The 72089-nt window shown below is 36.1% G+C and overlaps 1 protein-coding gene across 4 annotated transcripts; it reads right to left on the reverse strand.

Annotated features, from left to right (window-relative positions):
- Nucleotides 1-2246: 2246 nt before the first annotated feature.
- LOC131163601 (polyadenylate-binding protein 2-like) lies at nucleotides 2247-29295 on the reverse strand. Of its 4 annotated transcripts, none has more exons than XM_058120200.1 (6): nucleotides 29128-29295; nucleotides 28942-29044; nucleotides 24269-24339; nucleotides 2810-3001; nucleotides 2581-2708; nucleotides 2247-2491 (listed from the first exon to the last, which is right to left on the reverse strand). In XM_058120200.1, exons 1-6 carry the CDS (start codon nucleotides 29164-29166, stop codon nucleotides 2443-2445), a joined length of 582 nt encoding a protein of 193 aa, XP_057976183.1. In that variant the 5' UTR covers nucleotides 29167-29295; the 3' UTR covers nucleotides 2247-2442. The 4 variants fall into 4 exon arrangements, with proteins under 4 accessions (XP_057976183.1, XP_057976181.1, XP_057976180.1 ...); XM_058120198.1 differs by having other exon boundaries at nucleotides 2587-2708; nucleotides 29122-29293; XM_058120197.1 differs by having other exon boundaries at nucleotides 29122-29293.
- Between the last annotated feature and the right edge of the window lie 42794 nt (nucleotides 29296-72089).

A 72089-nucleotide genomic window follows, 5' to 3' on the forward strand; every position in this document is an offset into this window, starting at 1 on the left:
ATTGATTTTATTTCCCCAACACCCTACCCCTCCCCCCACCCCAAGCATGGAACATTTGGCAACTCCTCGTAAGGTATTCATTTCAAGTAAGGCAAACATGCTTTTGCATGCTCACCACTTACCTCTAGCCTCCTCAATAATTGTTCTTAAAACTCAAAGTTCGAACCTTGAATTACATGTATAGATTTGAATAATATAAACTTGTACTAATTTTTATCCAAATTGATGCAAATGCAAGTCCAAATCCTGAAATCCATGCTCTCCAAGATAACATTAGTGTTTGGAAGCTCACCCACATTATGGAGCTTAGATTTTGGTATTTAGATTTGGATTTGTGCAGACTTAGATAAAATGTAATATAAAATTGTATTTATATTTTATCCAAATTCACACAAATCTAAATGTAAGACATGAAATTTATGCTTTCAAACACAACCTTACACCATATTTCAAAGCTTCAAATTTGAACTTTTAACTTTAGATTTGTTTTGTTTAGATTTAGATCATACTCAATGCACAATCATAGGGTTTCATACAAATCTAACATTCAAATCTAAGAGTATTATTATCAAACACAACCTCACAACCTTACTTTTAATTTTTTAGCTTCGAAAAGCAATTCATAAGACACATTATTTTATAAAACACACCTACCCCTTTATGTATTCTACAAACATCAAGTTGTGTTATACCTTTATTCATTATTAACTTGCTCTATGATACATGTTTTGAAGAAAATTGTATAGAAAACATGTCTCTCCATGTGTTTGTGTCTATATTTTAAATGTTAAACATAATGACAAATGAATCCAACATTCATTAATATCAAACATATAAAGAGAACAACTCATTTTCAATGTTTAAAATTTAAGAAACAAGCATTTATATACGTGAACAAATAAATCCCTCGTATAACTTCTCATATTTTGAATAATAGATGGTGCAAGCCAAATATTCACAAAAATATTAGAAATTGCTAATATTGACAAAAAGATTTCAAAATTTAAGGAATAGGAACACATAAAACTTTCGTTGAGTAAATGGCCTATTATGTCACGAAAATTATTTCTTATCTTTTCATTTTCAATGTTCAAAAGAATTCTAAAAATTCTAAATTTTTGTTTAGTTTTTCAAAATCCTTACTAAAAAGATAGAAAATAAAAAGTATATTTAGTAATACAAATTAATTTTTTATTTTTAAATTTCAAACAAATAATAATATAAAAGACAAGTTGTTATCCTTTTTTTTTTTTCAAAAATTATATAAGATAATACCTAAGATAATAGACTTTGAGACTTAAACTTGGATATGCGACTTTGATATAACAAAACAATTTTAAAAATTAAATGCAATTTTATTTTCTATGTTATTATAATCTACACAAATAAGAGTCTAAAATCAAATTCCAATCTAAAAATAATATTAAAAAAAATTCAATTTTTCTATGTGAATTTTAAAAATTAATATGATATTTGACTATATTGTTTCAAAAAAATGAACAATTATTTTCCATCACATCTTCTATCTTTATCAACTACTCTTAGACAAAAAGTTATTTCTTAATTTTAAATTTAAAAAAAATCAAATATTAATCATACATAAAATTAAACTTTTGCTTATTTCATTTTTTTAACTAAACAAAAGTTCTCATATATTCCTTTCATCTCTCTCAACTATTTTCAAATTCCAAATCATGCCCTGGAACATTCTAGTTTTTCTTGTGAGAGAAAAAATACCTAAAGCCAATGTTTTGAGAACCAGGCACCACATCGCTCAAGCAACCCAAGTCAATACTCCAACGTAAAGCTCCAACCTTCATCAAAAAGATACTTCCCCAGAAACCAGCAGAAGAACAAAGGGCGCAAAAACAACTCTAAAGAACTAGACAAAATTGTCCTGAAACTATAGAAAAACAAAACGTATTCCCTTCAAGCGTCATGGAACCCTAACATTAGGATCAAGTAAAAATACTCCAAATATTTTTAGTTCTCCTCTCCTCCATTGTGTTTTTCAGACCATATTTTTGCATATGTTGCTATTTAGACCCTGCTTGCATGGTACTATTTGGTCTATAGGGTTTCGTTGAAAGCAATTCGCAAGCCTCATTTAATTTTCCTTCTCTTTCTCCTCCTCAAGACCCTAACGAGGATTGTTTCCTTCTGTTAGCTCAATTCTACCTCTCAAAATATCTGGCCCATCACGGGTGGAAGCACCAGTAAATGAAGCTTCCAATAGCACAAAAAGATTTAGAGCAGAGCAACAGGGTGGTATAAGCAAGCTTAATAAATTACATGGAAATAACATCAAACTCTTAACAAATGCTCAAGTCACCATAAAAGCCACAAACGTCTCATAAAGATCTCCCCCAAAGGTGCTCATCCATTGTGGCAGGAAGAGCATATTTTTTTGAACTGCCCGTCCTCTCATACAAAGGTGAACCTTCAGAAGTAGGGACTGTAACGCATGGGCATTCTGTATCTGGGAGCCTTCCTGCAAGAGATAGTGAAATATGCAATTGCTGATCACCATCTAATTCAAAAATCAAGCCAAGTTAAAAAGGCAATAGAAGAGGAGCCTACCCATACCCATACGGGGAATTAAAATAAGGAACCATATATGGCGTCCTAGACCGATAACCCATGAAAGGATTGGCCCGCCGCGGACGATATTGCTTCATCCCAGGAATGTTGGTCCGCTTTGCTAGTACCTGCAATGAAACAAAATCAGTCATTCATGTAGTCAGTTTTACCAGAAAAAACAGCAAGAAAAGGGTTTTCAAAATCATCAGGGTAAATGGACTGGCTTGACCTTCAACTGGCGCCCATGTAGTTCGGATTCGTTTAAGAGGAGAGCCTCTTGAACAGCCTCTGTTTCAAGGAATTCGACATAAGCATAACCTTTTGGTTGGCCAAATTTGTTAGTTCGAATGGTAATTCTATTTATAGTTCCACATGACTGGAAATGCTGCTGCACTTCTTCAGGCGTACAGGAATAGTCAACCTAGAAACAAAATTTTGGCATATAAGCAGCAAGGCAAAATACCACAAAAAAAGTTTGGATGAATCAAACCAGCATTTTGCAACCAAAGGCAAAACAGCCAAGTGCTGTCCTGTCCAGTTCAAACATCCAGCCCATGATATCAAGACAAACTATAATCATGAACATAAGGAAAACATCAATAAAAAAAAGTCACATAAAATTGTTAAACCAATGATCACTAGAAACAAAATGCAATTAAGCTAACAATTTAAGCAAGTCATAGTTCTTGTATATTATTTGAGATATAAATGTTTCATACATAAACAAGTCCTGAACAAGTGGCTCGTTATGCAAGGCTCAAGCTGCAGGTCTGCCCCCATTGTCACTACAGGATTGCCAAACCAAGTAAAGGAAATACCTAATAAAACGTTCTCTACTATTCATCCTTCCACGTATACTTTAAATAGCAAATTCATAATACTTGAAGAATTGAGTTTCAAAAAACAACAGTTAAGAACAAGGCAGAAAATTAGGGCAATTAAAAATATTGATGAATCCATGCCCACCTGAGAAAACTAAAAAACAGAAAGCATTATTCAAGAGTATATCCAGATCTGAAACATGTAAATATTGGCCAAGAAAAGAATTCAATACAAGCAACACAATACCTGTCCCCAAACAACTTGCTATAATTTAGCCAGAAACAAAATGAGTATATGGTCAACTCTAGGATTACTAGTGTACAAAAAATCAAGGGTAAATGCATAAGAAATCAATTAAAACCCCCAGCACCCCAACACAATTCCCATCGCCAAACCACTTGCTATAATTTAAACAGAAACAAAATCAGTATACGGTCAGCTCTAGTATTACTAATGTACAAAAAATCAAGGGTAAATGCATGAGAGATTAATCAAAGCCCCCAGCGCCCCACCCCAACCCACTTCCTTTTTTATCCATGATTGATTAAATTGTGGCATGCAACTAATGCATTAACAGTTCTAACGTGATATTGGAAATCAAATATCAGAAGTAGATTGATGTAGAACAGAAGGGCAGTGAGAAAATATAAAGGGAAGAATAGAGGTGGCAGGAAGAAGGATACACGAGAAGAAGAGATATTTTACATATAGGAAATTATTATTTGATACAAAATGCCAACTTCCTGTTTCATTACTCCCTAATAACTACACATCAACCCCTAATTTTTAAAAAATACAAACAAAATGCTGAATTCAGTACATGCATCCTCATTCCCTGGAGTTGCCATGAAGTAACACCATTAACAGTATCAGTACCTTCCAATACTGTAATGGGACGATATCTCATAGTTCCCTTATTCACATCAGGCTGTTATGCCAGATGTTATGCTACGAGCTGTTATGCCTCCAAACCAGTAGCAAATTTGAATTTTTTGCACCAATTTTGTACTTTTTAAAAGCATTCCAAGCTTTTAAAACTTAAAACAAATTTATAAACTATATTCATCATAATTAGTAATCGCGAAGGATTTAACTCAAATTTACTGAAGACAAACAGACTGTTGTGTAGGGGAGAAATCGAATTTTATTAGAAACTATATTTGTAACATACATCCACATCTTTTAATTGCTAAAAAATCATATCAAAACTTAAACTTGATGCCAGGAGGTCTTCACTCTCTGTCCCACACCATATATTCTTCAATTAGATGTTTATGCTTTACAATGTATGCTACAAAATATGAAATATAAATATGTACCATTGTTTATGATTCATAATTTTATGATTTCTTCATTTAGATTAGATTTATACTCAATAAAATGGTCACTAGTAGCAGCTAAAAGACTATAGGTCTTTACTCTGTCTCACACCTCTTATTCTTAGATATTTATGGTATTTATGATTCATAATTTAATGACTTCTTACTTAGATTAGATTTATACTCAATAAAATGGTCGCTAGTAGCAGCAAAAAGATATCTCTCCCTTCATCAACAAAAAACCCATGTAACATTCAACATGTTCAGCATATGCTACATATCAGTGTAACTTGATTTAAAATTTTGGTAGTAATCATTCAGCATTAATATGCAAAGTCAAAAAAATGTGAAAATCTATAAGTTTTAACAACTTTTCCAATCTCATAAACAAATTCACTGGCACAGCATTGGTTACATGTTAGATAACATCTGAAATAACGACAACCGCCACACTGCAACCATTACTATTATATGTGCCATCGCCATCTTTTAGAACTATTGTCACAGGGTAGCTAATGGCAGACATAGCAAGAATATGATGAAAGAATCAGGAACCAATGGACCAAGAGTATTCAAAAAGAAGGTTCCATGGTGTATGTTGTTTGCAGATGATATTATATTAATTGACGAAACTAGGGACGGAGTAGAGGCTGAGTTAGAATTATGGAGAGAAGCTTTAGAATTTAGAGGCTTTAGGATAAGTAGAAATAAAACAAAATATATGAAATGTAATTTTAGTAATGATAGAAAAAATATTGGAGACAAAGTTAAACTTGATGATGAAGAAATAAATAGCACTTGTAGATTTCGATACCTTGGATCTATTATGCAAGCTGAAGGAGAAATTGAATATAATGTAATGCATAGAGTTAAAGCAGGTTGGTTAAAATGGAGAAGTGCTTCAAGTGTACTATGTGATCGTAGAATACCCTTAAAATTGAAAGGGAAGTTTTATAGGACAGCTATAAGACCAGCTATGCTATATGGATCGGAATGTTGGGCGACGAAAAAACATAATATCCAAAAAGTAAAAGTTGCCGAGATGAGAATGCTTAGATGGATGACTGGTATAACATTGAAAGATAAATTAAGGAATGAACATATTCGTGGTAGGTGTAACTCTTATAGAAGATAAGGGAGGGATGACTCAGATGGTATGGACACTTGCAATGTAAGTCTTATAGTACACCTGTGAGGAAAAGTGATTTAGTTACTATGGGGGACAATAGAAGGGGTAGGGGTAGACCTAAAATAACTTGGAAGGAGATAGTGAGCAAGGATTTAATATCCTTGAATCTATCAAAAGAAATAGTTCATGATCGCATAAATTGGCGAAAAATGATTCATATAGCCGATCCCACTTAGTGGGACTACGGCTTGGTTTTATTGTTGTTGTTGTTGTAACCAGGGACCAATGGAGGTGGTGTTGTTATGAATCTAGCTGATATTTTAGAGGAGATTGCTGGGTTCATAGGATCTTCAAACAGAGGAAGATACATGTGAGGGTTTGGGCAGTCTCCTATTTCAAGAGATCAGTTAGCCCAATTGGAGGGACCTTTTGAGGAGGTTAAGAGGGTGATGCTTGGTACAATGGGGAGAAAACCCTTGGGCCTAACAAGTTTAATTTAGCTTTTTTTCAACAGTTTTGGGATGCGGTCAAAACCGATTTCAATGAAAGTGCTTCATGAATTTTATGTAGGTGGAGTGATTCCTAGAAGTATGAACTCAATCTTAACTTAGATCCTAAAATGGATAATAATTTTACATTTAATGATTGCCGGACTATTAGCTTGATCACGATTGTTTATGGGATAATTGCTAAGGTTCTTACAGATAGGATTAGGGAGGTGACTGGGGTACTATTTCTTGCTCTCAATCTACTTTTGTTAGAGGGAGGTATATTTTGGATGTTTTAGTGGCTAATGAGACTGTCGAGAATGTTAGAAGTCAGAAGAAAGGTTCTTCGTGCAAGATAACACAACTTGGTTTTCAGCATCCAGGGGGGAGAGAAGTGGATCTATTATTTCCTCCTCTCTTCATTTTGGTTACTGATGTTTCGAGTAAGATGCATAATAGGGTCATCGATAGATGTTTTGTTAAGGGTACAGCAAAAAGGAGGTATGCTATGGTCGTTTTCGAGCAATGGAATAATTAAGCCATAATTCATTAAGTCATAATTCACCAGTTGATCATATCATTAACCATTTCTTTCTCTTTTTTTGTGCAAGGAATTTATCATCTATCCACTGATTTCTGCTGTTTCATTATTGCTGCTGATTGGCCATAGGGCTCTCTATTGATCCTGGAGTGTAAAGCAAAAAGGAGGGATGCTTTTGGTTGTTATGCATTTGCAGTTCAAGATGTTACTATTTTATTCTTGTATGATAATACAACTTCCTTCTATGATATTCTTATTATTGTGGTGGTCATTGCGTAAGTTTCAGGTCTCAAGATTAATTTGGGAAAGTGCGGCTTAGCTGCTATTAATCTAAATCCAGATGTGGCTTCTAATTTAGCAACTCTTGTGGATTATGCGATTTCAGTGGCCTCTTGACTTATCTAAGTGTTCCTTTGGCAATCCTCACCCTTTGAAACTTTGGGACTCAAATAATTTCTAAGGTTTCCAAATGCGTTGATTGAGGAAGAATGCTATTCGGGATTTTTTTTTTTTAATGTTGGGGAAGAACTTGTCTTTCCTTAATTGCCCTTTATTTCAAATTTGTTGTTTAGGATTCCAAAAGGTTCCAGCTTAGTTGGAGAGAATTATTAGAGACTTTTTTTTCTATTGTCATGTGTGAGTGAGAGGATCATCTTGCGAGGGAAATTAATTGTAAGTATAAGGATGAGGGAGGCTTGGGGAACAGTTAGTTGGTGCATAAAAGCATTGCCATGGTGGGTAAGCAGCTACCATTATTTTCTTCCTGTGACTATTGATACTTGTAAGTGTTGTTGTTTCTTGGGATTTTCATTTTTATAGTAAATTTAATGATAGGAGGACTAAGGAGTAAGGAGCTTTCATTACTTCTTCATTTTTTGAATTCCAAGTGGTATTCTTACTGTGGGGATGTTAGTGTCTAGGGTTTTATGCTTCTTGTGTCTTCTCCATGTAAATTATTTTATTCTTGTCTAATTCTCCATGTGAATTATTTTATTCTTGTCTAATTCTCTCCTCTTTCTTTTCTTCATGCCAATCATTTGTGGAAAGCTAAGGCCCCAATTCAAAACAATTTTTTTCCTGATGCAGAAAACAGTAGTTATTAATATCTAATCACCTCAACTGCGAAAGAAATTTTAATAATCCTGGAATTTGAGAGAGATTTTAATAATCATCAAAAAGCTAATACCTATAGAAGATGCTGAGAATGGTGACATCATATGCTCAAAACTAAATTCAGATCATCACAGATAAATGTAACCCTTTACCCATTCATTATTAGCTTAAAACTACTTCAGTCCATTTATATGAAAATGAGGTTTTTTCATCTTCCAAAATTCCCATACCAGGAGCATGTACGTAACAGCCACATGGACAAATTCATGCAACTATATCAACAAATCAACCTTCAACAACATGCACCATCTATATCAACAATTACTCGACTTCAGAATAAATCCAGCAATGCATGTGTGTGTGTGTGTGTGTCCATCAACATAATTATTTTCATTTATTTCTCCGCAATTTATCAGCACCAAAATGAGTCACAGTAATATAAAGAATCAAACAATATTATCTTGATATAGAATCTTTTACAAAGTTTAAAACTTCGGATGCTCAGGCCTTTTTTCCAAATTCCAAGAGCATATGCTGACTGCCAATAGTGCACTGAAGTCCAACACTTGCTTCCAAAAAGACCTCATGGTCAATGTTGATGAAGCCATTGAAGAACCTTATTTGTTACCCTTTGTTGTATTATTTTAATTTTAGCATTTTACAGGTGTCTCATGTTCAGCAGCAAAAATGTAATTTGTTGGCTCCTCATCACAAGGTTAATTAGGTAATTTGATCATGCTCAGATTATTCTAGAATCTACTAGGAATCATATTTAAATACAAATCAATTGAATTCAGTACAATTCATTTAAAAATTCAATAAATAATGCCTAGTTGGTATGGATAGACTTATAAGTAAAATTCAATTGAATTCTTATGTATGGCATTGAAAATGGGGAGGAAAAAAAAAAAAACTTGTTTCCTATTTTATCCCGTTGTTTAAAAGAAGAATTGAAATAATATTACCAATCGAGGGCAATAACAGTACTTCATTTCTCACGCATTCTCACCAAATTCAACCATTTCTTGTGAGATTTGTGACTTAGGAAAATGTACGTTCTTAGAATTGTGATTCTAACTCACTCTAGGAGGGTAGATCGTGTATCATGCAAGGATTGTAAGGATTGTAAAGTTATTCCAGGTGAAAGTCTAACCACACAACATAGAGTCTTAGTGTTAGATATATGCATTAAAAAATGGAAGAAAAAGGATAAAATAAACCAATGTAGGAGAACTAGATGGTGGAACCTAAAAGAAGAAAATATAATAAAATTTAAAGATAAAATGATCAAAGATGGGGATTGGACCTTAGAGGATGGGATAGATTCAAATACTCTTTGGAATAGATTAGCTAGCTCTATTAAAAAGATAGCAAAAGAGATTTTAGGCGAATCAAGGGGAAGATTCTCTAATAGCAAAGAAAGTTGGTGGTGGGATAAAGATGTACAAAAAATCATAAAGACAAAAAGAATTTGGTATAAAACGTGGCAAAAATGTAGAAATAGCGATAACTTTGAAAAATATAAGAAGGCAAGAAAAGATGCAAAAAGGGCCATTAGTGAAGCTAAATATAGATCATTTAATAGTTTGTATGATAGATTAGGTACAAAAGAAGGGGAAAGAGATATATTTAAACTTGCTAAAGCTAGAGAAAGGAAGAACAAGGACTTAGGAAATGTAAAATGTATAAAAAATGAGGATGATATTGTCTTGGTTAAGGACGAAGATATTAAAGAAAGATAGTGAAGTTACTTTAGTAAGTTGTTTAACGAAAACCAAATAGAAGGCTTAAATTTAGAATTGTCAAATGAGGAAAAGACTAAAAATATAATATTTATTCGAAAAATTAGAGTTAACGAAGTTAAGTTTGCACTAAAAAAGATGAAAAATGGGAAAGCTATGGGACCAGTAACATCCCAATTGAAGTTTGGAAATGCTTGGGTGAAAACGGAAGTATATGGTTAATTAATTTATTTAATACAATTGTAAAAACTAAGAAAATGCCAGATGAATGGAGGAAAAGCACTTTAATACCTATATACAAAAATAAAGGAGATATTCAAAATTGTAATAACTATCGTGGAATTAAACTTATGAATCATACGAGAAACTATGGGAAAGAGTAGTTGAACAAATATTAATGTTAGAAACGAAGATCTCAGAAAATCAATTTGGTTTTATGCCTAGGAGATCTACCACAGAAGCTATTTATCTTTTAAGAAGATTAATGGAAAAGTTTAGGGAAAAGAAGAGGGACTTGCATATGATATTTATTGACCTTGAGAAAACATATGATAGGATACCTAGGGAAGTTCTATGGTGGGTTTTAGAAAAAAATGGTGTATGTTGTAGGTATACCGATGTCATTAAGGATATGTACGATGAAGTAATGACTAGTGTAAAGACTATAGATGGAGAAACTAAAGAATCCAATTACCATAGGTGTACATCAAGGATCTGCTTTGAGTCCTTATCTTTCTGCTTTAGTGATGGACCAATTGACTAAGAGCATTCAAAAGGAAGTTCCATGGTGTATGTTGTTTGCAGATGATATTGTATTAATTGACGAAACTAGGGATGGAGTAGAGGCTGAGTTAGAATTATGGAGAGAAGCTTTGGAATCTAGAGGCTTTAAGATAAGTAGAAATTAAACAGAATATATGAAATGTAATTTTAGGAATGATAGGAGGAATATTGGAGACAAAGTTAAACTTGATGATGAAGAAATAAATAGCACTTATAGATTTCGATACCTTGGATCTATTATGGAAGCTGAAGGAGAAATTAAAGATGATGTAATACATAGAGTTAAAGCAGGTTGGGTAAAATGGAGAAGTTCTTCAAGTGTTCTATGTGATCATACAATACCCTTAAAATTGAAAGGAAAGTTTTATAGGACAGCTATAAGACCAGCTATGCTATATGGATCAGAATGTTGGGCGACGAAGAAACATAAGATCCAAAAAGTAAAAGTTGCCGAGATGAGAATGCTTAGATGGATGAGTGGTATAACATTGAAAGATAAATTAAAGAATGAACATATTCGTGGTAAGTTAGGTGTAACTCCTATAGAAGATAAGATAAGGGAAGGACGACTCAGATGGTATGGACACTTGCAACGTAGGCCTTATAGTGCACCTGTGAGGAAGAGTGACTTAGTTACTATGAGGGGCAGTAGAAGGGGTAGGGGTAGACCTAAAATAACTTGGGAGAAGATAGTGAATAAGGATATAATATCTTTGAATCTATCAAAAGAAATGGTCCATGATCGCATAAATTGGCGGAAAAGGATTCATATAGCCGACCCCACTTAGTGGGACTAAGGCTTGGTTTTGTTGTTGTTGTTGTTGTAATTTGCAAATCCTTCCATTCCGAGCAATGTGTTACAGAGTTTCACATCCATGACATGTGCCATAGAGCCGTATGGATAGCCTTGAAAGAACTTGATGGGCATGCGAATGTGGCTTGGAAGTAACAAAACATGGATTTGATAATGGAGTTTTCGTAGATGAACTAGGACTGTCGCTATGCCTTTACAGTATCTAAATTGTAACTACAATGTCATTCTCAACCAAGTGAAGTACAATTAACCACTAATGGTTATTCATGCTAGAACAAGAATGGTATGGAAAGATGATTATACTGGGGGTTGGGGAGTGGGTGGGTGGACGACACCAAATGAGCATCTTATCACCCCTGACGTCCTTTTGGCACTAAATGAACATTCCAAGAAGCGCATGGGGGTAGGCTCTGGACGTCCTAGAGGGGTGTCTTGGGATTCCACGTGGAATTGGGAGCCTCACGGATGACAATTGGAGAGAATGAGGTCATGCATTACTCCCGACCCACAAGCTAGGGCAAGCATTCATTTTGGCACTTGGGTTTACTTTTGGGTGGTGCCATCTTACCCTGATTGGACTATCAAGGAATGTTTAACATGTATAGGCCTTGAGTAGTGTTGTATCTTCTCCTAGCTCCATCTTGCAAGCGGTTAGTGGTAGGTGAGTGACACGAGGATCATGTTTTGGGGATGAGAGTAACCCCAGTTCTCGTGGGACGCAAGTTCAACACACTCACCGTCCAAGTCATGGTTCTTCAATGTCCGTACCCATTGGTACAAGGGCTGTCATGCCACAATGCTTGGCCAATGAGTTGATTACATAAGAATTCCCATGTATTCGGATGAGTATGGAACTTGGTGTAGTCTTGTCACTGCGCAGGTCACATGTTTAGCACATCCAAGCAATGTTGATTCTTTTGGCTTCAGGATTCTGAGGCCCCACGACACAATTTCTAAGAGTTCATGCTTGTTTTCTTGCGAGTCTAGTGAAGTTAAAGATGGCTATATTAGTAACACATATTATTTCAGTCCCAAAGTCCACTAGGTCTCCTAGCACGGAAACCAAGCACGGGAGTATACAAATACCAAATATATTCATTTTTTTCTCCTCCTCATTATTCTTCTTCTTTTCTAGGTATTGTCCATGCAACCCCCCACCCTCCTACCAAATAGAATCCCTAAAACCCTAGGATATTTCATTTGCCTCACACCACCATAAATCCCAACCTCGCAATCTACAGCCCTAATCTTTTCCTATCTAGAATCTCCAGCGACCTGCTGCATCCATTCCAACCATCCTTGTGAGTAGATCTCAATTGAATCCAACCCTAGTTGACTTCAAAAACTTCTTCCTACTTTCTACCCTACACACAAACCCTTAAAACCTCCTTCCCCAACCTATGTTCCCCAAGATATGACATATCCTTCCCAAATCTGTCCAGCATCACATATCTGGAGCTAAAAGCATGCTTTCAATCATAGCACACATCTCCTTAACGTTCCCTAAAATTATATTCAAGACCAACCAAACAGATATAATGCCACAAAAATTAAGGGGTCGTTTGGTATCAATGTCAAAAATTATAAAAACAAAAACTAAAAATCAAAAACAGAAACTAAAAAAAACAAAAACCAGCAAGCTATTTGGTTAATATTTGTAAAGTAAAAACTAATTTAAACCTAATTAAAAATGCTCATTTTCATCTTTAAATCAAGCAATATTTTTAAAAATTTGACAATAAAAATATATATTATTATAATTACATTACTTGATTGTTATATTTTCAAAATTCACTTTACAATAAAAATCTTAGCGTACAAGAAAGTCGAAAAATAGTGAGAATATTTTGTACTTGGCTTTTATTATTTTTTAATATTTTAGATTTATGGATATTTTATATATATATATATATATATATATATAAATACATGTGATTATTTTATTTAATTTTATTTTAAAGTGTATATAAAATGAATTATTTAATTAAACTATTTATTTCTAAATATTAAAATTTTCTAGCTACAAGTTGCCAAAACAACTAAATACCATAAATTTTGGTTTTCAGTTTTTTTAGCAAGCAATTGAAACTTGAAAACAGAAATAGAAAACTAGCAACATAAACAAACGCGTTAAGAATAGAAATAAAAAACAGAAAATAGCAACGTTACCAAAAAGGCATTAAGATATTAGCTTCTCTCCATATGATTGGATTATCATCAGCTCCCCTTTGTGACCTAACTTTTAAGATCCTCTCAGCTATTTCTTCAAAGATAATCTTTTCTTCGACTTGTAAATGGTTTTCAAACTTTTCATGCCAATTTAACATTAGACCATGCCTTTTCCAAACTAAAGATCCAATTCAATAAACAAAGGATTCATGCGGTTTTCTAATGCAATAAATTATTTTAAACTTTTTTTAATCAATCAATTACTTTAAATCTTGTAAATAAAAATTATTTAAAAATAAATAAAAAACAATGGCATTACTCCAAGCCAATGATTCCAAAAATCTCAAGTACAAATGCAATGAATTAAGTTTGTAGTCACAAAACAAAAACGCAGAATTACGAGAATTGTAAATTGCAAACATGAATCCTAATTTTAGTACGGAAAATTCATGGGAAAAGAAAGACACAAAATGAAGAAGAAGCAAAAAATGCAATACGTTATAGAGGTGATGGAAAAGAGGAGCGAGGCGGACAAATTCAAATTAATTAGAACTCAATGTTTCATTTTCCTTTTTCCCTCTTGGTCCATCTTGCTTTAGAGTATAACTATATCCTCACTCAAGCCATCATTCGAATATATCAAATCTAATTATTTTTTGTTAGAACTATCTTAAACTGGAAAAGGTTCTGAAATTCAACAAAACAATTTAAAATGCGAAACCAGGAAAAAAAATAAATACAAAGAATTGAGGCTCAAGTTGAGTTGAAAATTAAAATAAAAAATGCATAAATTAATGAAACTCAGAAGATAAAATGCTACTTCCAAACAACGGGTTATTAAATATTTCTTGGCTCAAGAGAAGGATTAAATTTTCAATTTCAATGGAAATTTGAATAGAAAATTTGTGGAAATTAAGATTTCAATTTTAAGAAAAAACTAGAAACTAAAAATAAATTTTGCAAATTATGGATGAAACTTTCAGAAATATTAAAAAATATATTATTGTAGGTAATTTAGAAACATAATTAAAAAGCTAAGCATCCGTTTAGTTGTCGAAAACATTTTTCGTTTTCCATTCTTTAGTTTTTCAAAAAATTATAAATATTTTAGCTTATCTTTTAGTTTTCCAAGAGTCATATTAAAACTGTAGAAATAAAAAATTTGTTTATATGTAAAAAATTATTTTTCATTTTTTATTTTTAGATTTCAAAATAATTATAAACAAGACAATTTGTTTTTCAATTTCCCAAAAATTATGTAAGGCAATATTTGGAATCATGTATTTTGAGGCTCAAATTTAGAGTTGTATAGATTATGTAAGGTAATATTTAAATTCATGTGATAAATTTATTTAATTTTAATTCAAAAGTGTGTATAAAATGAATGATTTAATTAAAAAACCTATTTCTGGATATTAAAATTTTTTTAGCAACAAATTTCCAAAACAGCTGAAAACTATAAAATCTGGTTTTAAGTCATTTTGCAAACAGTTGAAAGCTTATAACAGAAATAGAAAACTAGCAACATAAACAAACGGTTTTTGTAATTTGTTTCTTCACTGCATAAAAATGGAAACAGAAAATAGAAAACAGCAACGTTACGAAACAGACCTTAAGATATCAGCTTCTCACCATCTAATTGAATCATCTTCGGCTCCCCTTTGTGACCAAACTTTGAAGATCCTTTCAGGTATTTCCTCAAAGATAATCTTTTTATTGACTTGTAAATGGTTTTCTAACTTTTTCATCCCAATTTAATGTTACCATACCATTTCCAAACTAAAGATCCAATTCAATAAACAAAAGGATCCATGTGGTTTTCTTATTTAATCAATTATTTTAAACTTTTTTTTAATCAATCAATTACTTTAAACCCTGTAAATAAAATTTAAAAAAAAAAAACAATGGCATTACTCCAAACCAATGATTACAAATATCTCAAATACAAATGCAATGGATGAAGTTAGCAGTTACAAAACAAAAATGCAGAATTATGAGAATTGTAAATTGCAAACATGAATCCTAATTTTAGTATGGAAAATTCATGGGAAAATAAAGACACAAAATGAAGAGGCAAGAAAAAAATGCAATCTGTTATCGAGGTAATGGAAAAGAGGAGCGAGGCTGCGAGAGTCAAATTAATTAAAACTCAAATGTTTTACCATTTTTCCCTCTTTGGTCCATCTTACTTTAGAGATATAACTATATATCACTCAAGCCTTCATTTGAATATATCAAATCTAATTATTCTTTGTTACAACTATCTTAAACTGGAAAAGGTTCTGAAATTCAACAAAACAATTTAAAATGCCAAACCAGGGAAAAAAAATAAATACAAAGAATTGAGGCCCAGGTTAAGTTGAAAATTGAAACAAAAAGATGCAAAAATTGATGAACTCAGACGATAAAAAGCAACTTCCAAACAATGAGTTATTAATTATTTCATGGCTCAAGAGAAGGACTACATTTTCAATTTTGATGGAAATTTCAAGAGATAATTTGTGGAAATTAAGATTTCAATTTTAAGAAAATACTTGAAACTTAAAATAAATTCTACAGAGACTATAGATGAAAATTTGGGAAATATTAAAATGTATTATTGTGAATAATTTAGAAACATAATTGAAAATTTCAGCACCTGTTTAGTTGTCAAGAACATTTTTCGTTTCCATTCTATAGTTTTTCCAAGAATTATAATTATTTTAGCTTATTTTTTAGTTTTCCAAGAGTCATATTAAAAATGTAGAAATAAAGAATTTGTTTAAATGTAAAAAATTATTTTTCATTTTTTATTCATATATTTCAAAATAATTATAAAAATACAACTTGTTTTTCAATTTCCCAAAAATTATCTAAGGTAATATTTGGGATCATGGATTTTGCGGCTAGAATTTGGAGTTGTATAGATTTAGAAGAAACTATATACATAACCAATATAAATTAAAACTCAAGATTCGAATTCCATGTGCCCATACACAAAGAGTTAGAAATCTTAAAAATAATTACAAAAAAAAAAATTCCAATTTTTCTATATAAAGTTGGAAAATTAGAAAACAAGTTGACACTGTAATAATTTAACAATTAGAAATGGAAAATAAAACTATTTATACAAGCAGATAGTGCAAAACTATTTATTGTTGTTCATTTATTTCATGCAAATGTTGTAAAAATGAAACATTAGCTAACTTTTTTGTGATTCTTTCAAAAATTATAATGGAAAATAAAAACTATTTTCCACAACCAAATAGGCCATAAGTATTTTCCGGTTTTTCTCAAAATTACCAAAATTTAAGACCATGGTTTCAAAGCTTGATAGAGAACAAAAAATAAACAAATAAATACATTTTTTTGAGTTATTTTTTCTTCCACCAAAAGAAGCTATTCTTCTGCAGGCAAAGGACTCATAGAAGCACATATCATTGCTAAATGCTAAGATTTGTGCCCCAACTCAAACTTCCAGCATTTTTGTTAAGTACAGCTAATTTCATCACCCAAAAATAAAAATAAAATTTTAAAAAAGGGCAACCTGATGCACAAAACTCCCGCATATGCGAGATCAGTGGAAAAGGTGGATCATGATGGGTAGATAATAAACAGCCTTACCTTTGCATTTTTGCAAGAGGCTGTTTCCATACCTCAAACTCGTGACCTAGAGTCACACAACGACAACTCTGCCGTTGTGCCAAGACACCCCTTCAAAAATAATAAAAAAATAATAATCATAAATTTTTCTTTCCCCACCAAAGCTCATTAGTGAAAATTGGGAATGCAGAAAGTGATGAAGATGGTAGGAATAAAATTATGAAAGCAAAAAGGTACGAGTATAAAAATAGGAACATATTCCATAAGATTACTATTTTGATAAGACGTAAGAACCACCATTAGTATGTATTTTGCAGATTAAAAGAGTCGACGATAATCCAATATGGCATAAATGAATTACAGATCACATTACCATTCAAGAAAAAATATTTATGCCCCTGTAAATGCATGGAACTCAAAATTTTCAGCTAAATTCTTACAGGTCATAAATTTATGAAGTCCTGGAGTTGAAGATAATAATAAATTTACAACAAGGAACCCAAAATACAAGTAAACAGTTCAAATCATATTGCTACTGACCATCATCTTATGAAAGCATTAATGGATATTTAGTTGTTCCTATCTAAACAAGACAAACATGATATAATAACTGGAAAGAAATCAGAGATCCCTATTTATTCCAAGGGGAAAAAAAAAAAGAGATCAAAGATCCCTCACCATAAGCAGCAAAATATCAAAAGATTCCCAGGGCATAGACCACCACCACCACCATAAGCAGCACTCTGGCTTTAAAACCATGACAGTCCATACCCACAGGTTGTCTTTATTCTCCAAGGCACTTTACTCCTTTGACCTGAATGAGTGGGCTGAGGAATCTCAAACTTCATCCATTGATCTGTTCATTTCAGACCAAGAACTTGAATTTGTACTGACACAATTGTTAATCCTTTCAAAGGCTAATCTTCCATCCTTCAACCATATCAAGTAGGGAAATCAGGCTTTTTTCTTTCTGAGTTTTTTTTTTTTTCTAAAACTGTTCCAGTTGCCTACTAGTTGTTCCTCTTATTTCTATTTTCTTTTGTTTCTTTTTCTTTTCTCTCTTTTTTTTTTCTTTGATTCTTTTCTTTCTTGGGACTGCAAGGGGAAGGAGTTCCCTCTATTCTTCTCCTCCTACAATCACTCCTTTTTCTTTCTTTCACCTTCCTCATTTTTCTTTATCCGCACATACAGCTATAATTTTGAACAAATTTTCCTTCTATAAACCAGGGATATTTTAATTCAGAATTACTTCCACCCAACCCCACCACTAGTTAATCAGAACTTGGAGAACGAAGCATTGACCCTGCGATGGTTGTCAAAACTTCAGTCAAAACAAAATTTTAAAACCAAGCAACACCAATAGAAGCTTATATTTAATTTAAAAAAACTTAAAATGAAATAACAACTGGACAAGATTTTAGTGGTCAACCCACATTTATACAACAGAACAGTAACAAGGAAATGGATTGCCAAAGAAGATGCACTGTCCTATCTCAGAACTCAGACTAGTAATACATATACCAAAATAGATGCAGTGTCCATTCCTCAATCATTAATTGAATTATGATTTTAAATATTTTTCAGATAATAAGGTAAATTTCCATCATCCCAGTCAATAGGGATGTTAGCACCAAATTCCACAAAAAATAAATAAGGAACAGTTAACTCAATAATATAAGTGATATAAACAAAAAAATATAGTTTAAATACTAAAATTTATGGAAAAATATATAAACAAAAAAAAAAACAAAACAAAAAATTAAAACAAAAAAGAAAAAACAAAACAAATCAATCCAACTCAACAAAGGTGAAGTCCCAACCTTGTTGAGGCTAGCTTGCATATGAAACATGAAAACATTATTAAAATTTTCTTTTTGAAAAAACAAAAAGGCTCACCCGGTCCACTAATTTACGCAAGATAAAACCAGAAAAAAAGTTAGATTCCAAAAAAAGTTAGATTCCTGTACATAGTACTGTTGCACAAATACTGTTCCAGTTACTATAGCATACTAACTTTCACCCATACAGTTTATTCATTTTACAGCAGGGATTCATTTATTAAGTTCAAATCAAGAATTGCGATTTGCTAGGTTTTTTAGGGTGTCAATATAAATAGAAGCTTATGGCACATTGTCTATTGGGAAAGATAGAAGATTATCTAAAAACAAAAGATGGTTTTTTTTTTTTTTAATAGCAAAAGAAAGTTATGGAAAAGAGAAGAAAAACTTACAAAAAGTCTTTTAAACTAAAAATATAGACAAATGAGGAAAGAAGAAATAAAACAAAAAACCTAATGTGACTAAATCAAAAAGCCCCTTTTCAAATCCTTTCCTCCCAACCTAATTCATCTTTTTCTTCTTGCTCTTAGCACAGTCACTTCTTAGCCTCCAAAAGCAGACAATCACAAACCCATCTTATCCATAAGTTGCTGGACTTCAATATTCTTCTCATTAACCTTCTACTCAAGTGAAACAAGAGTGGGCAAAATTCTATTTCCTTTGAAATCAATCACCTATTAATCTCTACGCAAGTCAAATTGGAATTTATATGATATCAATACTAGAAAAATTCATCCAAATGATAGACAACCATCACATGCAAACTCACGATCAAAGTCACATTCCCCATCAATCTGATAAGTCCAAATTTCTTATATGTGATAAGACACGCCATCCTCATTAACCTCCACCCTGATTCATCCCCCAAATCAATTTTTTCACCATTAGAGGAAAAAATGCAATCATTATTTCTCTTTAAAGCTTTTGTAGAACGTAACTCGAAATTAACCCCTTTTTTCAATAATAAATGGAAAAGGAGGCAATTGTGAATTAATCAGAGATCAAAACAATGCAGAAAATATTTTTTTTATAGAATAAGAAGAAATTCATCGATAGGTTAAAAACATACAGACAGGAGAATAAGACATCTCCCAAAAAAAATATGAGAAAATACAGATAAAAGCAAAGAAGAAAATCAAAAAAAAAAAAAAAAACAACAAAAACCCCCCCCCCCCCCCCCCCGAAAAAAAAAAAAGGCGCACACCAACAATTCAACCAAAAACATCAAATTGTGTTGAATATCTTAAAAGATCACCCTCTTAAATTTCCCATGACCTACACACTAAAGAGAAGCCAAAAAATGAATCTTCTCCCAAACTATTTAATAAGACCGTGGGGTTTTATCGTAGAGAAATTGGGGAAATTTAAAGAAGGGAAAATAGTAAGAGAAAATAGGGCTTTGAACTTCGAGGGGATCTACCTCCAAATTACCCAAAAGCCATGAATTATGTTATTACTTCATTGCTTGCATGCCAAAAGCTCTGTAGAAGTCACATATATAGGGTAGAGAAACTTACTCCTATTAGGATTGTAAAATATCCTCTTGAATCCTAATTGATTTGGAAATCCTAACAAACATTAAATAATCCTAACATTAAATAGAATTCCAATTGATTTTGGAATCATATTAATTAGAAATCCCAATCGATTTGGGAACATAGTAGTCAAAGGCTCAAGGCACACCGAGGCGCAAAGGGTACTTGGAGATGAGGTGCGAGGCGAAGGTGCGTGCTTTACAAAGATGAGGCGCACATTTATTAAAATTGTATACAATGCCTATTTGGTGGATAATTGATATATGAACACATCAATAGTAATATTAGAACTTAAAATGCCAAAATATTCAATACCAAAACATAAATGCATAGAAATTATGACAACCAAGTACCAAGTACCAAGTTCCAAGTGAAACAAACATAGTTCAACATACGTAATTACGCATGCAAGAGTTCAAGCTTCAAATTAGAAATGAAATGAAATTGCCAGGCTGAAGGCCCAAAAGCATCAACATAGTTCAATATCAAAAGAGTACAATAAAAGATTTCAGAGTCTAAAATCCAAAAATCCTCCTCAATCATCATTCATGACTCATCATCAACTAAGTCTGCCAAGATATCATCATCTTCCTCTTCATCATCAGAATTTTCTTCTCCAACATCTTCTTCCTCTTCTGTCTCCTCTGCACTATCCACTTGGATCTCATCCTCTTCTACAAGTTCCAAAACTGTAGTCCAGCCCCTAGCACTGCTAGATGATGCTCTTCCTCTAGAAGATGATAACATATTTGCACTTATTCTTGATCTAGAGTGATGCAAGCAGTTATTTACTCCAGCAGCTCTGGCAACAAAACCCCAAGTCAAAAGATCATCTTCAAACACAAGTTCACCATTCTCATCAAAATTGCCATCCATCCTACCAATCAACCACTCATTACTATCATCAATGTCCTTTAGAAGGATGGGATCAATGGTGTAACACTTTTTGTATCGACGCCTCAAAGTTCGATTATATTTCACAAATACCAAATCATTCAAGTGTTGCTAGGCTAGCTTATTTCTCCTTTTGCTATGAAGCTGCAAGAAGTTTAAAGTAACATACTAAATAATGATCCTAAAAAGCAGTAGATTGGTAGTTCATGTTCTTTAATCCACGATATCCTAATGACTTAAATGTTGGAATATGCTCCAATTTCTTTCGCAGACAGTAGCACTACACGTGAGGCTAAGGATTTTCACAGCAACCTTTTGCAAGTTTGGAGTCGATGATCCAAATGATATCCACCATTGCGCTGTTATAAAATAAATTTAAAATGAATACCTACTAGCTAAATAGCAAAAATAATTTTAGACTACCCCATGCTTTTATCTTCCTTTGCCTCACTACTAAACCAATTCCAAAGAGGCCACTAGTGCTAGTGTAATTTTCCAACTCATGCAGAATTTTATCTTGCAATTCATGGGTTGGCACCAACCTTGTAATGCATTCGTACAAGCCCGCCATGATTTCTTCATCTTGCGAAATGTGGGGATCTGAATAGAAATATTCCGAGTTCAAGTAGTGTGCACTGTGCAGCTGCATGCAACGGTTGATGGAGTTGGCATCCCCACCTCGTATCAATAATTTCAAATGCCTCCTTGAAATTATCCTCTCTCTCTCTCATCAAAAACCCTAGTTATGGCTTCCTTAGCCCTATCCATTGCTTCATAAATATATCCCCTTACAGGTTTCTTTTCCCCATCAACCAAACAGAGTACGCAGACAAGTGAGTCTATCAATTAAGAGCATGGACAATGGTACTCCAAAAGGTAGGCACCAAAACAATACTAGCTGCTCTTTTGCTAGCTTCCTCCTTTGCCCATTTAGTAGCATTCCAATGCACAAGTATTACAAACAAGCCCCAAAATACACATAACCATATACTAGTTAATACTAAATACACATAATAAAACTAATTAATTAAACACATCAACCCTTGTCTAATGCTTCTCCATTAATCTCCAACAAGGGTCAACCCATGGTTTGGATTCTTGTCCTACACCAAATGTCCCCCCAGTTATAAAATATTTGGCCTCAAATTTTGAAATGTTGGCGGATCAAAAATAAGAAGCAAACTTGTAACTTCTTTGAAAGCCAATGCTTGAGTGATACAAGAAACCATGATCCTTGGGCGGCATCATAGACTTGACTTGAGGCTTGGCATCAATAAAGACATTAGGAATGAAAAACTCAACAACAGAAGTGTTTGAAAGACTTTGGATGTCTTCAAACACATTCATTGCCTTGCGAAGAAAGAGAAACAAAGAGAGAAAAAGACAACAAGAAGAAAGAAGGGAGAAGAAGAATAAAAGAAGAAAGAATAAGGGAGAAGAAGAAGACAAAGAAGAACGAAGCAATAGCAACAGAGAGGGAGAGAAAAGTTGCAAAACAACGTAGTAAGGAAGAAGAGAAGAAGAGAAGAAGAGGGGGGAGAAGAAGAGTGAAAGGGAATGATGGGGAAATTGAAATGGAAGAATGAGGTCATGGTTGAGCTTTGATACCAAATAATGCAAGCACAGCATCAAAGATTTGCAGCCATGAGAGGGGGAATGGAGGAAAGAGGAAGAAGAAAGAGGGAAGAGAGGACAGAGGAAATACAAGGGGGAAAACTCACGTTTCACTTCAAATTCAAATTCATTAACCTGCTTGCAATGTGGCTTTCACACACTTATTATAAGAAAGCCTCTTAACAAATGAAATGGCACATATAGCCCTAAAACTACAATAAATTACATACCCCTAAAATACAAAATATTACAAATCCTAGAAACACATAATCATATGCTAGTTAATACTAACTATAAAAAATAAAACTAATTAATTAAGCACATCAATCCATGTCCTATGCTTCTCCATTAATCTCCAATACAACAAATGGTTTGGCTTCTTGTCCAAGATCACATTGTTATATTTCTTTTTCTACAGCATTATAATATTTAATGAATAAAATCAACGTCATTATCATCGAATAATATTTATTGAATAAAATCAAATAAAATCCATAACAATGTCATTATCATAACTAAAGAGAGTTGGAGAGACCAAATAAGTGTTTGAGGACTCTTGAAAAAATGTTCAAAATTAAAAATACATTTAAAAATTGTGAACACATCTAAAGAACATTATACACAAGTCAGCAAAGTGCCTTTGCTTGACATAAGAATTACTATTTTGTAGAAGTATGCATGACCCAAAGGTAACCACAGGGCAAAAGCAACACAAACCAATCATAATTAAAAAATTTTATCAAATATCTCAAAAGAAAATGACGTCACTATAAAGTATTTTTATTTGCAAAAGGGGCCCCCACCCTCAAAACCTGCTAGTACAAGGCATGAAGGAGCACCATAGTAAACATGCTCCTGCATATATGCACATGCACACACATATATACATGCATATGCTTCTTCCCCCTCCACTTTATTCCATTAAGATTCACAAAACATTAATTCTTTCGTCATAAATTCAGTAAAATAAATCATTAATAAGGTTTTATTTTCTCCATTATACTGTCTGCAGTGAAATTTTTAAAATGAAATTTATATCAAAGTGCATCATTATTGCAAGGGGGAAGCATTGGAGAAGTGTGAAAAAATGTGTAAATTTGGTAGGCAATTCCCAACCCTGGACCATTCTATAGGGCAGGTTGCATCTCTAAGAAGCATTCTTGTGACATACTAACATGGCTCCTTCCATAAGAGTGTCCATGTCAACAAAGAAATATCATATTGTTGTCCCAAAAATAGAATTCCAAGGCAATATCAGATTGGAGGAGAGGATTGACAAACTAAATAAGGGAAAGGAGGCCTTACATTACCAACAAACACTGATCGAGAATCTACTTCCTCTCTACTAGCTTGTGCCGCAGCCGCAGTAGCAGGATCTGAGTTGCACATAAAATGAATAAGGGACAGAGAGCTTAAAATATATGCAGATAAAATTCTATTATTATTATTATTATTATTATTAACAAGAGACAAAGGTACTCTATTGCCACTCGTACTTGTAAAACCAAACAAAAGTACCATGTAGTTCATCCGTGTATTGTTAAAGCTTGATGTACACTGTTGTTCCACAACCTAATAGCATAAGTTTTGAGGTGAATTGGTAATCTGAAATGATTGCAACGAAGTTCAAGGTTCTGTTCTTACTTGCAAATATTGTCAATTAGTTAAGAATTATATTATTCTTTATAAAGGTGTCATTCATCATTTGGTACCTCTCCAAGTGCAATCAGATTGAGCGTGCAAGGAGAGTTACAGCTTAATACACATCTTTGGCCAACAACCAAATAGCTTAAGCTTCTAGGTGAAGCAGTAATCAAACAACTTCCTGATGTAAAGCTCTTGACTGGAAAAAGAACTATACTAAAGCACTTAAACTGCATACGTTATTGTTAAATCCAACAAATCTCGCAATTTTGTAGCTAATTTAATTCAAAATAAGCATAAGGGGAAAGGCAAGGTTGCTTTCAATAAAATCAAGGCAATAAATAGTCCTTTATCCAGCTACTAGCCTACTATAGTCTTGCTGTAGCTTCTGAAAAGTGAAAGCCTTGTGAATAACAAAAATATAAAACAAAAACAAACACACACACACACACACACAAACACACAAAGATGAAGGTGATTTGAATCTTTCATGCCCTATTTTAACCTCAATAACCTTGTGATGTAGGAAAAGAACCATGACTATGGGAAGATCCTTGGAGAATAATTTAGAAGAATTGGGTCAAGGGATCAAGGGATTGTTGGGCTTAGTTAATAGCTAATTGTGTTTAGTTTAATTAGTATAGGTATTATGTGTATTTGGGGGCTTTTTTGTAGTATTCGTGTATTTCAACAGAGTGTTCGTAGTTTCATGCAATTTTAGGGCTATAAGTGTAATTCCATGTGTTAAAGGCTATCTTATAAATTGTATATGAAAGCCATGAAGTAGTTGAATTTGAATTTGTAAGTGCGCGTGTGATTCCCCCTCATAGCTCCTCCCCTTCCTCTCTTCAATTTCTTCTAATCTCTCCTATGGCTGCAGATCCTTGTGCTGCCCTGCATCATTTGGTATCAGAGCTGGAGATTGATATCTATTTTTCACTTTAATCCCCAATTTTTCCCCTCTCTTCTCCAACTGAATTGAAAGTGAACGTGCTATTCCCCCTTGTATCTCCTCTCCTCTCTCCCCCCCTTCCTTCCTTGCTTCAACTTCTTCAAATCTCTCCTATGGCTGCAGATCTTTGATGCTGCCCTACATCATTCTGCCCCTTTTCTCTCTCTGGTTTTTTACACTCCTTCTTAACTTCCAATTTTCTCCCTATATTCTCTTTCTTTCTCCTCTTTTCTGTCTAAAATCTATTTCTTCTTCTTATCACTTTCTTAATTCTCTTCATCTCTCTTTCTATTTCTAACTTTCCATCCATGTCCAACACTGCAACTTTCAGCCAAACTACAGTTGTGCCACTCCTATTTTGAACACCACTTTTCCGATAGAATTCCACAACACCACCCACACAATCAAAAACAGAAACCACCAAAAGGCATACCTGCAAATTTTCAAAGTTGTCCAACCAGACGTGTAGTCCCCCAAGTGCTGGCAAAAGATTTCCCAACCGCCAGTTTTCCAAAATCCCTAACTTCCTGTGCTTTTCTCATCACAACACCACCACTGTTGTAATCCCCACCACCTGATCTACCTTCGCCTGACATATCATCGCCAAAGAACCACCGCCAAGGAAGTCTACCTTGTCTTCTACAGCTCCCAGTTTCTCGTGAAATTGATCCAGCCATGATATTTTGCGTTTCTTCCATGATATTTTGATCTGCAGCGTGATGTTTTGATTGTGGATCTTATTTTTTTGCAAGCGAAAGGCGAGAAATTATCGCTGCAAGCATCAAAAATCAGGTTTTATTGCTGCATTTTGTGAATTTTCAACATGAATTTTCAACGTGAATTTGTTCCATTTCAGCAAAACATTAAAGATGAAAGATGTATTGAAGATAGTTCTTGAAAATTGGGAGTCATTTGTGTTTTGCAAACAGATTAAGAATTGTTAGCATATTGCTTAAGGGTCCTTGGTGATATATAATTCCACCAAGGTGACAAATTATTGGAAAAAGGAATAACATTTGTCATACTTTGGGCACAATTTTAAGATTTTTCAGACCTTTCTCAGGTGCGCAGGTAATGTTAGCAAAATCATCATTGATGGAAGATGTCTTACGAATATAATTCCTATAAATTGGCTCACTCATATGCAACTTCATCCGAACCTCACCAAAAGACTTATAAGATATCTTGGGTTGACAACTCTACTTTACAAGTTCGTGAAAGATGTTTGGTTCTATCCAAATAGGTAAATATTTTGCTAATGTTTGATACAATATCATACCCATAAAAATTGGCCATGCACTCCCTAGTTCTCCTTGGTTGGATGGTTTGGGTGTGACTCAAGGATTTGGGAACATGTCTTCCACATTAATGGCAAGAAGATCATTTAGAAGTCCACTCTACCAACCAACCAAGAAAAAGAATTAGCTAGAGTTGCTACTCAAATTGAAGACATTGCATGCAAGAAAATGCATGTGTTTGAGATATCCAAAGTCTTCCACACATTCCTCTTGTTGAGTTTTTCATTCTTGATGTGTTCATTGATGCCAATTCTCAATTCAAGTCTATGGTGCTGTCAATGGATCTTGGCTTCTTGTATCACTCAAGTGCTGACTTTCAAAGAGTCTAAGTTTGCTTCTTCCTTCAAATTTGACATCAATTTTTTTCTAACTAGGGAAGATTTGACATAGGATAAGAAGCAAGACTATGGGAAGAACCCTATTGAAAAATAATTTGGAAGATTTGGGTCAAGGGATTGCTATTTAACAGTTAATTGTGTGTTTCATAATCAATGTTTTAAAAGGTGAAGGCATAAGGCGAGGTCTTTTAACCCTTAAGAGGCGAGGTGTAAGCCTTAAGGCATTGGGGCATTACCCTTTGGGAATTTGTTCTTAAGATAAATATATGTTAAATAAATTACATATATTTAAAAAAAAAAGAAAAAAATTAAGAAAATCACAAATATAATGTAAAAAAGAAAATTTTGGATATACTTTGCAAACTATTTGTTGGTCATTCAAAAATTGCTAACTTGAAAACATAACATAAATCATCACAAGAGATAGCTACACTATTACAAAGTTCAAACTATTTTCATGATCTAAGATATAACTTTCAATTATTTTGGAAAGGTTTGAGGTTCAAGAGTTTTAGAAATCAACTCAATTTTATGGCATTCCTTTTATACAAACATGTAGTTAATTTTTTCTAACCAATTCTAACTTGCGAATCACACATCCAAATGTGTAAGCCTCAACTAAAAAGGCACAAAAGGTGTGCCTTTTGTCAAAATACGTAAGCCTCTTAATGTAATGCATTAACCTTTTTGAAATTTGGTATTTATAATTGAGCCTCAAGGCATTTTAGGCATGCCTTGCTTTGAGCCTTTTAAAATGTTGGCTTAATTTAATTAGTATAAGATTATGTGTATTCGGGGATTTTTTTGTAATATTCGTGTATTTTAAGGGTGTGTTAGTAGTTTCATGTAATTTTAGGAGTATAAGTGCAATTTATGTGTTAAGAGACTTTCTTATAAATAGAGTGTGAAAGCCTTGTAGTAATTTGAATTTGAAACTGATCGAATGATTTCCCCTAGTTTCTCCTCTCTTCCCCTTCCTTCTCTCTTCAATTTCTTCTAATCTCTTCTATGGCAAGAGGTCCATGATGCTGCCCTACATCGCCTCGGCTTCCAATCAAAGCTTGCTCACAGAAGCACCTATGTACATATACAAAGATGTGTTAATTGCTCCGCAAGCAAGGAAGAGCTTCACTAGCACTACCCACTTTCCCATACCACCAGCCACTGCTATTGCCAGTGGCATGCTCCCAAACAAGGACAGATTTTTCCCCAATTGCCATGAAATGTACATTGATCCTAACAAAATGCTACCAAATTTATTCAATACATAAAAAATCCTTCAACGATCGGACATTAGCCTGTCACCTAAATAACCTATATGAGACATACCTTCCAAGGGTACCTCTCTTTTTTTGGCTTTTGGTTACGGCGGAAGACTCAAATATGAGACCTAGACCAAAACCCATCCCCTCATTCCACCAAGGTTGGTGGCTTATCGGGCTTTAAATACTCTTTTAGCTCCTTCTTTTTTTTTATAGAAATTACTCCCCAAATTTTCTGTAGATAAGAGTACATTTTATTTCCACTGAAAGGTACATTTATCCAGTGTCTTCAACTCTTCACAAAGCAAGGATGGCGGTAGGGAACCGACATCCCTGAAACTTTATTAGGGATTAGTACATATAACATGTTATGACGCGGCGAAAAGTACATATAACATGTCACGACACGCTCATACGGAACAAAAGGGAGATTGAAGGTCCAAAAACCCTAGAAATCAGGAAGACGTGAGCACAAAGCAAAAACCTTGTACAGAACCCATTTCCTTCTCGACCTTTGCCTGCATCTCCCGCAGAGCGGCCGCTTCATCTTCCATCTCCTTCAATCGCTTTTTCATGTCGTCCAGTTCCTGCAATTCCACAGCGCCGGTTAGGGTTTCATACTATGAAAATCAATTAAGAATAAAAGAGAGGGAGAGGAAACAACGACTGCCCCGTTGTCTACTCCGGCCATGTCAACGTCGCCTTCCATATCTCCGTCTCTCTCCCTTGCTCGCTTGCTGCGTCTCTCGAAAGATCAAGTGTTCAGCGATACATACAAATAGAATAAGAGCAATGATAAAATTTCTGCAAAATTGGGGGGACAAGTCATGTTACTTTCAGGGGTGTTTTGGTCACTTTAGGCATGTTTGGTGTAGTGGTGTCATTGCTGTTGTCAATTTTTTATTTTTTTTTCAATTTTGTGTATGTTTTTGTGACGGCAAAATGGTCATTAGATCCATTGACAGCAAATTTTTGCATTATTAAGTAATTTTAGAAGTCATTTGATATCACTACCAAAAATTTCAGAAATAAAAACTAAAAATCGGAAACATAAATTAAGAACTAGAAATCGATACCCGTTTGATTAACATTTATAAAATTAGTATAAATTAAAATTTTAATTTAAAAATGCACATGTTCATCTTTAAATCAAAATATTTATAAAAATATGATTAAAATAATAAAATTATAAATAATATATATTACAAAATTATTATAATAAAAAAATATTATAATTATTCTACTTAATTATTACAGTTTCACATTTTACTTTACAATCAAAAATTTATTGGACATAACAATTGAAAAATATTAAAATTATTTTGTAATTAACTTTTTTATTATTTTTTGAAATTTATACATTATTTTATTTTAATTATTTTAAACTCATATGATCATTAAATTTTTATTTTAATTTAAAAGTGTATAAAATAAATAATTTAACCAAAAATTATATTTTGGATATAAAACTTTTGGCAACAAGTTGCCAAAATAACTAAAAACCGACAACAAAAACAGAAAACTAACAATAAAAATAAACATGTTTTTATAATTTATTTCTTCATTGTGGAAAAATAGAAAGCTATAACTATACAAAACAAACCCTTATTTATTAGTGCAATGTGCTAGGTTGGTCTCAATTGCTTATGCCCTCATTTTATTTTTATCACATAAAAAAATAGAAATATTTACCATTTATACATCTTATCCTTCTCTAAATTCCTTCCTCTATCTCTCTCTCTCATGATTTTGGTCAAAAGTCAATGTTATTTGCATTCATTCATTTTAATAGCTCTCTTCCTTGGTAGCAATCCTCTTTTTTACTAGTCAAAAATCCCATCAAGCATTTTTTTCTTGTTCCAAAAAAATCTTTATAATTTTTTAGTCTAGTTTTTTTTTTATTATATCGTTTGTCTTCCTAGTCAACAAGAAGGTATGCATTTACTCTTTTTCTTTTCTTTTTTTTCAAAAATCTATGGTTGTTTAAAGATTTCTTTCTTTTCATTTCACGTTCAAACGATCTTTATTTGATTTCTTGTCTAAATCTTTTTTTTTTTTTTTTGCCTCAATAAGTTGTGAATACCTATTGGTATACCCCAAAAATATCCTCATTAAATAGGAAGACCGTAATTTAACCCCGCTCATTATAACGACTTCCATAAACATGAGAGAAGACCAAAACACTCATTAATAGGGCAATTACAAAGTCACCCAAGTCAATGATCTTAAAGGTTAGAACGATTCACACCTGCGTAATAATGCGCCCATTAAAACCATATCACCATAAGGTCAAATTTCACCACTATAAAAGGGGACTTGGAGAAGAGGTAAGGGCATCTCATTTCATACACATTCTTTTATTGTTGCAATAAATCTCTCAACGGAGTCTCTTACTTAGGTATTAGAGTGATCCCCTGGAGTACACTTCGGATTCTCCAAGCCATTCATATTCTCTCTCTCTTTCAAGTGGTCATGATCGAAGAACACCTCGAAAATCACTCAACTTCAGTCAACAACAGTTGGCGCCATCTATGGGAACTTCTTGAGAGGTTTTTCTTTTTCGATCTTTAAATCATGACCACATCAAATAATTCGAAGTCAGAGCCTGCTATGGGTGATCAGTCACACCAATCCATACACTCCGCACCAAAGTGACCATTCCACCATGACAAGAGGTGAGTTCCTTGCTTTTCAAAAAAGGATGGAAGACATGGTGGCTTCCCATAAAAAGATGGAGGACATGTTTAATATGATCCTGCAGCAAAAGGATCATAAGGAACTTGCTCTCCGTCCTAGGCAAGTAGATCCTGAGCCACACGGGAAGACAGTAATCCCTTAGGAGATTGATGGAAAGGCTAACCTCACAAAGAATGTGGAGAATGTGAATAGTGTGGAAATCAATGAATGATCAAGTGAACTAGAGGAAAGATTCAAAAGAATGGATCAGCTGGAGAAGCTGATGAAGGAGGCTCATAGCAACTTGTCCTTCGAGGAATCCTTGATGAAGTCTTTAGATTCGCCCTTCACTAGAGAGGTAATGAATGTTCCCCTCCCCAATAAATTCAAAATGCCTAGCTTTGAAAGGTACAAAGGCTCGTCTGATCCGATTGACCACCTGGATACCTTCAAAGTACTAATGCAATTGCAAGGCACACTAAATGCAATGTATCAGACATTTGCAGCTACTCTAAAGAGAAATGTTGAAGAAGTTCATGCACCGTTTCGTCACTGCGACCCTGGAAATTTGAAACTTGAATCATAGGGTAGCAATGGCAGCCTTAACAACGGCTCTCTAGCCAGGATACTTCTTGTATTCACTGAAAAAAAAAAAAAAAAAAACCCTAGCTGATATGGGAGAACTGATGGTACGAGCTTAGAAATATATCAATCTGGATGTAACAACTCGGAAAATTTTAACTATTTAAAATAATAAGAAAGATAATAAAAGAAAAAAGAGAAATAAAAGAAGGGGAAAAGGAATTTAAAAAGGATAACAAGCGGGCGCTCGTCAATAAACTGGTTTTTCTCGTCGACGAGCAATCATCTGAGCCTCATCGCCGAGTTTGTATGTCTCGTCGATGAGGATTAACAGAGAGGGTTTGAGATATTCTAAAACTCGTCGATGAGTTCATGGCCTTGTCGATGAGTGTTCTTCATAGGATCGTCGACGAGTCCACGTGTCTCGTCGACGAGGCCCTGCCTATAAATAAAGTTGTTTTCATTTTTTAGTGAGAAAAATTTCGAATTTCACTCTCTCTCTCTTTAGAAAACGGACCCTCAGCCTTCTTTCTTCGATTCCAGACTAGATTTGACCCAATTTGACGATTCGGAACCACCACGAGGTTCATAGAATCGTTCTCTGCAAAGCTGCGGGACCTGATCGTTGATTTTAGAGGTTTTGGAGACATCCAAAATCAGGGTAAGTGAGTTATTTTAGAGTTTCCTTAATAAATATTGTTATTTGGAGCCTAGGAAGAATTAAATGGGTATTTTTCTAAGATTTGAGTAAGTTGAAATTTTTGGAATACAGGGTCTCATTTTGTTCGATTTAGGCAGGAATTCCAAGGTACGGGTAAAGGGAAATAACTTATAACATATTTTTACTATTTTTTAACTGGACAAATTTTGGGTATAAATTTTCTATATTTACGTAAATTATACTGAATGGTGCAGGAAACGAAAATATGGTTTTGATTATATATTATATTGGGAAAAACCGTGTGGCATGAAACCAAATTTGCTAATTAAATGGTTGTGAGTATTGTGGAATGATGAATCCTTGTGATTGTGAATATGGTTGGGTTGCAAATTTTGGTTAATTGTGTATATTGTGGTAATTGTGTGGATATGTTTGAATGGTCAGTTTTGTTATTGATTTGTGTTGTGGTTCATGTAAATTGCAATATAACATTGGCAGTGATATGAGGAGGTCGTTATATCATACCTGGTATATCCATCATATAACGCTGGCAATGGTATGAGGAGGTCGTTATATGGGTGTTTATATTGGGGGTAAACATTGGCAATGTTATGAGGAGTTTGTTTACTTATTTACCATGAACATGGTGGTTTGTGTTGTCATTTGTGTGATAGTTTGTCCTGTGTGGACTGTGTAACCAATGTGGTTGATAGTCTTGTGTGGATCAATCCTGTGTGGACATGTATGTTGTATGTATGACAGTCCTGTGTGGACATGTATTTTCTATATGAATGAGAGTCTTATGTGGACGTTGTATTCTATGTGTTTATGGACCCTGTGTGGGTATGATTGAAGACTATGTGGATTATCCTGTGTGGATTGATCGTGGTATGCATATGTGTGTGGAATTCTGTGAAATGATTGACATTGGTTGTAACTTTAATTAAGTATTTTTGGTAAAATAGATTACTCCACCTGAGAGTTTGCTAAGGAAGGCGAGTACTCTGATGATTATTTGTGGATACCAGAGTAGAGGGAAGCCACTTGTATGGGCAGGTGACCTTCCCTATTCTCGATGACTTTACTTGGATGCATAACCAAAGGGTTTACTGAGAAAGGTGAGTGCCCTAGTGTTAGCACTAGAGCAAAGGGAATCTACTTGTGTGGGTGGGTAGACTTCTCTATTCTCGAGAATTATCAATAAAAATAATTATGTATGTGGTTATGTGATTGGGTGATAGAGAAGTTGACAATGGTGTAGTTATGTATACGTTATCTTGGCTACTATTGGTGGTGAAATGCGACTGTATGAATATTTTAATTATATATTAAACACTTCAGTCACACACTATTGTAAATTATTTCTTCTTTACTGAGAGGTGTCTCATCCCATCGAATTATCAATTTTTTTCACGTTTTCTAAGTGATCGAGCTTAGAAAGCTCCAAGGCGGGGTAGTTTTGTGAGTGGATATCAGAACGGTTATGTATTTAGTTTTATGTTTAATATATTTTCATACTGGTTTTGTAATATAAAGAATGGGATTGAATTTTATGGTTTGCTTATGTAATTATAAAACTCTGATATTTTGTTGAGGTTATTTAATAAATTCTGATGCGTGAATCATATCAGAGACGCGTGTTTGGTCTCATAACACTCCGAGCCCTACGTGGCGGGTCCGGGGTGTTACAATTGGTATTAGAGCATAACGGTCTTGTGGACTTAGGAGGATTAATACTAGAGTATAGGTTTAAGTTGAATGAGGGTAGGGATGGGTAGATTAGGGTTAACAGAAGTTCGAGTTTGTTTCTTAGCTTGGAGGTAGAAATCCCTTGATGGACTTCTGTGATTTTCTAAGTCAGTCGACAGTTTCAGAAAACCACAGTAAATCCATTGACGATGATGTTTCTGATAAGAGAAACTGAAATTTGGAATTTGAATTTGAAAGTTAAGATGATTGTGGATAAATGGATGTTGGATATTTAATAGAGGATTTGAATATTAAATTGGTTTTCATGTTTTGTGATTATGTCAGATATATTAAGATGTGGAGATTCTAAATTGTCTCTATTGTATATTTATATTCAAGGATGGATCTTAGAGGCAAAGGCGTGGATGAAGGAGGAGGAAGCGAGTTGAAAGCTTCTAGTGGGGATGAGATTGACACCTCTCGATTGTTATGAGGAATAGCTCATCAAGTTAGGGAAGAAATAAGACGACACTTTGAGGGATCAAGCTACCCACTGGTGCACCAGGGTTGCACAATTGATCAATTCACCTGTCTGAAACCCTCGTCTTTTGAGGGTGGCACTGATCCAATTAAGGCTGAGATGTGCATGCAAGAAATGGAGAAGATACTGGCAATGTTGAACTACACCGAGGAGCATAGGTTCTTTCCGCCACCTTCAGACTAGTCGGAGAAGTTGAACGGTGGTGGTATGCGATGAAATTGTTGGAGGAACAGCAAGCGATACCTATAGAGATGATGTGGGGTCATTTCAAGCAGGTCTTCTATGACTGATACTTTCCCACCACCAACAAAAATGCGAAGGCAGATGAATTTTTCAGCTTGACTTAGGGACGCCTCACTATTCAGCAGTATGTTGCTAAATTTTCGGAACTATCTCACTTTGCACCTTTTATGGTTCCAGATGAATACCAAAAGGCGAGGTGGTTTGAAAGGGGCCTGAATCATAGAATTCATGAGCATATGGTGTGTTTGTAGATTCAGGATTTCGCGGAATTGTTGAAAGCTACTGTTGTAGAGTCAAGTTTGCAAAGAGGTACAGAGGCATCAGAACGAAGAAAAAGAGCTGCATCTCCTCGTTCCCAAACAAATGTCAGACAAGGGTCATGGAGGGGAGACAAAGATGTTGCAGGTCAGGGGTCGGAAAGAAATGATCGGGGATGACAAGGTGATTCATCACGCCCCCACTGCCCTAGATGTAATTAGCGGCGTTGGGGAGAATGCCGGAGTAGGGGTGTCATATGTTATAGGTGCGGAAAACACGATCACATAGCCCGGGAATGTCAAGAACCGCCAAACAATGCACTAGCTCCGAATCAGATACAGAGTAACAACGCGGTGCCTTGCGGCAGCGGTGCCCCGGCACGTGTCTATATGTTGGGTACACCTGAGGAGGGCAACACTAAAGGCCCAAGTAATATGTTTATGTTAGTATGTGTGTTAATTTTGTTTAACTTTGCATGATTTAATGTTGCATATGTTTGAATTTTTTGAAATTCGTGGATGTGGTTAGCTAGCTTATTAGATGTGAGAAATGGGTAATTAACGAATTTCGAGGATGGAATTCTTTTAAGGAAGGGAGAATGCAACGACCCGAAAAATTTTAACTATTTAAAATAATAAGAGAGATAATAAAAGAAAAAGGGGGAAAGGAATTTAAAAAGGATAACAAGAAGGCGCTCGTCGACGAACTGGTTTTTCTCGTTGACGAGCAATCTTCTGAGCCTTGTCGATGAGAGGGTTTGAGATATCTGAAACTCGTCAATGAGTTCATGGCCTTGTTGACGAGTGTCCTTCATGGGATCGTCGATGAGTCCACGTGTCTCGTCGACGAGGTTTTGCCTAGAAATAGAGTTGTTTTCATTTTTTAGCGAGAAAAATTTTGGATTTTTATTCTCTCTCTATCTAGAAAACGGACCTTTAGCCTTCTCTCTTCGATTCCAGGCTAGATTTGACCCGGTTTGATGATCCGGAATGTAGTGATCCAAAAAAAATTATTATTAAAATTTTTTTAAATTAAATTAAAATTTTAAAAAATTAATTAATTAATTAATTATTATTGATTAAATAATATAATATTATAATGATATATATATATATATATTATATCCTAAAGAATCTCAGGATACTTTAGGCGGAAGAAAACATAAAGGCACCCCCCGTTCGTCTCCTTGTCTCCTTTCTCCCACTTTCCTCAATTTCGTCTCTAGTATTCAGTCGATCGGAAATCCGAAAATACCGTTGGGCTCTATTTGCCGCTACCGACACTTCTACTAGAGCGAATCTATCATGGGAGCGGCGTAGGCATATCTCTAGGGCTAATACTAATTCTCAAACTTACCTCAATTTCTTTTAAACTATAAGCCTAATTAACGATCGGAGTGGGTTTTCGAATTAGAGCTCTGGGGTACCAATCCAAAACGGGGGTAAGTTTATTAATTTAGGCTTTATTAGGCTATTTAGGGTATTCAAAGCCTAGGGAAAATTATAGGGAAAGTTACTCTAGAGATTGTGATGAGTAATGTAGTGAAGTTTGAATTTCAGGGTTTCAGGGATTTTGAACGCTCCGGGGCATAGGCCAGGGTGTTAGCGGGCTTTTTCAGGAATCAGGTAAGGGGATTAAGTTAAGTCAGTAATTTTATGAAATTTGAATCAATTTAATTGTTATGTTTATATAAATTTATTTATTTATTTATTTAGGAATTTAAAGGTTATTTTGAAAACCAACCGTTCGAAATGGATTTTACAAATTTAGGATATATGGTATGGTATTTTTGAATAAAATGAATGGTGAAAAGCTAGTTTGTTTATATGGATATGTTAAAATGTGGAAAATTGTGTGGCAGATAATTTAATTTGTATAGATTATTGTATATTTGGATTTTGGATTTTAAAATACTAAATTGTTTGTGAAATACTGAATTGTTTGTGAAATATTGAATTGTTTGAGAAATACTAGAATTGTTGTGAAAAATACTGTAACTGCTTGTGAAAAATGCAGGGCTTTTATTTGATGGCTAAGAGCCGAGGTTTTGTTTAAACTTGAGTCAGGTTGTATTTTGTGGCCGGGGGCCAGGTTTTGGAATAACAGGGAATATATGTGAAGTAATGTTTTAAATGATATTTCTATTATCTAAATAGCATGATATGCATTAGGAACCCTAGGGACCAGTGTATTGTGAGCGCGATACTATTGTTAGAGATTTGTTATGTGGTCGTGTGCGCCCACACCAATGTTGAGAGGTGTAGGGTGGCCTTGTCCGATTTGCCTACATAAGGTGAATGCACCCCCCTGGGTGAGGGCAATCAGACCAACAGCTAGAGCTGCATAGACCTACGGAGTATGTTAACGAAGAGTACAGATGACTATTGTCTGGGTGGATCCCCCAAGACAATAGTCCAGCTTTCGGGCTGCACAACCGATGCCATGAGGAAGTAAATGGCGTGTTTGTCACAAGGAGTATCTTATATGTATATCTGTTAATTTATGTGAATACGAATAATTAATAAGATAATTTCGAGAGCTTACTAAGAAAGGCGAGTGCCCTAATAGCAGTAATGATATTAGAGCATAAGGAAGCTACTTGTATGGGCGAATCTTCCCTATCCTTGGCTAATTGTGTGTGTGAGTGTAAAATAAGAATGTTTCCATAAATATGTTTATTTGCATGCTGGCCACACACTGACATTAACTTAATCTTTCCTTTACTGAGTTGTGCCTCACCCCTACTTTACAAACTATCTTTTCAGGTAATCCTAGAGATAGGGTTTAGCGAGCTAGAGGAGCCGAACTAAAGGTGTAAATTTATGTAGGTAGTGTGTAGATAGAGATTTTATTTTTGTTTAATTTTATGGGATGTAATTATGTGAAAATGGATATATTTGTGTATAAAGATAATTAGAACTCTGGCAATGTAACTTGAGGATTTTGTATTTTGTTTCCACTGCATATATGTGTTTAATATATGATAAAAATGTATTAGGTGTACAGATGTCACTAAAGTAGCACTCCGGGCCCACGTGGCAGGTGGGGGTCGTTACATAGAACCACCACGAGATTCGTAGGATCGTTCTCTACAAAGCTGCGAGAGCTAATCGTTGATTTGAGAGGTTTGGGAAACATCCCAAAATCAGGGTAAGTGAGTTATTTTGGAGTTTCCTTAACAAATATTGTTATTTGGAGTCTAAGAAGTATTAAATGAGTATTTTTCTAAGATTTGAGTAAGTTGAAATTTTTGGAATACAGGGTCTTATTTTGTTCTGTTTAGGTAGGAATTCCGAGGAGTAGGTAAGGGGAAATACCTTATAACATATTTTTACTAACTTTTAACTGGACAAATTTTGGGTATAAATTTTATATATTTAGGTAAATTATACTGAATGGTGCAGGAAACGAAAATATGGTTTTGATTATATATTATGTTGACTTTACGAGTCCAATCCGGTTTCGATAATGACAAATCACTTGGTATTTGATCTGTGCATTGAGTTTATGAACAGGAACTATATTAAGCATACACAGAAGGATAACAAGTCATGGAAGCCATAAAGTAAAGCATGCATATCTTGGCAAGATCCATGGAACTCAAAGAGTACGAGAATCAAGATGCAAACAATAAAGTTCAAGAACGTCATGGGAATTGGTACTTGGAACTCATGTATTTACATTTTCGTATGATTTAATTTAAGGCTCAACATATACCCTAGAATGATTTTAGAACTCATGCATTTCATGAACATCATTAGGGGACATTCATGGACTTAGAAATATTGTTAAATCCTTGGAAAATGTTTTTATAAAAGAGTTAAGAAAGAGAGCAAAGCATATTTTTAAATTAGAAAAGAAAAATTTAGAAAAGGGCACTTCGGTAGCCTGAACTCAACCTTAGTCGCCTGAAGAATTTCTTCAGGAGCCTGAAGATTAAGTTCGTAGCCTGAACAATTAATGGGAAACACTGAAACTGGCTGAGGCACTTCGGTCGCCTGAACGAACTTCAGGTGCCTGAACTTGCCACTTCAGAAGCCAGAACCTCACTTTTGGCGCTTGACCCTGTATTCCAACTTAATTTTTCAAAGCTTTAAGGGACTTCGGTCACCTGGGCTTCGACCTCAATCACTTGAACTTGCTAGAAAACTTAAAATTTTGATTTTATTAAAAGAATTCGCGAGATATTTCTTAGATCCAACAGTTGAGACCAATTCTAAGGGTAAGACACTATATATACTGAATATCTAAACCCTAGTACGTTAGCCAAGATCAATGAGAAGAAAAGAGAACACTTTTTGAAAGTGAATTGAGAACATTGAGCACTTTGCTATGCGATTGTCTGCACTTCAACTTATACTTATCAAGTTTGGGCAAATCAACTCAGAAAAACAAAGGGATGTCATAGACTCTTCTTGATTTCATTCTGGTATTGAGGTTTTGTGATACCCTATGGATGAAAGACTTAAAAAATTAGATGTTACTACCCATATCAATAAGGTGCACCTTTCTTTTTGGGAGCCTTCCCATAAGAACTTTATAGTTAAGCGTGCTTGGCTTGGAGCAATCTTGGGATGGGTGACCACATGGGAAGTTTTCTCAGGAAGTGTGTGAGTGAGGACAAAACATATTGAAAAGGACATGTGTTGGTTTGTGGGGCCAATCATTAGTCTGATAAGGTCTGCCCCCCTGTTGTCTGGTCCAGGTGGACGAAGAGAGACGTAGTGCTCCCTGGTAGACCCAGGTTGGGGCGTTACAAATGGTATCAGAGCCAACACCCAGTCAGAAGTGTGATGAGATTCACATCGTCTGGGTTTGGAAATGTAGGTTTGCAACGAGAACATTACATTCTATAAGTGGGGGAGAATGTGATACCTTATGGATGAAAGACTTAAAAGATTAGATGTTACTACCCATATCAATAAGGTGCATTTTTCTTTTCGGGAGCCTTCCCATAAGAACTTCATAGTTAAGCGTGCTTGGCTTGGAGCAATCTTGGGATGGGTGACCACATGGGAAGTTTTCTCAGGAAGTGTGTGAGTGAGGACAAAACATATTGAAAAGGACACGTGTTGGTTTGTGGGGCCAGTCATTAGTCTGATAAGGCCCGCCCCCTGTTGTCTAGTCTAGGTGGAGAAAGAGAGACGTAGTGCTCCCTGGCAGACCCAGGTTGGGGCGTTACAAATGGTATCAGAGCCAACACCCAGTCGGAAGTGTGATGAGATTCACATCGTCTGGGTTTGGAAATGTAGGTCGTTACGTTCTATAAGTGAGGGAGAATGTGATACCCTATGGATGAAAGATTTAAAAGATTAGATGTTACTACCCATATCAATAAGGTGCATTTTTCTTTTCGGGAGCCTTCCCATAAGAACTTCATAGTTAAGCGTGCTTGGCTTGGAGCAATCTTGGGATGAGTGACCACCTGGGAAGTTTTCTCAAGAAGTGTGTGAGTGAGGACAAAACACATTGAAAAGGACATGTGTTGGTTTGTGGGGCCAGTCATTAGTCTGATAAGGCCCGCCCCTTGTTGTCTGGTCCAGGTGGAAGAGGAGAGATGTAGTACTCCCTAGCAGACCCAAGTTGGGGCGTTACAGGTTTGGTAAATCAATCTTCTAGTTAAGAGTTATTCTCATAGGGTTTCATTCTCTAAACAGATTTGTTGATTGATATTCATTTTTCAAAGAGATTGATATTGCAAAATCTATTTTTGATTAAGTATTAAGAGATTGATCTTGTGTGTGTGTGTGTGTGTGTATTAAATCACTTTCATACGATTACACTTGAAAAGAGCTTTAACTATTAATTAAATACTTTAAGTTCAAGTGAGTTTTTTTCCATTCAAAGACTTGATATTTTTTTATACTACAAATCCACTTGATTGGATATCCTTGAAGTTCATAAATATATATATATTGTTGAAGGATATTTTCTGAAATAAACTACATTAGTTTTTGATCTTTGGAATACATATCGTCTATATATATACTTGCATACTACAAAGATCTTGTTGTGATTGAATATTTGAAAGAAAGCCTTTTGATTTTGATTAATATAATATTTAAGATAAAGCTTTTAATAAGTTCACACTAGATATATTTGTGTATATTTACAAAGTGAACTAGAACCCTAATATACTCCAAAGCGTTTCAAATATATTTTTACTTGGGAGTTTTTGATAAAAAGGGATTTGTGTGTTGAATCATATTATTCATAAACGATTGTATCGTTTCATACATTCTGAGCTTCAAGTTTAATTATATGTTAATGTATTAGGAATTTGAATTGTACTCACTAGCTTTTGTTGGAAACAATTTTGAGTGTTTTACAGATTCATTGTATTCACGGTTCGGCTTGTGAACTAGGGTTTGAGAAGAGAACTATATCTCTTGTAAGCAGCGGTGTAGGAGAGAGTTGTATCTTTTGTAAACAGCGGATTGTAAGGGAAGCTTCGTCCCAATTTAAGGAGCAGGGATTTTTGTGAAATCTTTGAGTGGATTGCTCAAGGCGAGGACGTAGGCCAAGTTGGCTGAACCTTGTAAAAATTGCGTTTGTCTTCTCTCTTCCCTTAACTCTTTACTTTCTGTATTACACTTTTTTATTCGTATTGCATGTGTATGTTGAATAACTTTGCACACATTTAATTGGGTAAAAAGAACTTATTGATAAAATCAATTTAAGTTAGTTATAAATCCTAACAATTGATTTGGTAAATATTCAAATAGGGATTAAGTGGTAAATAGGTATAAATCCTTTTAAAAATACCCAATTCACCCCCCCTTTTGGGATTACACCTTAAACAACATATTATATTAGGAAAAATAGTGTGGCATGAAACCAATTTTGCTAATTAAATGGTTGTAAGTACTGTGGAATGATGAATCATTGTGATTGTGAATATGGTTGGGTTGCAAATTCTGGTTGATTGAAAATACTGGTTGATTGTGTATATTGTGGTAATTGTGTGGATATGTTTGAATGGACGGTTTTGTTATTGATTTGTGTTATGGTTCTTGTAAATTGCGATATAACATTGGTAGTGGTATGAGGAGGTTGTTATATCGTATTTGGTATATTTGTCATATAACGTTGGTAGTGGTATGAGGAGGTTATTATATGGGCATTTATATTGGGGGTAAACATTGACAGTGGTATGAGGAGTTTGTTTACCTATTTGCCATGAACAAGGTGGTTTGTGCTGTAATCTGTGTGATGGTTTGTCCTATGTGGACCGTGTAACCAGTGTGGTTGATACTCCTGTGTGGACATGTATTTTCTATATGAATGAGAGTCCTATGTGGACGTTGTATTCTGTGTGTTTATGGACTCTGTGTTGGTATGATTGAAGACTGTGTGGATTATCTTGTGTGGATTGATCGTGGAATGCATATGTGTGTGGAACTCTATGAAATGATTGACATTGGTTGTGAGTAACTTTAATTAAGTATTTATGGTAAAGTAGATTACTTCGGGCCCCACGTGGAGGGTCCGGGGTGTTACACTAGAGGAGGTGATGGACACAAGGAGAAGCCTAACTGACTTGAAAAGAAAGGGATCGAGAGACATGGAGGAGACCACTGAAGCAGGAAAGAAGCAAGAGAGTAGCAAACCGCAAAGCGATTCTAGGGAGTTAAGACATATAGCTAAGTTCGAGTCCTACACTCCTCTAAATGTCTCACGAGCCAACGTCCTAATGCATATAGAAAAAGAGAGAGGGTATTGTTGACTTTTTGAGTCCTATTCCATTTTGATAATGACAAATCACAACATCTCATTTGTGCGTTAAGTATTTGAACAATATTCTGTAAGCACAAATGACCGATGTATAATGAACGCCATGAAGCACGTACACGATCACATATCTTGGCATATTCCATGGGTATCTGAAGAGCAAAAGCTTGAAAACTTGTATTTTTTTAGTTATATTGTATTAAGGTTTCAATTGTGCATGCATTTCATTTGATTTAAATTGAAGCTCTACATTGACCTTAGATTGACCTTAGGATCTCTAAATTTACGTGAAACACTTTTTATTAAAAATGTCAGACTTACTTAAAAGGTTTGAAATGATTTTGAAATCAAATCGCTAGCCAAAACTCATTTTTGTAAAAGGGCCAGTCGATTGGATCATAAGCTCGGTCGAGCGGACTTCATTCAAGGATGATTCGGCAGACTGGATCATTGGCCTAGCAAACCAAACCAAGCTAAAAGGGAAATTGCCCTTTGGCCGGTCGACCAGACCTCTCGAGTTCAGGCTATTTTGAGCTCCAAATGGTCATAAAATTTGAAATAAATTATTATTATATTCTCCAACGGCTATATAACGACTATGTTTGGGTTTGCCTATACATATCTTGCCAATAACTTGGAGAAGCTTAGAGAATTATTTTGAAAGCTTAGTTGATTATTCTTTGATTTTTGATTATATTTATACTTTTTTTGAAGGTCAAATTCATATTTGTTGAGGAAGACCACAAATCAAGGAGCATACATGAGTCCCCAATTACGTGAATTTCCTTTGAGAAAAGTCAACAAATCTTCTTATTATAGAAAGGAACGTAGAAATTTATTTAGGATTGATTTTGTATTTACTCCATCGTTCCCCAATTACAAGTATAAATAAGGGTTGTAAGTTGTTGTAAAAATATAATTGAATAGAATTATTTTTTTTTTATATTCTTCTTCTTCCTCTGATTCTATATTTATTTTTCCTCTGGTTTGTTTTGCTCTGATTTTTATCATGGTATCAGAGCTAATTAATCCTCAAGAGGTCCAAATAGAGGTGTTTTTTTTTTTTTTTTTGTTTCTCACATCAACGTTATTGTCAAACGTTGAATGTGGTTTTTTTATTTTACAAAATCTCGACGTTCTTGATTGTGAGAGAATTTTGAACAATCTACTGTTCCTTTTGTTCCTTTTTTTTTTTTTGATTTCTGCTCACATTGGGTGTTTTTTGTCGAAAGGTTGGGGGTGCACACTCTGCATATTCTTTTGTTGTTCCAAGGTTGAAGACGACCTCCTTATTTTTTTTGGGCTACTCAATTGTTTTTGTTTGGGCTGTTTTATTCCTTTTTCTTTTCATAGCTCCATTGACTTGAGCCCAAGCTTGTGTCTAGTCCAAAGCTTGTGCTACAGATCTAAGCCTAGGCGACCCACACTAAAAAGCCCGGATCCCCGCGGTCCGCACCTAGGTCGACCTGCCCTTAAGCTGACCTGCACCCAGACCTCGCCCCGGTCTGGTCTGATCCTGACCCGATCCATACTTCAAAAAGAAAAAAAGGTTCCATTTTTTCCTCATGGTTTAAAAGGAAGAGAAATTTGATAACCCTACCCATCACTTGTACCTTCATTCTTCGGATCACCCTAACATGGTCTTGGTTACCACTCCACTTACTGAAGACAACTATGCCTCATGGAGTCAAGCAAAGCTTCTCACTCTTGAGGCCAAAAGCAAGCTTAGCTTCATCGATGGTATGGTTCCTCCACCGACTTCTAGTTCCTCACCTGAGGCATGATAATGGAAATGATGCAACGTCATGGTAATATCCTGGCTTCTCAATTTCATTTCTAAAGATATTTCCTCCAGCATAATCTATTGCAAATTTGCTTATGTCATTTGGACCAATTTAAAAGATCAGTATTCTCAAGTCAATAGGCCACGTCTTTATAAAAACAAGATATCAGTAATCTTGTTCAAGGTTCTCTTTTAGTTACAACATATTTTGCACAGTTGAAGGGCTTATGGGATGAGTTGGCTGAAATTCAATCCTTGCACATTTGCACTTGTGGTACCTACACTTGTGGTGCCCATAAGAACAATTTGGCCCAGCAAGAATCTGAAAATGTGTTGACCTTCCTTATGGGCCTCAACGAATCCTACGTTGCAACTTGTGGACAGATACTATTGATGGATTCGCTTCCAACTATAAGTCGTACCTATGCCCTGGTCATGCAAGAAGAACGTCATCGCAGTTGACTCCACCATCCATTGAAGGCATTGCTTTGGCTGCCTCCAACTATCCACCATGAAAATATAGCCGACCAGGTCCACTTAAAAAGTACCTCAAATGCAGTCATTATGGGAATTACAAGCACACTATTGATCGCTGTTATCACATCCATGGCTTCCCTCTGGGACCTCTTAACTCTAAGCCTGGCACAGGTTCCAAGCATAGTGCCAATGAAGTTTCCTCCATTACCAACAGTCTTCCTTTTACCCCCGAGCAATGCTAGCAGCTCTTGGCTATTCTTAGCAATACCACCCCTCCGCAATCCATGGCACACCAAGTAGGTAGTGTCAAATCTTCGTCGGCAGGTATGCCCAACAATGATCATTTGTAGATTCTTGATTTGCAATCTTCCTCAACACTCCCACTTAAGTTGGCGTGGATATTTATAACACTCAACTTGCTAAGTATGTAATTAAACTGTGCGAGTTTAAGAGCTTTGGTAAATAAATCAGCGGATTGCTGTCTTGTGTGCATATGGATTGTTTGAATGATCCCATTTTAGAGTTTTTCTTAAACCATATAACAATCTATCTTGATATGCTTGGTTCATTCACGAAACACTAGATTTCTCCTACATTCATTTTGAAAACCTTTTTGTGGGAAATTTTTGAGTCAATCAAAAAAACTTTGAGCATATAGTCACTCATATATACTTGCTTCAAAGACTTCTTATTCTTGATATTTCAAAGGTTAATCTAGAGAAAATTATTTTACATACTCTCATCTACTTGCAAAATATTTTTGAGAGAAATACAAAAACTCTACCAAGCTTCATATTTAAAATCATTTGAGAGTGCATTTAGAAATATTTTCATTGTACAAATTAGCTCATGAAGGAGTATTTCATTGCACGCAAAACTATTTTCAAAGTCATTGCCTTTACAATTCGGGTTGTGAACTATACTAAGTGAGGGAATATCACTTGGAGAGGTGTCTCCGCCTGTAAAGAAGGATTACGGTGTAAACCATACTGAGCAAGGGTATATTGCTCAGAGAGGTATCTTCGCCTATACGAAGGGATTATAGTGTGTACCGTACTGAGTGAGGGGATATTGTTCGGAGAGGTGGCTCTGCCTATAAGAGTGTGTTTGTGGTGGCTTTGCCCAATTTAAAGGAGTGTTATAGTGAAAATCCTCAAGTGGTTTGCTTGAGGTGAGGACGTAGGCACGGATAGCCGAACCTCATAAAAATCTCGGTATCGTTCTCTCTTACACTACTCTTTATATTTTCGTATGTGTATGATTGATTATATATTGTTTTGATTGTTTTACATACACGCCTTTAATTTTGATTGGGATATTATTTGTGAATCAGTTAAAATAATTAGCAAAAATTTTTAAAAATCCAATTCACCCTCCTCTTTTGGGATTACACCAATCCTCACAATTGGTATCAGAGCCCGAATTGTAATAAGCTTAACTATTTTTGTATAAAAACTGCATGGCTCACATTGGTGTATTCATGTTTTGAAAGGGTCAATCTTTCTCAAGGTCTCAATTGTTTTGTGGTGTAGATTACACTGCTTGGAAACAAAAAAATGATCTTTTTTATTCAAACTGTTGATTGGAGGGCTTGGAAAGTGATCGATCAAGGGAACTATATCCCAATGAAGGAATTCATACACATCCCTAAAATTTTGTTCATTTCATCACCACTGGTACTCAAACATATGTCACTTATTTAATCCAATTTTCCACCATCACTTATGTGTCATATTGATCCACCACCAAAGTTGACAACCAGTCAATCTTCCAGCCCAGCATGGAATTATACTAAATGAGCACATTTTGCTTCCTATTGTAACGACCAAAAAAAAAATTAATTAAAAAAATTATTAATTAATTAATTATTATTAAGAAAATTAATTAAATTAGGAAATTTGAGGATTTTGGGGGTATATATATATATATGTATGTATGTATGTATACTTAATTAGATATAAGGATAAATTATATATATATATATGTATATAAAAGTATATATATAAGTATATAAAAGTAAAGTAAAGGATAAAGGGAAAAAAAAAAGGGAAAAGAAAACTTAGTTATTATGCTTCTTGTAGCAAACAGGAAGTGGAAAGAGAGAAAAAAAAAAAAAACTACTCACGCTGCGCAGGAAAAGGAAAGAAAAAAAAAAAAAACTCTCTCAGCTCACACTCTCCACTCCTCCTCTCTCTACAATTTCGCGGCGGATTCTCGCCCAATTGAAAATCCGAAAATACCACTAGACTCCATTCTCCGCCATCAACATATTTACCGAAGTGGATTTGTCATAGGAGCAATATGGACATGTCTCTTGGGGTAAGACAAATTTTCATTATTGCCTCAATTTTTCTTAAATTTTAAGCTAAATGGGCTATCGGACACCACCACGAGAATCTAGGGATGATTCTCTACAAATCTAGCGGAGCGGATTTCTCGTGGGATCGTTGTAGGAATAGCACCAAAACTAGGATAAATGGGTTATTTAGAAATTAATTGTTATTAAATTATTGTAAATTAGGAAAGGTTAAAATAATATTTTTTTGGGGTTGATTTGATTGAATTAGGGTTTGGGTGAGCGCTTTGAGTATAATTTTGGGAGCCCTGCAGGCGTGATTCAGGAAATCAGGTAAAAGGGAATAAAATTATATCAGTATTTTATTAAGGTGAACAGGTTATTTACAAGTGTATGAAATTTATTATTTATCTATATGATTTTTAGAACCGTCTGAGTACTAGAAAATGATGATTTTATTTAAGGTTTATATTTGGGATAATTGCATATGATATTAAATTCGTGTGACATGGGAACAATTTTTCCTAATAAATTGAATATGAATTACTATAGTATTTGAATTTGCATGTGGAAATGTATTGATCTGTTAGACTACTGTGTGAGAATGTATTGATCTGTTGGATACCTGTGTGGTAATGCATTGATGCGTCTATGTGAACTAACTGGTGTGGTTATTCGTATGCATCTCAATATAACGTTGGCATGAGGAGGTTGTTATATTGCCTAGATGTAAATCATGATATAACGTTGGCAGGTCGAGGAGCTCGTTATATTGTCATTTATATGAGGTAGGAAATTTGCAGGTCGAGGAGCTTATTCTATTGATATACGACTTGTAGGTCATGGGGATTGGATACTAGTGAATAGTGGTGCCTGTGTGGGCCACGTGTCGTGGAAGCTGGAGTGGTGCCTGTGTGGGCCACGTTATATCCTGTGTGGATAATGGCGTCTGTGTAGGCCATGTTATGCATCTTGTGTGGATGGTGGCACCTATGTAGACCAAGTTATGTACCATGTGTGGGTAGTGGTGCTTGTGTAGGCCACGTGTAGATAAGAAGTACGTAGGTGCCTGTGTGGGCCACGTACTGACATGTGCACAGTTGCTTTGTGTGGGCCACTTACTGAGGACATTGGAAGATGAAGTATGAGATGCATGATTCCTATGTGGATGTGTTGTGCGCATGTAAATTCAATTATAGTATAAAAATAATGGTATAACATATTATGAATGCATGTGTGTGGATGCGGCGAGGTAAACATACCACTGGGGGCTTGCTGAGAAAGGCAAGTGCTCTACTAGGTAGTTTCTTGGTATTAGTGCAAAGGAATGCTACTTGTATGGGCGGGTAGACATCCCGATCCTTGGAAACCTTCGCCTTTAAAATAATAAAGATGTGTATACTGGCGGCGAGGTAATACTTCACCTGAGGGCTTACTGAGTAAGGTGAGTGCTCTGGTAGGTAGTTTTTAGTACCAGAGTAGAGGGAAGTTACTTGTATGGGCGGGTAATCTTCTCTATCCTCGGGGACTTTCGCTTGCATAAAAATTATGTACTTGTGCATATTGGATGTGTGTATGATATTAGATGTTGGGGATGTTGTTAATGGTACATTTTCTCAATTGTTATTGATATTATGTGAGAAGCAGTTTATTTTGATATGTAAATATTAAAACTCATTTGTCACACACTGTTATAATTTATTCCACCCTTACTGAGAAGTGTCTCACCCTAGTGGATTAACAATTTTTTAGGTTCTTCTAGAGATCGGGTTTGAAGGCCTGGGTTGGAATTATTTTTGGTGGTTTCTTTTTGGGGTATCGTGACATATCGGTATATATATATACAGATATATTTGTACTGAGTTATGTTTTAAATACTGGTTGTGGATACGGATATCTGGATGTTGTAGTATTCATTTTTGGGTTGTTATATAGAACTCTGGTATTTATTTGAGGTTATTTATTTATGTTCCGTTGCGTGCAAGTTAATTATGGTATCAGATACAGGTGATTGGAACACGTGGCACTCGGGTCCCACTTGGCGGGTTCGGTGCTTCACACCTATCATTACCGTTTTCCCTTTATTGTGGCCCACGATGGTTAGGCAATGGATTACTATGCACATTGGGTACCTCATCAAAAGACAAACACCTTGCATCCCTCAAAGCTTGCACTTTGTACTTAAAGGTCCAACACTTTTTAATTGAGTTGCCTAGTGCCCTAACATAATATTCACATCAAGCATTTGGGTTGTACCATTTTGGGTAAGGGGGTTGTACTAGAAGTCCTGGTATTGGGGCAGCTAGCTGAATTTCATCAATTGTGGGAAAAATTCTATGTAAGTCATTAGGATAAGTTGAATCTTTGTATTTTTTTTGTCTCCTTTGAAAATCTTACTTCTAAGACTTGAACATTTTGTTGCCATCTGGCATTACTTCCTCTAAAATAGTGATCTTGTATTACTTGCACCTCTGATCTTTCTTTTTGTCCATTCCTTTTTCATAGCCCCCTGCCCAAAACTAGAGTTGCCTATCCTTCCCATTTTAAATCCCCCTTCGGTTCTTTCTTTGATGGTTACCAAATTTGCAAAACTCTAGGGAGTACTTCTGATAAGATGACTGAAGTACAAGTATTTGAGTGTGTTGACAAATAAAGAGATTACCTCCTTATCCTCAATTGGAGGATGCAATTGTGTTGCAGCTTCTCTCCATCGATAGGCATACTCTTTGAGTGGCTTACTCGACGTCTTCTCCATATTTTGTAAAGTCAACTTGTCAGAAGCCATTTCAATTACATGTCTGTACTGTGCCATGAAGGCATGAGCTAAATTCTTCCAAGTACGAATCCTTATATGGTCTAATTGGATATACCATTGATGTGTCCCTAAAATGCACTATTTTAGGCCCTCATTTACCTATATTTTATCCTCCTTTATCATGTATTCACCCTTTTGTTATCATAGTTCAGAGTTATGCAAAGTTTGTTCATGTTTTAGGAAAATTAGGTTAAAGCCGAGTAGTTAAGTAATATAAGAAGCCAAGGGAGTAATTGGGATATACAAAGCTCAAATCAGATGCTCAACCAAATCCCCAAAGCCTCAACTCATCAAAGTGAACAAGACTTGGTTTGACCATGCGGTGCGACTAGCCAACATAGGGGGCAACCAAGTCACAAGTTGAAGACTCCAAAGTTCAGACTGATAGTGAAATGCTACAAGGTTCGACCAACAGCTCGACCAGGAGACCCCGAGGGGCGACTAGGTCAAGATCCTGAGATTTTCTAAAGTTGATATCCTGCAAGTCTTGACCATCGGTGCAACTAGGAAGACCCATTGGCATGACTAGGTCGAGAATACCTGAAGTTTGAATCCTAGAATTCCCGCAAGGCTCGATCAAGGTGCGACCAAGGAACATAGGGGTACAACCTGGTGGACTGAGCAAACGCAAACAATCTTCTTTGCGAGATTTTTTGCAAAATTTTCCTATTTTTGAATTCAAACCTTTGTAAACCCTTTTAGGTATAAAACCTAGCTTCGTCTATGTGCTTAGGGTTCCCCTTTGGCCCCTCTTTGGTTGGTGATAGACCTAAAGAGTCTTTGGGTGCCACTTGGAGTAGATTTACTGCTTTGATTTCAATTTCTTGTACTAGTTTTGTGCTTGGATTCTTCGAAGGCCTGTGATAACCTTCAAGTTCCTGGTGCTACCGCGTAGAGTAATTGGTTCTTGGTTGTAATCTTGATCGCTAGTGATAGGCTATTGAGTTGCAATTAAAGCCGTTTTTTCAATGCATGTTCTTTTACTGCTTTCATTTAAATATCTGCACATTAAATACTTGTCTTTAATTTCCATGCAATTAACGTCTTTGATTGTGATGAGACCCTAGGGTAAAGGATAGCATAGCTAAGGATTCAGTAACTTATACAAACTAGGCTAGGGTCCATGTACGGGGTGTTCTCGTGATCGCTAGATAAAGTATACCTTAGTTCCCGATCGTGCTCCGGACAATTGGTGCACCTTCGCTACTCTATTTCACTCGAATGATTCACTTGACCATTTAGCCTAGTACAGATAGTTGACCGGACATAGCTATCGCACACGACCATCTAGGCTTGATTCATGATCTAAGAACTACTTTGTAGGAGTAGTGTTAATATAATTTTACCTGCTTTCGTAGTTGATAGAAAACAAATTCAAAATCTCACTTTTTTTTTTCCTTTTTACACAAAGCGTAGTAAACTAGGCTAGAAGTGGTAAATAATTGAACTAGAGTCCCTAAGGATCAACACCCGACTTATTCATTGTTCTACTGAACATGGGGATAGGTTATAAATTTTATCTTTGGTAGTTAAGGACCCTAGCCTTAGTGAGCCTACCAAATTTTTGCACTGTTGCTAGGGATTTAATTACGGTTGTAAGCCAATTTCTAGTTTAAAGTACCATTGCTTTGTTTTTCTTTTTTTTTTTATTTTGGTTTTATTTTTTTGTTAGATACTTTGAAGTCTTGATTGTGTGTCATATGTGTATATGCTGGGTTTGCACTCTTTGGATCCTGATTTAGTGCCTATAGACCCTAAGATTAAGAGATCTCATATGTCAATTAGGAAGCCCACCTCTAGTCCTAAGTTAGCTGAGTCATTTGAACCCAAAATCATGGCTAAACGTAATTCGATTCCTGCCTTTCAAAACCCGCAACCCCAAGCTCCCCGCCAACCTGTGGTGGAAGAGCAACCTCTTCGGCCTCTTAGAGACTACTTCACACCCAACGCATACACCTCGCTGTCTTCCATCCAGTTTCTAGAGATCGAGGCAGCACAATTTGAAATTAAGACTTCTATCATCTTGATGCTTCCCAATTTCTTTGGGAATTTGACTGAAAATCCATAGAAGCATCTAGATAAATTTCTTGAAATATGTTCCACCATCCATATGCCTCATTTTGGTGATGATGCCCTTCAATTGAGGCTTTTCCTGTTCTCTTTGAAGCATAAGACCAAATATTGGCTGAATTCCTTAGAGCCGAACTCGATTGGGCCACCATGCAACATGAGTTCTTGAAAAAGTACTTCCCCATTGGGAAGACTAACCAGCTGAGGAAGGTCATCACTAATTTCTCACGATTGGATGTGGAATAATTTTTCGAGACATGGGAGCGGTTTTGGGACCTTCTGCGCAAATGCCTACATCACCAAGTCCCTAGGTGGCAATTAGTTCAGACATTTTATAAAGGATTAGTTGAGCGAGACCAGTCCATGGTAGATGCATCTTATAGAGGTACTTTCCTCACTAAACACGAGAATAAGGCATGGACTCTCTTTGAGAACCTCGCCTAGAATTCTCAATAGCATGCTGTTACTGCTTGTAGACCATCCCAACCTTCCTCTTCCCATCCTAAGAGAGTTTATGAGTTAGCCGTGGGCCATGACCTTGCACCCACACTGCACACCATTGTGAACAAGTTAGATCAGTTCTTGTTCTTAGGACAACAACCTCAGCCTATGGTGTGTGTAGAGGTGTGTGCCATATGTTCCGATCCTTCTCACACATGTTATAATTGCCTCCATGTGCCTCTCCCACCTGAGTTTGTACAGAAAGATGTTAAGGCCACCCATAATTGGTATGACATGCCATCCAATGATCCCTATTCTAACAAGTACAATCATGGATGGAGTAAGCATCCTAACTTCTTGTGGAGTCCACAAGCTCCAGACTTTCAAGCTTAAAGACCTTAGCAATCAACCACTGCTCCACCTCCTCACCCATTCCAAAACTCTTAAAATCCTATTATGTCTACCCCTAGGCAATCAAAATTTCAACAACCTTCTTCTCCTCAGCCCCAATACGATAGATCTTTTTAGGAGACGGTGCTGAAAACCCTTAAGGGCATTAAGGCTAATTGCTAAGTTGATTGGCAATTACTCCACTCTCACTCACAGTCTATTGTTAAGCTAGAAGCCACTATGAGCCAACTAGCTACATCCTTGAGTAAGAGAGAAGAGGGTAAATTGTCAAGTCGGCCTCTAGTGAACCCTAAGGGTCAGTATATGGTAGAGTGTGAGCCGACTGCTGGACCTTCGTTGTATCATGACCAAGCCCAGGCCATGACCATTCTTCAGAGTGGTAGAGAGGTAAACAATAGGGTTAAGGAGAAGTTAGACCAAAGAAAGGGTAAGGAGAAGACGAGGGAAGAAACTAATGATGAACCATATAATCCTCCTCCTTCTAATCTGGTAGTTGATACTAACATACCTACCTCCTCCAATGATGGAGCACTTCCCCATTATGTTCTTGTAGTGGCATACCCTGAGAGCTGAAGCCCACCCTCGTCACATTGAGTTTCGCTGACCGATCAGTGAAAAAGCCTCAGGGTGTGATAGAGGACATCTTGGTCAAAGTTGAAGTTCTATTATCCTGTTGACTTCATTGTTTTGGATATGGAACCTTTCGACCCAACTATGGACCCAATCCCTGTCCTATTGGGATGACCATTCTTAGCTACAAATAATGCCTGTATTCAGTGTAGGACTGAGATTATGGACGTGTCCTTTGGCAACATGGAGCTCCGGATGAATGTATTTCATGCTTCCCAACATCCACCCAATAACGTCCAAGCTGTGGATGTTGACATGATTGATGAATGTGTTGAGGAAGTGGCCTTCTCGATTCTATGGAGGGACCCCCTAGAGGAGGACCCATATAAGTAGATTCTTGCTATTCATGACTCGATCTTTAGCTTAGAGAGACGACTATGGGTAAGTGAGAAGTGGTTTAAGGAAGAAATGGTGGAAGAAACTCTTATTTTTGAATTGGAGTGAGTTTAAATTGAGCATTCATTGTGTCTAGCTAAAGATGGTAAACTTAGCGTTTTTGGGAGGCAACCCAATTGTATTTCTTATTTTTCTTTCTTCTTTGAGTCCATAGGTTGTACATTGTAGTGTATATAGGGTATAGGTTCCTTAGAATAGGTCATAGGTTAGTAGGGGGTGCAAGGTGCGACCAGCACGTCTAAGTGCGACTTGGTCGAAGCCCTGAAAATATTTTGAAGTCCAAAAGTACCGAGAAGCTTGACCAGGGGTGTGACCAGCACTGCCTTGATGCTACCTAGTCAAACCTTTGAACTTTTTGACTTTCCAAATTTCTAAGAGGTTCAACCATGGCATGACCAACACTCCATTCTTACGCAACTTGATTAAGAGTTGGTTGTCCTGCTTTAATTGGGGGTGTGACCCGCCCAAAGATGGCGCGACCTGGTTGAGACTGTTGCAAAAAATTGTTATAAACTTCTTCTCCCGCGAAGCTCGAACTCCACTTCCTCCTTGTTCCTTGGTCTTCCCTTGTCGCACCCACACCCGACCTAGTTACCCGAGCTTCTTCCACCTTTATTTGAGCTCCGGCGACCCTCCAATTACTTTCCCTAGCTCTGGTGACCTCTCCTTTTGTGCGACACTTCATCCCAATGCACCTAGGGTTTCAAACCTTTGCCTTCCCTTGTAGCTGTGGCTCCTTATTTCGTCTTCTAGCACTCGTGTCTTTTCTCCTTCTCCTTCTTTCATCTTCCACCTTGCTTATATATCTCGTCACCTTCTCGACCACCTCTATACATCACATTTCAGAAGATTGTAGAGTCTCAGGCTGCTTCCAAGAAACCCCAATCCTCACGATCCTCCGCCAAGTAGAAGAGGGTCTAGAGTCAGTTAAGAGAAGAGCTGTCGTTTGGGTCTGAGCACACTCCACTTACACTGGCGAAGTTGAGGGATTGAATGGCCCAGAGTGCGAGGCATAGTCTTCTAGAGGGTTGAGGGAATCAAGGATGACCCTCAAGGACAACGACTTTCGGCCCATGTACCGATTTGTGTTGGAGGAGACTTGTGCCAACGTTAGGAGGAAATGCTGCATAGAGGTCCTTATGTAGCGGATGATGGACCACTACATGACTCCGCCCACCACCACATATCACCCGACCTTGGTTTTGGAGTTTTACAAGTACTTGCACTATGATCCTCAGACGGGTGTTTGGTCCATAAGGGTTTAGGGCACTAGGTTCGATCTAATGCCAGTTTTGATCGACAGGGTGTGGTCTTACAAGGAGGCCAAAGATAAACCGTGGAAGGCCTTAGACTCTTCAAATGTCCACCATATCATCATCAGGATGTTCCATGGACTTTAGTACGATGGTGCGAACATGCAGTGCGACACGTGCACGACACAGAGCGGGTTACCTGGTTACCTGCTCCTTTTGGACCTAGTTCTTTAGCGCAACATTTGTGCGTCGGGCCATCACTCGGAGAGAAGCGACATTCATCTGCAGGTCCTATATGACATGCACTATAATATGAAGGTGGACATCCCTCACCTTATTATGGACGAGACGATCAAATTTTACGCGGGGAAGGTGAAGCACCCGAGGCTGAGGAAGCCAACACCGAAGCCGGTGCGCGGCGAGACTCTTTGGGAGCCGAAGAGATCCCTCATTCCGTATGCCCAACTTGTTATGGCAATTCTAATGTGCATGAAGGTCAATATGGGTAATCTAGACATGCACATACCTATTGGTTAGGTCACCACCGAGCGAACATGGCACCAGAGTCTGCAATTGGTGGCCACAACATGGCTGAAGGTGCACCGGTGGGCACCTTTTGAGGGTGCACTGGGGTCAGAGTTTCATGTTCCTTTATTCTACCATAACCTTGAGTACAACTGCTGAGCCCTCCACTTCAGCGGTGGCACCTTCAGAGGCAACACTCCAATGGCGGCACCTCATCCACCAATATCCCCTTCTGTGCCTCAGACAAGAAATGATCTGGGCTGCCTATGCCAAAAGTTTGAGACATTTCGAGTTGAGGTGCACCACGAGATGGTGGTGACTAGGGAGACAATCTCTCAAGGATTTGGGGCACTAGTCGAGGCCTTCAGAGTCTACTTCCCCAATGCGCTAACAACATTTAGTTTTTTGAGATTTTCGGCACCAACCTCGACCCCTGGCCCTACAGTTCCTCTTGCCTCTACATCTTTTACTGCTACATAAGAGGCATCTTCCACATCTGCCCAGTCATTATTGGCACTGCCTCTTTCATCAACCATGCGTTCTCCTGCTCCTTCATCTCCTCCACCACAACCGTCCCATCTGTCTCCTCCTCTTCAGGTGACTCCACCGGTGGCCATGATCGAGGTCGAGTCATCCAGCGAGAGTGAGATGGAGACTTATCCAGAGGTGATACCAAAAGCTATTGCTACCGTAGGTGAGGCACAGTTCCCCGCTAGACTTACACTACAGAGCCAGCTCAGTTAGTTCCCTTCATGACGACAACCCTTATCTTGCCGGTGGATGTCTCTTGGGCCTTAGCGCCGCTGCAGATTTTTACACCACCCACCTATGTTATTCCTATCCTACGCCACGTGGTGGCGAACTTGACTCAGTCCAGGGATGCTAGCATGGCAGCCACCTCTTCTGCACCACCTCTTGCTTTACCAGCGGCTCCTATCTTGTGCCCACCACCTCCTACACTAGCACCAACACAGGCCCTGACTGCTTGTGTGCCACCTCCTCCTACTCTAGCTTCGCCCGAGTCATTGGTGGTGTTTGGTAGCTTTTCTAAGGAGGAGTCTGCTTCAAGTTCATGATCTGATGCGGCTCACTAATCTAATGAGGGTACTCCTTCTGACGCGTCCGGTGATTTGGGGGCAGTGATTTTGACTATGATGCCGGTGGGTCTACTAAGGAGGATTAGGGCTAGGCGTAGGATCCTCTGTCTGTGCTCTTTTTCATATGTATTGTGATCATGCACACATTTTTATTTTCTTTTCTTCTTTTATTTGTATTTTATTTTTATTTTTATATCACCATGCTTGAGTGGCTGTACTTTTGCTTTTGATGTTTCCATATTCTGTTATACTACCTATGCTACTAATGAATATATGTGGTCATTTTTTTCTACTTGTCTTTTGTGCTTCTATGTACCAATGCTCCATTCTTTATATTTTTGGATTTTATGTGGATATTACTTACGCAGGTACACTAGTTGATCTTTGAGCACCGTGCAGTGTTTCCTTCCCATGCTTTCTAGGTTCTTTCTTTCCATACTTCAATAGGGACACTGAAGTTTCAAGTTGGGGATAGTGGGGTTAGGAAAGCACTACACGATACATATTGGGCACAAAAATGACACATTTTTTAAATTTTTCAGTGACCATTACTTGTTTTATGCCATGATAACACTTTTGATGCCCTTTACATACTTGTATATAGCCTGTATGTTACATGCTTAGGTTGTATCCTTTAGATGATTTTGTTATGCTCTCTAACAAGGTAGTGAGTTGCTTGCGCGTAGTTTCACATAATATAGCCAACTTACCTGTTGTGCAATTCTATGAGAATTGACAAGGAGTTCGTTCATTTTAATACTGTTGTATAAAATCTTGTATTCACATGGTATTTCACAAGGCTAGGACGCACTTGCACATAATTTGTCTCACTTAGGGTTTCTTGAGAGCACCGAGAGAACAACCGTGGTGACTATGACACCTTGTAAGGTTTTGTTAAGCCTTTCATTTTTTGTGAGAGTCATTTACATGAACTTTGGGTTCACGAAACTCAACTTTCCTTCTCTGGTTATTCTTTGCATGCTAGTCTCTATGTTTGCATTTGCTAGCCTAGAAGTGATGTCTAGTGGGGAGATATAAACCCAGGTCTTGTAGCCTGCTCAAGATGTGAGAATTAAGCCACCCTTAGAGATAAACATAATTCATGAACCCCTTTTCGAGCTTAGTTTCCTATCGGTAACATGATGATGACAAAAGTTATGATGATTGTCCTAGTTGACCATAGAAGAAAAATATATAAAGAAAAGAATGAGTAGAAGAAAAATAAATGAGAAAAATACATAGAATACCTGCTCCAAATACAAAGGGGTCAAGCTAGGGACACAACACACCATATCCTTACATGTATGAAGCTTCTTCGGTGCTTCGGTGCACATGATGTATTCATGTCCGGTTTGTGAATTATCATTCTAGGGTGGTCTTGATTGGATGTGGCGAGTAGGGGAGAAGGTGCTAGGGTGAAGGACCTGACACCTCATTACTAGCCTGGATTCTATTCTTATGAGACTAGTTCACTCCATTTTTAGTGTTAGTTCTTCGAAGTACATGAGATGTTTGATCATGCATGTTTTTCCTCACATACGAGAGTAAACCCATTTCTTGAATGTTTTTGAGAGTATACCGGTGAGGCTGAGTCAAGATGACCATTTTGTAGGTGTCCAAGGATGACCCAAGTGCAATGAATCATTCACTTTACACATGTCTTGTGATTTTGCTTGTTTATACTTGAATTTATATGATGATATTAACTCTGAATTGTATTTGCTAGTTGATTCTCTATGAGTTATGATTTACTTGATGACTATACACTGTTGAGACTTGTATGAGTGATTTGCTTTGGAGTTGTGTGTATAATGAAGTTATGTATAGAGGAGCCTACTTGTAACTATGTTATATTTTTGTATGTGAAATGGCATAATTGTGTTACATGTTGAGCTTATTTAATGTCCACTGAGATTGGTGTTTGTGAGTACCGCCCTGGAAACCCTCATGAGACTATAACTCACCCACTAGGGTCACCTAGGGGTTTAAAACCTTGTTGCATATGGTAAATGCAATCGTTTTTCCTATGAAAGAGAAGGTAGATAGGATTTTAGTTATCTTTTCATAGTTTTCTTAGTTTTGATTTGCTCGAGGACTAGTAAAGTGTAAGTTGGGGGTTGTAATGTGCCTTTAAAATGCATTATTTTAGGCTCCTATTTACCTATGTTTTATCCTCCTTTATCATGTATTTACCCTTTTGTTGTCATAGTTCGGAGTTATGCAAGGTTTGTTTATGTTTTAGGAAAACCAAGTTAAAACCAAGGAGTTAAGTAATATGAGAAGCTAAGGGAGTAATTGGGATGCATAAAGTTCAAATCAGATGCTCAACCAAACCCCCAAAGCCTCAACTTATCAAAACAAATAAGACTTGTTTCGACCATGTGGTGCGACTTGTAATAACCCAAAAAAAAAAAAATCCCTGAGGAGATATTTTTAGATATTTATATATAAATATCTTGGAGGAGATATTTTTAGATTACTTAAGGGCTAAGTTATGTTTATTATATAACTCTCTCTTTCTCTCTAAACCACGAATTCACTCACTCACTCACTCACTCTCTTTCTCTCTCTCTCCCTCTCTCTAAGATCTCGGGCGACTCGTTGCCTGAATTAATGATCCAGCATTACTACATGGATCAGCGGGTGAATCTCTATAAGTCTTACGGAATAGAATCTCGATTTGAGGATTTCCGGGTTTTTACCCCGCAGTTGAGGTAAGGGTCGAAATGAGCCTAGTGACTTGTAGATCTATATTAAATAGGGTGATATTGATGTACGGTCTTTCGGTTCTAGGATTTGGGAATCCGTGTGGCTGTTTTTAGCCGTTCGAAGTAGTGTTTCGGTATTCGGGAATAGGTAAGAGGATTTGTTTATATCAGTTATTTTTAAAATTTGATCTGGTAGAATTGTAGGTTATGTTTATATGAATGTTTTGGTTACTTGCTTGGAAAATTTCACCGGGTGAGATTGTAGTGACCTGGGGAATTATGGTATTTAAATAATGGAAGAAGGAGAAAAAGGAATTGTGTTTAAACAGGGTCTCATTGACGAACATAGGGAGTTTGTCGACAAGTACACTTGAGAGGCTCGTCGATGGGAACGTGTCTCATCGACAGGAAGATACTGAGAGGCTATTTTTCCATCTCTAAATTTCATCAATGAGAAACAAATGTTCATTGACGAATGACCTTCTTGACCTTGTCGATGTGATGACGTGGCTCGTCGATGAAGGCCAGTGTATAAATATGACTGAACTTCATTTTTGGCCGAAAATTTATACGTAGACTTCCTTTCTCTCCCCTCCTCGATTCCTTACCCTTCTCTCTTAATTTTTGAGTCCGTTCTTCACTGAATCGATGATCCAAAGCCGCCATGACACTCCTGGGGAAGTTCTCTTCAAATCTGTCGGGGTGGATCGACGATGGGGCTAGTTTGAATTCCATCCCAAATTTAGGGTATGAGTTTTTATTCAGTATTTGACTTTCCTGCAGTTGTAGAAAATGTAATAGTCATAGAAATACTAAATTTCTATTCTGGGAGGTGTTGATTTCAGGGTGTTGAACGGGGAACCTTGCGGGTGCAGGACTGATATATTTTAGGGGCTTTTCAGGAATCAGGTAAATGGATAAACTAAGCTAGTTGTTTTATGAAAATATATGTATAATCTTACAACATTTTGTAACGACCTGCTTATTTTACCATTTTTTCCATGATAATAAAAATCAATACAATAAACCTAGCAGATCATAATCAACCTGAACTCGTGGGTACTAGGGATACATCAGAAACACAACATGGAAGCCTAAGTAGTTGGAAACACTTAATCATATACATCTTAAAGTACCATTTAACACCATACCAGAGTTTACTACAACCATCATATAAATACACACATCTCAAAAGTACCCAAAAAATCCTAGGGTCTCCACCCAAAATCCGTCTGATTCTAGCAAATACTTACCCTTTAGATAGGGTAGATCAGCTGTAACTATCTCTGCGAATCTTTATCCGCTCTCCTATCTGGGGCTCCTAAAATGTTCATATAATTTGGGGTAAGACACCTCTGAGTAAGGAAAATAAACTAATACCAGTGTGTGGCAACATGAGTATTTCCGTGTTATACATAAAAGCATACATAAGCATATTTAGTAAAACTGTCTGTATCATTTCTTGGAAAAACATGTATAATCATAGCATGACAGAACATATTGGATTTCCATAAGCATCATTCATCTCATATAATAATAATACAAAAACAATCCTGGAAGGTTAGCTGGCAGGTGTCATGTCTTACCCCCATATGACTGGATTGTGTAGCCCGAAGGCGGGACTTGACAATGGCTGGCCAACCACTGCCAAGTCAAAGTAAATGTTTGTAAGTACGATGGGTCTACCAGACCTGGTCCGTACACTAGGGGCGCCAACACTTCATTAAACCACATCGACTATCCATCCTCACGTTGCCCCGTACGACAGCGATAACACAATATCATGATGATCATGAACACATAGCTACGGTATCGTGGACGTGCAAGCCTAAACCAAGCCAACTAGGTTCTGATAACATATAACGTATTTCAAATTGTGATGCATTGCTATTCCATAATATTAATTGTCATTTCAATATCATCATATCACATTTCATATATATAACATGAAAATCATTGGCCCTTATGCCGGTATTTCATATTTTATCAATCACGGCCCGTACGCCATATCACATATCAATAAGAGGCTCGGCCCATACGCCGACATATCTTATAAATGGCTCAGCCCATATGTTGGCATATCATGTAAAAAGCTCGGCCCATACGTTGGCATATCATGTGAGAACATCCTCAGCCCGTACGCCGGTATATCATATAAAATTCTCAGCCCGTACTCTGGTATATCACATAAAAACTCTCGGCCCATACACCTGTATATCATATAAAAACTATCTATCATTTAACATTTTCCCAGAAAACAGTAATTCATAATAAATTCTACTCATGCCACACAGAATGGGTATTACGTATATTTAAAACATATTATCATTTACAACAGTATTTTCCTAAACATAAAGCATATATATATATTTATTTATTTTCCTAAAACCAAATGCTGTAAGATTATACATATATTTTCATAAAACAACTAGCTTAGTTTATCCCCTTACCTGATTCCTAAAAAGCCCCTAAAATATATCAATCCTGCACCTATAGGGTACCCTGTTCAGCACCCTGAAATCAACATCTCCTAGAATAGAAATTCAGTATTTCTACGCGTACTACATTTTCTCGCAAGAGCTCCTCCAATACTTCATACCTTCGGTTTACCTCCAAGCTGGGAGCTTGTTTTTTTAGTAGTTTCCCTGGCTATTCCTCTTTCTTCGATATCAAGAATTATGATTGACAGTGCTAATGTATTCCTAGTTGGTTGGAATCTTGGGGCTAATGTTATTGGAATGAATGGATGCAAGCCGGGTCCTGGGCCTATTGTCATATTCAATGTCCATTGGCTAGTGTGAACCCTGATGGAAACAAAGGATCATCTTCAACCATGGGTTCTAGAGGTTGCATAACTTTCCTTTTACTCATTGTAAAAAACATCTTCATCAACTTATTCATCTAATCCTTATTCTTGTGAACATCCTGACTGATCTCCTTGTAGCTTTGCTCAAGTCCCAATATACAGTTTTACAAATGCTCTCCCATGATTCTGACCTTTCATCTAGTGCTATAAGGATGTAAGGATGTTGCCTTGTTCTGCTTAATGTTGGAACCCCATAATTTTGATCAAACTCAGTTATATTTTTGACTGCCACTCTGACACCCTGATTTTGCAGGCAACTGGAATATGATCAAGGACCTATGGACAATGCTTATGTATGAATGACTATGCATGAAATGCATGAATGTATATGGAATGCAACTTAAAACAACCGCATTTCCAAAATTCTTAGAAAAGCCCCATCATTCCATTTTTTTTTTTATAAAAATCATGTCTAAGGAAAATACAAAGACAAATTCAAAAAGAAAGTTCACTCTTTTTTTTTCCTTTTTTTTTTTTTTCAATTTTTTCAATTAATTTAATTACAACAAACACATATTCCTAATGAAAACGCCCAAACCAACCCAGCTTTTAATATACATAATGTATAATCTTTGCAGTTTCAGAATCAAATTGTTTGGGATACACCTCATGCTCCACTTGCTTCATTTTTCAGCAATAACTGATGCCTTATTAGTAGCTGCTTGCACTTGACGAGTCATCTCAAATGGTTGATGATCCAATGGTCGAAACTCAGCCTCCCAATATCTTGCCTATTGTACATAACGCAAGGCCTCCTGAGATTTCTGTAACAATTTATATTCATTGTCCTATCTTTGCAACTAGGCCTCAAGTTCTTATAGGATCTGGGGCTTTCCTTCGTTCTTGGATTCAACGGGGTTCTTAATAATTCTCTATTCAACTTGGCTTCTATTTCGAGTATTTTTTTTCCTTTTTTATTAAGGCTATCATTTCCTCCTTAGCTTGCAAGCACGTTTCCTTTTCTATTTAACATTCCGCTAGAACCTAAGAATTATTCCATGTTCCCTTTGCTTCATCCGTCAAGCACTCAGTTTGGCTCCCATAGCTCTTTTCTCGATTGGACAAATTTCTTCTGCAGCTCTATCTTTTCCTGTAACCATTCTGTTTCCCAAGCTTCCTCTTTTATTCGAGACTAAGCAACAATTGGAGTTTCTATCTGAAAAGTAGGAATCCCTTGAGTCCTTGATAATTGAAACCTGTAACATAAGGATTAACCTAGTTAGTGGAATAATCATTATAATTTCCTTATACCTTAGTGATACAACTTTCTAAACCTATCAAATGAATGACCTTCTAGGCTACTAAAAATTTTCCAATCTACTTCTGAGCCCTTTCCTGATTATAAGCAAATTCTGAATATGCTAAACCACGTATCATTGGTATGAACTAAATAGACCCTACTTGTCTTTTGAACATAAGAGGAGTATAGGCTATTCCTCCACATGGGCCTAGTAATGAGACCCATGAAAATTCTTCACACATGTATAGCATATCAGTGTATCCTAATGTCACGAGCTAAGCTAGTCGGACCATGACACCTATCCATGGGGCTTGCCACATGAATCCCTTCGTTACCTAGTTTTGCATCCTTTCAATCCATCCAAACTTGTTTGGTTGCTTCTTCCACTTAGTTCCTTCAAAATAAATTAAAGGAATTTAAAGCCTAGAGAACATGGGATAGAAGTAATCTTCTTTACACAGTAAGTGGCTTATGAACCAGACATATAGTAGCAGAAGACAACATCTCAGTCTGCCCTTACCTTTTATTCTACAATAATTAAGAGATCGGAATGTTTCCACTGGAATATCGGGTACTGGGTTAGTCCTATCCTAAACTTGGGCCACAAAGAAGACTGAATCCTGGTCAAAATATCCCAATTCTTTAGGAAAAACAACCAGTCCATAGATAGAAAATCTCATAACACCCGAGTGAACTTCTTATTCAAACTTTCCCAAATAATCCTTTTGTCACTTTTTTAATATGCCGATCCACTTTTTGAATTTTGATCCCTATCATCCTACATATCTATTTTCTAAATAATACTTTAGGATTGTACATGTACATCCTATAAGGTGTATGAAACTATATCAAATGCAATAACGATGTGTATTCTTCAATAGTTGGAGTCATATCTATCCCATCAAAAGTGAAGCAGCGATAATAAGGATTCCAAAATTCCACTAGAACAATCATCACTTCTTGGTTCACTATTATATGCAACAAAAATCTGATGTGACCATACAACTGACAGAACTTCAATTGTCTTTTAATTGTCCATCTTGCCCAAATTTTCTTCAACTCCTTTAGAGAGTTTGATCGAGTGTCAAACTTGACCTGAGCTGGTAGCTTCACATTAATTCCTTCACTCAAACTATCACCCTGATATCTTAGATGGTCTTCAGAATACAACTGTACTTCCACTTCTTCCTTCTTGTGAGCCACTACTGAGTTGTCCATAGGGTGATTTGGAGCTAATATGAAATTTTGGCAAAGAAGTGAGTATACCTCAAATGAATGCAAAATGTGGGAAATAACACAAAGGAACTTAAGCAAGTACCACAAAAAAATGGACTAAGTCATATGAAGAAGGATGAAGCTCCTGTCCTAACCCTAGGTGGATTTATTGCTTACAGGTTTTCTACGAGGCTCAACCCTAATGAAGGAAACTAGAGTCAAATATGCGTGGTTCAAGCTCTATTCCTTATCAACAATAGGTTTCTATAATGTCCCATATCCTTACCTAATGGGCTTGTCTTAAAGAAGCTAACAATTTACACCCCTATCTATTCCTAAAATGGTAAAACTCGGGTATAAGGCTCACGAAAGTGTGTGTGCTCACATAAATTTAAAAGTCTATCCCCTTATTCCAACACATCATCACACCTTATACATACTTATCCATTTTTCCACAACATATATATAAGAGCTATATACACGGGAAAAATATTCACAAGTACATAACAAGTATTCATATTTAAAGGAAAAATATCATGAAGTAATCAAAAGGACCATTAAATTCTTATTTGGGATAATTTATAATTAATTAATGGCTCAACTCTCTAAGTCCTTGGCGTAGTCGCCAAGCGGTCACAACGTCCCGGAGAAGGGTTTGGAATGGTAAGGAATAATAATAATAAAGGTTTGATGGAGTCATCACTAACCTGTTATTTATCTAAGTGTGGTTAGCTTGGATCAGAAGTTTAGTGATGTGAGGGGAAGTTATTAGCACCCCCTACACACTCGTTCTACGAACGATGCCTAATTAATTATGAATTATCCATAAACTGAAACTATTTGTCGTTAATTAACTCCTTAAAAAGTAAATAAATATTAAAATTTTAAAAGAAAATATAAAATAATGTGCAATTTAGGAATGTCTAATAAGACCTCCAAAGGAGGGGATCATAAACTGATTTGGGACCAATAGGACATTAGGTCTTGGATTCAGATGATTTGGGTTAGGGCCCGAAATATAATGGGTTTTGGTACTCAAAAGGTGAGTGCACCCAGGTCAAAGTTTGACCTGGATTGTGGATTCAACTCAAATCCAAGCTGGGTATTTAGGTCACTTATCTTGGACTTGGGTCAAATTGACTCGAGTCCCCGAGTCGAATCTGGGGTAATCGAGTATGGTTATTCAAAAATGGGGTAATTGGGTATAGGTGTTTGAATCTGGCTATTTGAGTCTAGTCTTGGTATTCTTGAAAACTAAGGTGTAGTCCCGAGAGGGGGCGGGGGTGAATTGGGTTTTGAAATTTCTTTTAAATTCTTTTTGTTTTTAATGAAGTCTTAACCTTTTATTGATTTGTTCAATACATAACAAAAGCTTAAGTCTTTTATTAAATCCATAACCACAACACAAATAAACATTCAATCAACCACTCAAACCAATTAATCACAAAGTAAGTAACCAATTAATTAACTACACGATATTCAATCAAGATGTTTTGTTTGTTTGCAGCCCTGTAGTGAATGAAATTTTGAATCAAGCCCTGTATTTATGAAATTTTTTTCTCAATTTGATATTTAATAAAACATCCAGACTCTTCCCAAAATTCAGAATTCAAATAAACCTTCAGATAATAGGTTTTGGGGTGTTGACCAATCAACGTACTCCCTTATGGTTTTTGCAAAATATTGATCAACCAACGTACTCCCTTTTGGTTTCCGCAAGCCCAAAAACAAATTAAGCGTTAGTTTATTTAATTTCCAAACTACGTAGTTTATATGATCATGAAAATTAAAAAATCCATGCAGTTTATATGGTTGTTGAAAAATAAAGAGAGTAAGGGAAAGAGAGTGACACCACAATTTTTACGAGATTTGGCTTATTTGCAGCCTACTTTCTTGCCTTTGGCAAACCACCAAAGGATTCACTAAATCAGTTCCTTTTCCGAGCGGAACAACACCGTTACACACTCCTTTAGTAGGTTAGAGTCCACCTCTCCAAGTGATATCCCCTCACTCGGTCACTCCTTCAATTAGGCTAGATCCAGCCTCTCTAAGCGATACCCCACACTTAACCAACGATCCAAACACCTTGGAATCGTAAAAATCACTGCAAGACAAGATATAAGAAGGTGTACAAGAGATGCTCTCAAAAGAGCTGATTAGTACAAATTCAGAGCTACATACTTCAAAGCAATTCAAATATGAAATTCAAATTGAAGCCCCAAGAGTATATCACAGAATGATTCTTTCAATGGATGAAAGAATTTAGAATTGTAGCATAATACTAGAGATTGAGAGTCAGCAAAGCCTCAACAAATTTCGTGCAAAATGAGAGTGAGAGAGCCTTTGAGAGTTTAGGGCAATTGAGAGAGTATAAATGCTGAATTTGATTCTTGGTTTTTGAATTAATTGAACTTGGGTGTATTTATAGTGTTAGAAAATCATTTAACTTGATCCCCAAGTTTACTTGGAGTAGTGTCCAAGTTTTGAACCAATTTTGAGCCCCAAGCAATCTATTTTTCAAAAATATATCCATTATAAAATTTAAAATCTACCATGTGGCAGTAGCCTGAGGGGTTCTCGTGAGTCGCCTGTTAATGAATACAAAGGCAGTAGGTGGCAATTGCCTGTCACTGAATAACCCAGTTTCAAAAAAGAGGCAGAAGGGTGACGGTAGCCTGATGAAACCTAGTCAGGCTTCTCATTTTGCACCGCCAGGCGCCTATCAAGACCTAAATAGTAGCCTGCCAACCTTCTGTCTGTATATTTTAAAAACTTTTAAAGTGGTAGCCTACTGACCATGTTCAGTCTGGCGCCTGTCAAGTAAAAATTCTGGCTTTTAAAATATAGTTATTTTCTCTCTCTTTTCTTATCTATTCTTGGAATGTTAATTTTTTTTCTTTGAAAAAATATGTTCCGAGATTTAAAAAATTTAAGTCTCTAGGTCTCTTCATTCCTAATGAGCTTCAAAATAATTTCATACTCGAAATATACTTGAAGTACTTATAATACATCTCCTATTGACTTTCTCACTTTCTTTGATTTCTCTTTATTGCATTGCTTCAATGATCCTTTGAGCTTTCATTCTTGAAGCTTTTTCTTTAATATCAATGCTCTCATGATCTTCAAGCTTTATCTTTGAATTCATGCTTTAAGTAATCCATGCACTAAGCTTCATTTGATTTTCTTTCTTTGGAATACAAGCTTTGAGTTCCTGAATTTTCAATATTGACCACTTGAGTTGATATGAGCTTTCAATGTTCTTATGATCGTTGAGTCTTTCCATGTTGGTCTCTTGAGCTTTCAGAATTGATCATTTGTCCTCATGTAGTATGCTTTTGTTTCAATATCTGAAATATCACAACTTTGAAGAACATTAAATAACCTTATTTTGTTATCATCAAAATTAAGAGTCATAAGCCTTGTTTAGGCAAACAATTCCAAATTTGGGTCAAATACCCGAATCTTGTTTGGAATATTATAGGAAAATTATTTATTCCTATTTTGTTTGAATTTAAGCTCTAATTACAAAATCTTGAGTTCAAAATTCAGCATTGCCAGAAATTGAAATGGAAATTAATACAAAATTAACAAGTACCTACCTTTATTCCTGAATTCTCCACTTTACAATCTTCTCTTCCTTTTGCCTAAACCTTTTGAATTCTTCACTGTCAGTCTTCCACCTCTTCTACAACTCAAGCCTCGTGGTCTTCTATCTTTATTCACCTTCTCAATTTCAAACACTCAACCTTCTCACAATTCTCTCTCAAATTTTTCTGTAAGAAAATCCTCTTTTCCTTGTCTATCGTTATCTATGTGTGTCTGTCCCCTACCCTTTTGAAGCCCACTATTTATAGGCTTGGTGGATAACTTAATTAATGGTAATTAGATTAATCAGCATTTAACTGATCAATCAAAATTAAATTAAATTGATCAATTTATGCTTGCATTAAACTCTCATTTCATCCACATGTTACGTGTGCAAATTTCCACATGTCTAATTTCCATTTTTCTTTTTGTGCTTGCAAGTTTAAAGATGAAGATGTTGGCGCACATTGCTTCATTTTTTGTTTTTTTTTAAAATTTTTTTTTAATGTATTCAATTTTGTTTTTCCATTTTCCATGTATTTAGTTTTTTTTGGTATTTTCCCTTTTTAATAGATATTTACTCAATGAATAAAAATCCAAATTATGTAATATAAGCCCTGGACAAGATGGGGTGTCTACACTAGTCGACCACCAATCTGGCCCGTTGATCAAGATTGTATTTTTTTTAAATGATTTATTTTAAATAAAATGTTAAAAAATAAAGGAAAATTGCAAATAAATTGGCTGGAGCAAGACCTAGAAAATTATAAAAGTTAAAATTGGCCATAAAATTTATGCTATATAAATTCTTTGATCAATTGAGTTTTAGAAATTAGAGAAATCATTATAGTTCAACTAAAATTGTAGAAAAATACATAAAATTTAGGGGAAATTCCATACAATTTCTAAAGAGATTTTGAATTAACAAAATGCTTTAGGGGTTTTTTCTTATGGATATGTCTAGTTAATAAAAATAAATAAATAAATAAAAGCAAATTCTTTGTCTTAAGTAGGTTTTTTTTTTTTTTTTTCAAATTTCAAATGATTAAGTACATAAAATGATACTTTATTTAGAAGTCACTTTGAAAATACACCATTGAGATAATGTCTTTTGCATACCTCTAAAGTCAAAATAAAAGAGACTTCTTTATCTTTATCATGTTTTCTCAAATTTTAAATGATGATAATTCATTTAGGTAAATGTCACCTTAAAAACACACCATTGAGATAATGTCTTATGCATATCTCTAAAGTCAAAATTAAAAAGGAATGCTCTAGAGTAGACATTCTCATAATTTAGAATGGTTAGATAATTATATGATAATTCACTCAATTAAAGTTTACTTCAAACAATGCAAATTATTGAAGTCATATATTATGTACACTTTTAAAGTTAAGTGTTGGAGTATGTGACACATATTGAGTGGAATACATGCCCAGAGAAAGCAAGGTAAAGCAAGAACAAGGAAGCTGAGCTATAGGGAGGAATTGGTAGGCTCGTCAAGGCTTGAGTTCTTAACTACCAAAGATAAAATTTATAAAACCTAACTAATCCCAAGTTCAGTAGAAAGTTGGGTAAGTTAGGTGTCGATCCTCAGGGACTTAAAGTGCAGTTATCAAACTGCTATAAATCAATTTATTAAGGCCTTGTGTGAAAAGGAATAAAAAGATGATATTTTGCAATGGGTGAAATCTAACCAACTACAGGAAAGCAATTAAATGAAAGCATGTAACTTAACAACTATTGGACAACAATTAAAGTATATATTACCCTACTCCTACAAAGTGATGCTGAGGTCTGAATCAGACGCTGGATGCCGTGCCTCTAGCTACGCTCCTTCAAACTTCAATAAAAGTACTAACCCAAGAATCTCAGGCCAAAGCAGGAGATGGTCATTCGAGGGCACAAGGTAGCGAGCGTGCACCAACCATCCGGAGCATGGTCGGGAACCGGAGTATACCCTATCTCAATGACCATGAACACCTTCGCGGATCCGTAGCCAACTATATCCCTTAGATTGAGACGTAGTAGTGCTTATCCTTATCTGCAGCCTTTCATCATACACACAACAATAAATCAAAGCAAGTAAATGGAAAGCAGTAACTTTAAAGTAGTAAAGGAGAAAACAAGTAAAAAGATCATCCCTTTAGTATTTAGAATGTTTGTCACTAACGCTAGAAGGTACAAGAGAGTGATCATGTAATATACACGGAGAGCATATGAACGCCACCGGTTGTCATAGGCTGTCGGCCACTTCACACACAGACCGAAATAGGAATTGAAATCTAATCTTCTCCTACTTTAACTTGGTCCTCACTGACATCTTAGGCCTCTCACTAATCTAAGAGAGACCAAAGAGGAACCTAGAGCTCATGTTCGTAGTGAATATTTATAGGCTCTAGGGTTTACAAAGTTTGTTTCACAGTTTAAAAAAGTCTACAGCAAATCTTGCATAGAAGATCATTGTCATCGACCAAGTTGCTCCTATATTCCCCTTGTGCGCACCCTGGTCGAGTCTCGCGGGAAATCAAGAATTCGAATCTTCATTGTCGTCGACTAAGTTGCACTTCAGGGTCTTGTTGGTCTAGTTGATGGTCTAGATTTGTAGGATCTCGCTCTTTAGGAATTCTTAAGAACTCAACATAATCGCCCCTCAAGGTCTCTTGGTCAACCACTTGGTTGATGCTCCCGGTTATTCTGGACTTAGGGGACCTCAGTATCTCGCCTCAGTCGCCCTTGAGGGTTACATGGTCGATCATTTGGTCAACCCTTGTAGCATTTCGATCTCAGTCTAAACTTCGGGCTGTAGTGGAAGACTAGGTCGCCCCTAGTGTTGCTGGTCGCACCACTTGGTTGGACAAAGACTTCCTTTTCTCTAATGATCTGAGGCTTTGGGAGCTTGGCTGAACTTCTAACTTTGAGCTTTGTGTACTCCTGACACGCCTTTAGCTTCTCGTATGTCTAACTCCTTGGTTTTAAACTGTATTTCCTAAAAGGACCAACAAACCTTGCATAGCTCCGAACAATGATACCAATGGGTAAATACACAATGAAGTGAGGATAAACAAAGGTAAATGAGGGTCTAAAATCATGCATTTTAGGGACTCATCACAACCCTAAACTTACACTTTACTAGTCTTCGAGTAAAGCGAAAGCTAAAAAAACTCTAAAATCCTATCTACCTCCTTTCGTGGGAAACACGGTTGCATTTATCGTATAAAACAAGGCTTTAAACCCTAGGTTGATCCTAGTGGATGAGTTATAATCTCATGAGGGTTGTGATACCCACGAACACCAATTCCAATGAACATCAAATGAAAACATGTGCAACACAGATATACTATTTCACATACAAGAATATCGCCTAATTACATGTAAGATTTTTCATACATAACATTGCTATACACGCAACTCCGAAGCAAATTACTCATGTAAGTATCCA

Source organism: Malania oleifera, chromosome 9, assembly GCF_029873635.1.
Source record: "Malania oleifera isolate guangnan ecotype guangnan chromosome 9, ASM2987363v1, whole genome shotgun sequence".
NCBI classification, from domain to species: Eukaryota; Viridiplantae; Streptophyta; class Magnoliopsida; order Santalales; family Ximeniaceae; genus Malania; species Malania oleifera.

Excerpts from the sequence above, each read along its gene's own strand:
- LOC131163601 (XM_058120197.1), bottom strand. The coding sequence starts at position 29,166 with ATGGAAGGCGACGTTGACATGGCCGGAGTAGACAACGGGGCAGTC. Across the intron at positions 24,340-28,941 it reads GGAAATGGGTTCTGTACAAG|ATCCTGCTACTGCGGCTGCG; the intron begins GTTTTTGCTTTG and ends TGTGCAACTCAG. Across the intron at positions 3,002-24,268 it reads GATCAGTGTTTGTTGGTAAT|GTTGACTATTCCTGTACGCC; the intron begins GTAAGGCCTCCT and ends TTTTGTTTCTAG.